The sequence below is a fragment of the Triticum urartu genome, chromosome 1A (assembly GCF_056163025.1).
Source record: "Triticum urartu cultivar PI428250 chromosome 1A, HENAU_Tu73, whole genome shotgun sequence".
NCBI classification, from domain to species: domain Eukaryota; kingdom Viridiplantae; phylum Streptophyta; class Magnoliopsida; order Poales; family Poaceae; genus Triticum; species Triticum urartu.
In genome coordinates, this window is record NC_141873.1 from 107,355,829 (window position 1) to 107,427,917 (window position 72,089).

The window sequence follows — 72,089 nt, forward strand, 5'->3', positions numbered from 1 at the left end:
TCCAGCTCCGGCCACGCCGCGGCCGTGGCCCCCCCGCTGGCCACCGCCCGGGTCCGCCCTGTCTTGCAGCGCCTGACTGGGTGCCCGCAACCGCGCCCTGTGCCCGCTAAGGCCTCCCTAGGGCCTATGACAAACGGGCCCAGCCCAGAATGTTTTTATAAAAAAAGGAAAAGGAAAATAAAATAAAAGTGAATTAATTAAATTAATAATTAATTAATTAATAAATAAGTGAATTAATTAAGTTAATTAATCATGTTTAATTAATCTAATTAATAAGTTAATTTAATTAAATAGTAATTAATTAGCTAAAACCTAATTAAACTAAGCTGTGTATGACACATGGGACCCACCTGTCAGGTTGACCAGGTCAACTACTGATGTCATGCTGATGTCATGCTGACGTCAGCAAACACTATTCTAGATAATGTTGAATTAAAATAATTAAATAAATCCTAAAAATGATTTAATTCTTTTAAAATCAATAAAAAAATAAACCGTAGCTCGGATGAAAAAACTTTGTACATGAAAGTTGCTCAGAACGACGAGACGAATCCGGATACGCAGCCCATTCGTCCGACACACATCCGTAGCATAGTGAACATGCAACTTTCCCTCTCCAGTTCATTTGTCCGAAAACGCGAAACACCAGGAATAGTTTCCCGGATGTTTTCCCCCTTCACCGGTACCACCTCGTACCATGTTAGGGCACACCTAGCATCATGCTTTGTCATGTCATGCATCGTCATGCAATTTTTTTGCATTATATTTATTGTTTCTTCCCCCTCTTCTCTCGCTAGACACCGAGACCGACGCCGCTGCTACCTAGTACGACTACGGTGTTGACGACCCCTCTCTCTTGCCAGAGCAACCAGGCAAGCCCCCCCTTTGATCACCAGATATCGCCTAATCTTCTCTCTACTGCTTGCATTAGAGTAGTGTAGCATGTTACTGCTTTTCGTTAATCCTATTCTGATGCATAGCCTATCATTGTTGCTCCAGCTGTTGATACCTTAACTGCAATCCTAAATGTTTGTATAGGATGCTAGTTTACCATCAGTGGCCCTACATTCTAGTCCGTCTGCCATGCTATACTATTGGGCCATGATCACTCGGGAGGTGGTCACAAGTATATACTTATACATAATATATGATACTTGTGGTGACAAAAGACGAGTCGGATCAAGGAGTACCCGCGGTTGATTCACGAATTGGGGGCTAGAAAGACATACTTTCCCTACAGCCCTCTGTGTGGATCTTTGTGGCGAAGCGACAGGGCAGGTTGAGACCACCTAGGAGAGAGGTGGGCCTGGCCCTGGTCGGCGCTCGCGGTTATTTCAAGAATAACACGTTTAACGATATCTTGGTATTTGATCTGAGTCTGGCCACTGGCCTATACGCACTAACCATCTACGCGGGGACAGTTATGGGCACTCGACGTCGTGGTATCAGCCGAAGCCTTCGTGACGTCAGTGACTGAGCGGCACGCGCCGGATTGGACCATAAGCCTGCTCTTGTATTAAGGGGGCTAGTTCTGCTTCCGGCCGCGTTCGCAACATGCAGGTGTGCAAAGGGCGATGGGCCCAGACCCCTGCGACATAGGATTTAGAACGGCGTGCTGACCTCTCTGTTGTGCCTAGGTAGGGCTGTGACGTGTTGATCTTCCGAGGCCTGGCATGACCCAAAAAAGTGTGTCCGGACAAAGGGGATCGAGCGTGTTGGGAAATGTGGTGCACCCCTGCAGGGAAGTTAATCTATTCGAATAGCCATGATCTTTGGTAACAGGACGACTTGGAGTTGTACCTTGACCTTATGACAACTAGAACCGGATACTTAATAAAACACACCCATCCAAGTGCCAGATACAACTCGGTGATCGCTCTCTAACAGGGCGACGAGGGGAGGATCACCGGGTAGGGTTATGCTATGCGATGATACTTGGTGAACTTACCATCTACTCTCTTCTACATGCTGCAAGATGGAGGTTGCCAGAAGCGTAGTCTTTGATAGGACTAGCTATCCCCCTCTCATTCTGGCATTCTGCAGTTCAGTCCACATATGCTACCCTTTTCCATTTGATACCAATGCATACATATGTAGTGTAGCTCCTTGCTTGCGAGTACTTTGGATGAGTACTCACGGTTGCTTTGCTCCCCCTTTTCCCTCTTTCTATACCCCGATTGCTGCGACCAGACGTTGGAGCCCAGGAGCCAGACGCCACTGTCGATGACGACTACTACTACTCGGGAGGTTCCTACTACTCCGTGCAGCCCGCTGACGGCGACCAGGAGTAGTTTAGGAGGATCCCAGGCAGGAGGCCTGCGCCTCTTTCGATCTGTATCCCAGTTTGTGCTAGCCTTCTTAAGGAAAACTTGTTTAACTTATGTCTGTACTCAGATATTGTTGCTTCCGCTGACTCATCTATGATCGAGCTCTTGTATTCAAGCCCTAGAGGCCCCTGGCTTATAATATGATGCTTGTATGACTTATTTTATTTGTAGAGTTGTGTTGTGATATCTTCCCGTGAGTCCCTGATCTTGATCGTACATGTTTGCGTGTATGATTAGTGTACGATTGAATCGGGGGCGTCACAAGTTGGTATCAGAGCCGACTGCCTGTAGGAATCCCCCTTCCACACTCCTTGGCCGAAGTTGAGTCTAGACATTACAAAACTTTTTACTAACATGGCTGTGTGCCTTACGGGCCCACATCGCCATCTGGGTGGTATTAGGATCTTTTACTCCTCGATCCTTACTCTGGGACTCTGGACTCTCTTCTACTCGGGTTAAACGATTTTACTAACTCTAACATTAGGATCCCGTGACCACGTTCACCCCAAAGTTGGATAAGCCCTAGTTATTCTTTAGAGTAGTATTTGAACATTATACACATTGTCATTTGACTCCTGTGAAAACATCTTTGTTTTCAGATGGAACCCATGAGACAGGTCGTGCACCACACGATGACCATTGGTGCCTCAGGATCACCTGCTGTGTTGGTTGAGATGATGACCTATCTGGGTTATCACTGGCACCCTGAGTACACTGTCTATGAGGAGTACCAGGACTTCAACCAGGAGCAGTACCGTGCCATCGTCCACCTCTACTCTTGGGAGTATGACTCCACTACCGTGCTGCACACTGCTCATGGTGTTGGAGTGACTATCGACATGGCGGTCCATGATGCTGCTTATGATGCTCTGACACGTCTTCATGGAGAGTACCGGGAGTTGGACACCCCCCCTTCGGGCACATTGCTATCGCATCCGATGTTGGTGCGGAGGGATACTACACTACTGCCTACTCCACTGTCACCCAAGAGCCCTTCTACCATCAGAACCTAGTTCTGCATGCTGATGGGATTGGATAGAGCTAACCGAGCTCTTCGCCACGAGTTGTACACCACCCGTCAGCACCTATACCGTGCTCTGACGCTGTTGCACCCCTCTGTCCGATTTGGTGATCTGTCGCGTTCTGCGATCTACCCTGCCAGGACCGTGATGCCCCAGGGTGTCGGCTGGCCAGATTTGGGAGGCTACTCTCCCGCACTTGGTCCTCTCCTGCCACCTATGCATCGGGTTCCGCACCAGAGTATCCGCGGACCCCAGGCTACTCGCGTGGAGGTCTTCCCTTCGCGTCACTACCAGTTGTCAGGCTACACCTACCTCCACAGTTCCTCCTGGGACTGATGTAGGCTTGCTTGTTAGTGTTAGATGCATTCGCCGCGAGCCTGCGTGCCTCATATGATGTTCTTAGTCTGTGTACTGAACTCTGTGTACCGAACTCTATGCATGATCAATTTTGTAAGATATGCCAACTACTATGTAGTATCTATCGTGTTCCTTTCATTATGCATATTTCATCATGAATGATTTTTGCCCTTGCAAATTCTCAATGCTGAACCACCCCTGTTATATATTAGCAGGATGGTTAGACCAGGTGGTCGTGGTGACCCTCCCCCACCCCCGCCTGAGTACATGGCTGGGATGATGCAACAGTTTGAGCTGAATCGCCAGTTCATGGACAATATTATGGATCAGTTTCCTTGCCCCAATATGAACCAGCAACCAACCCAAGTGACTCTGCAGGATTTCATGCGTCTCAACCCAACTGTGTACCAGAGCTCAACTCAGCCTCTGGATGCTGATGACTGGCTCCGTGATATCACCTATGAGATGGAGTCTGCTGATGTAGCCCCTGCCAGCTATGTCACCTTTGCTTCCTTCTTCTTGAAGGGACCCGCTACTCAATGGTGGGACAGCCACAGGCGTACCCTGCCGGTTGGAACAATCATCACCTGGCCAGACTTCCAAGCTGCTTTCCGTGCTCGCTTCATTCCTCAGGGAGTCATGGACCGTAAGAAGCGTGAGTTCTGCAACCTCACCCAGGGCAACAAAACTGTGGAAGCTTATCAGCGGGAGTTTCTTGACTTGTCTCGCTATGCTGAAGAGGACATTGCAACTGATGCGCGCAGACAGGAGAAGTTCCATGATGGCCTTCAAGCTGACATCAAGCTCGCACTTCTAGTGCATGACTTTGCTGATTTCGCCACCCTAGTGAACAAGGCCATCAATGTCGAAACTGGTCTGCAGGAACACCAGAGCTCTCACAGGCGCAACCATGACACGGGCTCATCTTCGGGCCCGTCCTCGCAGAAGCGTAGGATATGGATTCCCAACAGCATGTACCAGCCAACTTCACTTGCTCCAAGGCAATCCTATGCTGCACCACGTCTGCCTCCCCCACCAACTAGGCAGCCAAGGCTTCCAGCTCCACCACCCCAAGCTCTAGTTCCCACTCCCAATAATGGTCTCTGCTACAAGTGTGGTCAGCCAGGTCATCGTGCTAGAGACTGCAATTAGAATCAGAATCAACTGGCCCTTCCCGCAGCTGGCCGTGGAAACAACCAGCCTCGCAACAACAATGCCAAGTCTTATGGTCGTGTTCATGCTAGCCACGTTGATCTCAATGAAGTGCTAGACTAGCCTGCTACCGTGATGGGTACACTCCTCGTAAATTCGGTACCAGCATCTGTTTTATTTGATACAAGAGCATCGCATTCATTCATATCAGCTGAGTTTGCATTCATGCATGGCATTAAATATGAAGAGATGAACACTGCGATCGTGGTGCACACTCCTGCGGGCCAATGTCAAACCTCTATGGTTAGTCACAACATTCCCGTTGAAATTGAAGGACTGGAATTCCTTGCCTCTCCCATCGTACTAAAGTCCTGTAGCATCGACCTCATTCTGGGAATGGATTGGTTGAAAGCGCATACTGCTTCTATAGTTTGCGCTGCTAAGACCGTCCATCTACTACACCCTTCTGATGAAATAATTGCTTACCAGGCTCATCTAGTTCAGAACACCGAGGCACGGCTTTATGCCTTGAATGCATTGAACGCTGCACCACTCGAGGGCATTGAAAATATTCCCGTCGTTCGTGAATTCCAAGACGTCTTTCCGGAAGAACTTAATGGGTTCCCCATGCTAGAGCTATCGAATTCATCATCGACTTGAAACCAGGAACCACTCCTATAGCGAAACGACCCTACAAGATGCCGCCGCATGAACTCATTGAGCTTAAGGAGGAAATCGACAAATCTCTTAGCAAAGGTTTCATTCGCCCTAGCTGCTCTCCTTGGGGATCACCTTCTCTCTTTGTTAAGAAGAAGGATAGGACAAACCGATTGGTCCAAGACTACCGTCCTATAAACCGAGCTACCATTCAGAATAAATATCCTCTTCCTCGGATCAATGATCTTTATGATCAACTGGCTGGCTCATCAATGTTCTCCAAACTCGACTTGAGGTTGGGTTACCACCAGATCCATGTTTGTGAAGAGGATATCCCAAAGACCACCTTCGTGACTCGGTATGGATCATACAAGTACACCGTCATGTCATTCGGCTTAACGAATGCTCCTGCCACCTTCTCTCGCCTGATGAACTACATATTCATGGATTACCTCGACAAGTTCGTCGTGGTTTATTTGGACGATATCCTTGTATTTTCCAAGAACAAAGAAGAACATGCTGAACATCTTCGTCTTGTGCTGGAAAAGCTTCGAGAGCATCAACTGTATGCTAAGTATTCCAAGTGTGAATTCTGGCTCCCCGAAGTAACCTATCTTGGGCATGTCATCTCCAAGGATGGTATTGCTGTCAACCCTGAACGAGTTCAGCCTATTCTCGATTGGACTGCTCTGAAGAATGTCAAGCAAGTCTGAAGTTTTCTCGGTCTCGCCATCTATTGCCGTCGATTCGTCGAGAACTTCTCCAAGATTGCCAGGCCTCTGACTAATCTGTTGCATAAGGGTGTCAAGTTCGAATGGACAGACAAGTGTCGGGAAATTTCCAGGCGCTGAAAGACAAGTTGACTTCTGCCCCAGTGCTTGCTCCACCTGATACTAAGGACTTCATCATTTACTGCGACGCTTCCCATCAAGGATTAGGCTGTGTCCTAATGCAAGAGCGTAGAGTGATTGCTTATGCCTCTCGTCAACTGCGCCCTCATGAAGAAAACTACCCAGTTCACGACCTTGAGCTTGCTGCTGTCATTCATGCACTAAAGCAGTGGCGACATTACCTTCTCGGTAATCGTTGCGAGATCTTCACCGACCACCAAAGTCTGAAGTATCTGTTTACTCAGCCAGATCTGAACCTCCGTCAACAGAGATGGATGGAGACTGTTGCAGACATTGACATGGGTATATCCTATACCCCCGGCAAGGCTAATGTAATGGCTGATGCCTTGAGCCGCAAGTCTTATTGCAACCACCTCTAGGTTCACAAAGTTCAGCCCTCGCTTGTCTAAGAATTTAGAAAGCTTAACCTTCATATTGTTCCTCCTGGAGCACTCGCCCCCCTCACCCAGAGTTTCAGAAGATGAATCTTCATGTTGTTGCTAAGGGTTCTCTAAATACCCTGGCTGTCGTACCATATCTCGTAGATGGTATAAAGACTATTCAAGGTTATGACTCGGAAGTCCATAAGATTAAACGCCATCTAGCAGAAGGAAAGCCCTCATTCTTCACTATCGCCGACGATGGCGCCTTGTACTTTAAAGGCCGCCTAGTGGTACCATGTTCGAGGAAAAACCTGGATCAGACTAAAAAGGTTATGAAAGAAGCTCATGATATGCCTTTGTATATTCAGCCCGGTAGTACAAAGATGTACCAGGACATCCGACAGAGATTCTGGTGGTCTAATATGAAGCATGCCATTGCTCGTTATGTTGCTGAGTGTGACGTTTGTCGTCGTATCAAAGCAGCGCATCAAAGGCCTGCTGGAACTCTGCAACCTGTCTCTATTCCTGAATGGAAATGGGACCATGTTGAAATGGACTTCGTCTGGATTTCGCAAACCGCAGAAAGGTAATAATGCTATTCTTGTCGTCATCGACCGGCTTTCTAAAGTTGCACATTTTCTGGCGGTCAAAGAAACAATCACTGCTAGTCAGCTTGCAACTCTCTACCTGTCCAGAATTGTTTTACTTCACGGTATTCCACTGGTTATCAGTTTAGACCGTGGCAGCTTATTCACTTCAAGATTCTGGGCAAGTTTCCAAGAAGCTATGGGAACTCATCTGTCGTTCAGTATTGCTTTTCATCCTCAGTCGCAAGGGCAGGTTGAACGTGTCAACCAAGTTCTCAAAGACATGCTTCGAGCTTGTGTAGTTTCCTTTGGCAAGAAATGGGAGGAATCTCTTCCATATGCCGAGTTCTCTTATAATAATAGCTATCAAGCTAGTCTGAAGACGTCCCCCTTCGAAGTGTTATATGGACGAAAGTGTCGGACCCCTCTGAACTGGTCAGAAACTGGGGAACGTCCACTCTTCGGTCCGGATATTATCCAACAGGCCGAAGAACACGTTAGCATTATTCGCAAGAATCTCAAGACTGCTCTGTCACGTCAGAAAAGTCAGTATGACCGTCATCACCAAGACATGGTCTATCAACCTGGCGAAAAGGCTTATCTTCGAGTTACACCAATGAAGGGTGCTCACCGCTTCGGGATCAAGGGCAAGCTAGCTCCTCGCTATATAGGTCCCTTCACTATTCTCGAAAGGCGTGGAAAAGTGGCATATCAATTGGAGCTTCCGCCGAACCTTTCTTAGGTTCACGATGTGTTCCACGTGTCACAGCTCCGCCGTTGCTTCAAGGATCCAATCCGAGCAGTGGATCATGAAGTGCTCGAATTGCAATAGGACCTCTCCTATAAAGAGCATCCGGTCCGCATTCTCGACCAAGCTGAACGCCGCACACGTCAGAAAGCGATCAAATTCCTCATGGTCCAGTGGTCGCATCACTCTGAAGAACAAGCCACTTGGCAACGCAAGGACCGCCTGCGGGACGAGATTTCTTGTAGTGGAGGAGTTTTGTAATGCCCGGGTAATCAAGCTACAGTAAATCCACGCTAATGGTGCCACATCACCACGGTTACTGTTGCTAATCTACCGTTAGTTCAAAACCGATTCAAATTCAAATTTAAAATAAAGTTAAATAATAAAAGTTTTCCAAAAATTAAAACAAAAATGTTCGGAGCGTGCCAAAATTGGCACAGATAATTATAGAGCAGCTAACACCTTTTTAGGAATTGCCTAAATACATTAAAATGAAATAAAACAGAAGTGTAAATAAAATAAAGAAAAAAAAGAAAAACAAAAAACCAAAACTTAAAAAAGGAACAACACCCCCACTGGGCTCCGTCCCAGCTGGCCTGCCCAACTGGGCCAAGGCCCACCCCCACTTCCCTTATCCCCCCACCCGGTGAGACACACTCCCCCACCGACACCCCCACTCCCCCGAAATATCTTCCTCCCCACTCTCTCTCGATCGGATCGGGAGGGGAACAAACCTCACTGCCGCGCCGAGCCCCCTCCGCCGATCCCCGCCGCCCGGAGCTGCGTCACCACCCTCCTCCTCGCCGGGCGCCCTCGTCGCCTCATCCCCTGCGTCGCTGTCGTCCCCGACGTCCTCCCCAACACCCACTGCCCCGTGCCCTACATCCCCCCGTGAGCTTCCCCTCCTCTCTCCCTCGCGCTCGCGGGCGCTCACCACCAACCGCTCGCCCGCGTTGCACCTAGCTGCTGCTGATGCACCATCGCGCGCCGTTGGCCGCGGCCATGGCGCCTGAACCGATCTCCTCCTCTCTGCGCTCCGGCCGCACCCGTGCCTGTGTCATGCTCCTCCACGACGCCCACGGCCGCGTCCGCGCGTCGGACCATGCCGACCCCATCCGAGACCGTGTGCCTCGCTCCCCTTTCTCCTGCTCACCGCGCCCCGTGCGCCCGCAATCCCCACCGCGCGCACCCGCTCGCGCTTGGTGCCCTTCCCCTCCTGCTACCTCGCTCCTGCCCGCGCCTGCATCCCGCGCCTGCCCGTCCGCTGCCGCCGCTCTCCCGTTGCCGCTGTTGCCGCTGGCTGCTGCTGCCTTGCTCTGCGCCCTCGCCTCGACCTCGCCACGGCCCCGCGAGGCCCGCGCCCGTATCCGCCGCGCTCACCGCCTCCACCTCCGCGCCCTTGCCCCGCCTCTGCCACTCCCTGCGCACCGCCCAGCGGCCCAGGCCTCGCCCTCCCTCGCTCCAGCGCCGCACGGTGCTCCTCCCGTCCCTCCCGCTCCGGCCACTGGCGGCCGGCCACGCCGCGGCCGCGCCCCCTCGCAGACCACCGCCCGGGTCCGCCCCGTCTTGCAGCGCCCGACTGCGCGCCCGCAACTGCGCCCTGTGCCCGCTAAGGCCTCCCTAGGGCCTATGACAAACGGGGCGCAACCCAGAACGTTTTTATAAAAAGGAAAATAAAATAAAAATGAATTAATTAAATTAATTAGTGAATTAATTAAGTTAATTAATCATGTTTAATTAATCTAAATAATAAGTTAATTTAATTAAATAGTAATTAATTAGCTAAACACTAATTAAACTAAGCTGTGTATGACAGGTGGGACCCACCTGTCAGGTTGACCAGGTCAATTGCTGATGTCATGCTGACGTCAGCAAACACTATTCTGGATAATGTTGAATTAAAATAATTAAATAGATCCTAAAAATGATTTAATTCTTTTAAAATTAATAAAAAATAAACCGTAGCTCGGATGAAAAAACTTTGTACATGAAAGTTGCTCAGAACGATGAGACGAATCCGGATACGCAGCCCGTTCGTCAGCCACGCATCCCTAGCATAGCGAACATGCAACTTTCCCACTCCGGTTCATCTGCCCGAAAATTCAAAACACCGGAAATACTTTCCCGGATGTTTTCCCCCTTCACCGGTACCACCTCGTACCGTGTTAGGGCACACCTAGCATCACGCTTTGTCATGTCATGCATCGTCATGCATTTGTTTGCATTATATTTATTGTTTCTCCCCCCTCTTCTCTCGCTAGACACCGAGACCGACGCCGCTGCTACCCAGTACGACTGCGGTGTTGACGACCCCTCTCTCTTGCCAGAGCAACCAGGCAAGCCCCCCCTTTGATCACCAGATATCGCCTACTCTTCTCTCTACTGCTTGCATTAGAGTAGTGTAGCATGTTACTGCTTTCCGTTAATCCTATTCTGATGCATAGCCTGTCATTGTTGCTCCAGCTGTTGATACCTTACCTGCAATCCTAAATGCTTATTATAGGATGCTAGTTTACCATCAGGGGCCCTACATTCTAGTCCGTCTGCCATGCTATACTATCGGGCTGTGATCACTCGGGAGGTGGTCACAGGTATATACTTATACATAATATATGATACTTGTGGTGACAAAAGACGGGTCGGCTCAAGGAGTACCCGCAGTTGATTCATGAATTGGGGGCTGGAAGGACATACTTTCCTAACAGCCCTCTGTGTGGATCTTTGTGGCGAAGCTACAGGGCAGGTTGAGACCACCTAGGAGAGAGGTGGGCCTGGCCCTAGTCGGCGTTCGCGGTTATTTCAAGAATAACACGTTTAACGAGATCTTGGTATTTGATCTGAGTCTGGCCACTGGCCTATACGCACTAACCATCTACGCGGGGACAGTTATGGGCACTCGACGTCGTGGTATCAGCCGAAGCCTTTGTGACATCAGCGACTGAGCGGCGCGCGCTGGATTGGACCGTAAGCCTGCTCTTGTATTAAGGGGGCTATTTCTGCTTCCGGCCGCGTTCGCAACATGCAGGTGTGCAAAGGGCGATGGGCCCAGACCCCTGCGCCATAGGATTTGGACCAGCGTGCTGACCTCTCTATTGTGCCTCGGTAGGGCTGCGACGTGTTGATCTTCCGAGCCCGGGCATGACCCAGAAAAGTGTGTCCAGACAAAGGGGATCGAGCGTGTTGGGAAATGTGGTGCACCCCTGCAGGGAAGTTAATCTATTCGAATAGCCGTGATCTTCGGTAACAGGACGACTTGGAGTTGTACCTTGACCTTATGACAACTAGAACCGGATACTTAATAAAACACACCCTTCCAAGTGCCAGATACAACTCGGTGATCGCTCTCTAACAGGGCGACAAGGGGAGGATCACCGGGAAGGGTTATGCTATGCGATGATACTTGGTGAACTTACCATCTACTCTCTTCTACATGCTGCAAGATGGAGGTTGACAGAAGCGTAGTCTTCGATAGGACTAGCTATCCCCCTCTTATTCTGGCATTCTGCAGTTCAGTCCACCTATGCTACCCTTTTCCATTTGATACCAATGCATACATATGTAGTGTAGCTCCTTGCTTGCGAGTACTTTGGATGAGTACTCACGGTTGCTTTGCTCCCCCTTTCCCCCTCTCTATACCCGATTGCTGCGACCACGTTGGAGCCTAGGAGCCAGACGCCACTGTCGATGACGACTACTACTACTACTATTCGGGAGGTGCCTACTACTACGTGCAGCCCGCTGACGACGACCAGGAGTAGTTTAGGTGGATCCCAGGCAGGAGGCCTGCGCCTCTTTCGATCTGTATTCCAGTTTGTGCTAGCCTTCTTAAGGAAAACTTGTTTAACTTATGTCTGTACTCAGATATTATTGCTTCCGCTGACTCGTCTATGATCGAGCTCTTGTATTTGAGCCCTCGAGGCCCCTGGCTTGTAATATGATGCTTGTATGACTTATTTTATTTGTAGAGTTGTGTTGTGATATTTTCCCGTGAGTCCCTGATCTTGATCGTACACGTTTGCGTGTACGATTAGTGTACGATTGAATCAGGGGCGTCACACCTCCATCGATCTACTTCTCCACAACACCTTCACTCGCCGGCGGTGGTTTTTGAATGGAAGAGGAGAGGAGAAGCGCTGGTTTTGGATTAGAATGGGAGAGGAGCGACGCTGGTTTTGGATTGGAATGGGAGAGGTGGGGAGGTGGTTTTGAAATTGAAGAGGAGAGGAGCGGCTGGATTTAGATTGGAACAGGAGAGGAGCGGGCTGGTCTTGGAAGTATTTTTGTTTTTTTTGCGTATTTTGGGTCAAAGTTTGACCACGTACTGTATTTGACAAGCAAAATGTGAATGCATGTCACCAAAAATTGTATCGTTTGGTTCGTATCTGAATGTACTTTCAAATTATATTATTTTTGCAACATATACCATATATTTTATTTGTGAAAATCATGGTCAATTATGACCCAGAATAAAAGGGAGACTAGTTAATGTGGGGTCGCTTTCTTAATTGAAGTGTAAATTGATTTAGATTCTGATCCAGTCACAGCACGCCAGCCCTCTCGTCCAATCGTAAATCGCTGCCACACGCTCCTCTCCCTCTTCTCCATTGCAAAACCACCTCCTCTCCTCTCTATCATGTCCATTCCAAAACCACCATCTCGCCTCTCCCTCTTCTCCATTGCAAAACCACCTCCTCTCCTCTCCATCATATCCATTCCAAAACCACCGTCTCGCCTCTCCCTCCTCTCCATTGCAAAACCACCCCTCTCCTCTCCATCATCTCCATTTGAAAACCACCATCTCTCCTCCCATCTTCGAAAGCTAGAACTAGACCACTCAGAAGGACATCTATGGAGAGGATGCAACAGTGAATCAGGCAGATCGCCGGCGGCGAACAGGCAAAGTTAGCCAGGTTGAATGAGATCCTTACTTGGTTTGACAATGAATGGGATATTCCAGGATGGTGAGGGCCATGTGGAAATGTATACGAAAGAGTGAGACAGAGGCGATGAGGGTGGCGATGTACTCCTCGGCGACAGTCACGCCGCAGCCCTTCGAGTTCATCGAGTATCTCCTCTAGGCGATGGAGCAGACAGATTCGCCCGAGGAAAAAGTCAGGCGGAGGTGGTGGGCGTTGAAGGAAATATGCCCTAGAGGCAATAATAAAGTTGTTATTTATATTTCCTTATATCATGATAAATGTTTATTATTCATGCTAGAATTGTATTAACTAGAAACTTAGTACATGTGTGAACACATAGAGAAACATAGTGTCACTAGTTTGCCTCTACTTGACTAGCTCGTTGAATCAATGATGGTTATGTTTCCTAACCATAGACATGAGTTGTCATTTGATTAACAGGATCACATCATTAGAGAATGATGTGATTGACTTGACCCATCCGTTAGCTTAGCACGATGATCATTTAGTTTGTTGCTATTGCTTTCTCCATAACTATAGATGTTCCTATGACTATGAGATTGCTACCTCTTGAGCACTGCGTTGGTTTTCCCCGAAGAGGAAGGGATGATGCAGCAAAGTAGCGTAAGTATTTCCGTCAGTTTTTGAGAACCAAGGTATCAATCCAGTAGGAGGCTACGCGCGAGTCCCTCGTACCTGCACAAAACAAATAAATCCTCGCAACCAACGCGATAAGGGGTTGTCAATCCCTACACGGCCACTTACGAGAGTAAGATCTGATAGATATGATAAGATAATATTTTTGGTATTTTTATGATAAAGATGCAAAGTAAAATAAAAGCAAAGTAGAAAGCAAAGGAAATAACTAAGTAATGTAAGATTAATATGATGAAGATAGGCCCGGGGGCCATAGGTTTCACTAGTGGCTTCTCTCAAGAGCATAGGTATTCTACGGTGGGCGAACAAATTATTGCTGAGCAATTGACAGAATTGAGCATAGTTATGAGAATATCTAGGTATGATCATGTATATAGGCATCACGTCCGAGACAAGTAGACCGACTCCTGCCTGCATCTACTACTATTACTCCACTCATCGACCGCTATCCAGCATGCATCTAGAGTATTAAGTTAATGAAAACAGATTAACGCCTTAAGCAAGATGACATGATGTAGAGGGATAAACTCATGCAATATCATGAAAACCCCATCTTGTTATCCTCGATGGCAACAATACAATACGTGCCTTGCTGCCCCTATTGTCACTGGGAAAGGACACCGCAAGATTGAACCCAAAGCTAAGCACTTATCTCATTGCAAGAAAGATCAATCTAGTAGGCCAAACCAAACTGATAATTCGAAGAGACTTGCAAAGATAACCAATCATACATAAAAGAATTCAGAGAAGATTCAAATATTGTTCATAGATAGACTTGATCATAAACCCACAATTCATCGGTCTCAACAAACACACCGCAAAAAGAAGATTACATCAAATAGATCTCCACAAGAGAGGGGGAGAACATTGTATTGAGATCCGAAAAGAGAGAAGAAGCCATCTAGCTAATAACTATGGACCTGTAGGTCTGAGGTAAACTACTCACACTTCATCAGAGGGGCTATGGTGATGATGTAGAATCCCTCCGTGATCGATGCCCCCTCCGGCGGAGCTCCGAAACAGACCCCAAGATTGGATCTCGTGGATACAGAAAGTTGCGGTGGTGGAATTAGGGTTTTGGCTCCGTATCTAATCATTTGGGGGTACGTAGGTATATATAGGAGGAAGGAGTACGTTGGTGGAGCAACAGGGGGCTCACGAGGGTGGAGGGCACGCCTGGGGAGGGGGGGGGTAGGCGCGCCCCCTACCTCGTGGCCTCCTCTCTTGTTTCTTGACATAGGGTCCAAGTCTCCCGGGTCTTGTTCGTTGAGAAAATCACGTTCCCGAAGGTTTCGTTCCGTTTGGACTCCGTTTGATATTCCTTTTCTTCGAAACCCTAAAATAGGCAAAAAAACAGCAATTCTGGGCTGGGCCTCCGGTTAGTAGGTTAGTCCCAATAATGTCCAAAACAGTAGATAATATAGCATGGAGCAAACAAAAATTATTGATATGTTGGAGACGTATCAAGCATCCCCAAGCTTAATTCCTGCTCGTCCTCGAGTAGGTAAATGATAAAAACAGAATTTTTGATGCGGAGTGCTACTTGGCATAATTTTAATGTAATTCTTCTTAATTGTGGTATGAATATTCAGATCCGAAATATTCAAGACAAAAGTTCATATTGACATAAAAATAATAATACTTCGAGCATACTAACTAAGCAATTATGTCTTCTCAAAATAACATGGCCAAAGAAAGTTCATCCCTACAAAATCATATAGTTTAGTCATGCTTCATTTTCGTCACACAAGAATGCTCTCATCATGCACAACCCCGATGACAAGCCAAGCAATTGTTTCATACCTTAGCAATCTCAAACCTATAAACTTTCACGCAATATATGAGCGCGAGCCATGGACATAGCACTATGGGTGGAATAGAATATGATGATGGGGGTTATGTGGAGAAGACAAAAAGGGAGAAAGTCTCATATCAACAAGGCTAATCAATGGGATATGGAGATGCCCACCGATTGATGTTAATGCAAGGAGTAGGGATTGCCATGCAACGGATGCACTAGAGCTATAAATGTATGAAAGCACAACAAAAGAAACTAAGTGGGTGTGCATCCAACTTACTTGCTCACGAAGACCTAAGGCACTTGAGGAGGACCATTGTTGGAATATACAAGAAAAGTTCTATAATGAAGATTTCCCACTAGTATATGAAAGTGACAAAACAAGAGACTCTCTATCATGAAGATTATGGTGCTACTTTGAACCACAAGTGTGGCAAAGGATAGTAACATTGTCCCTTCTCTCTTTTTCTCTCATTTTTTATTTAGGCCTTTCTCTTTTTTTATATATATGGCCTTTCTCTTTTAGTTATTTATTTCCTCACTTGGGACAATGCTCTAGAAAATGATGATCATCACACTCCTATTTATTTACAACTCAAAGATTACAACTCGATGCTAGAACAAAAGATGACTCTATATGAATGCCGGCGACGGTGTACCGGGATATGCAATGAATCAAGAGTGACATGTATCAAAGAATTTTGAACGGTGGCTTTGCCACAAATAATATGTCAACTACATGATCATGCTAAGCAATATGACAATGATGAATGTGTCATGATAAACGGAATGGTGGAAAGTTGCATGGCAATATATCTCGGAATGGCTATGGAAATGCCATAATAGGTAGGTATGGTGGCTGTTTTGAGGAAGATATAAGGAGGTTTATGTGTGGAAGAGCGTATCATATCACGGGGTTTGGATGCACCGGCGAAATTTGCACCAACTCTTAATGTGAGAAAGGGCAATGCACGGTACCGAAGAGGCTAGCAATGATGGAAGGGTGAGAGTGCGTATAATCCATGGACTCAACATTAGTCATAAAGAACTCACATACTTATTGCTAAACTCTACAAGTCATCAAAAACCTCGGCACTACGCGCATGCTCCTAGGGGGGTAGATTGGTAGGAAAAGACCATCGCTTGTCCCCGACCGTCACTCATAAGGAAGACAATCAAAAAACACCTCATGTTTCAAATTTGTTACATAACGTTTACCATACGTGCATGATACGGGACTTGCAAACTTAAACACAAGCACTTCTCAAATTCACAACTACTCAACTAGCATGACTTTTATATTATTACCTCCATATCTCAAAACAATCATCAAGCATCAAACATCTTTTAGTATTCAAAACACTCCTAGGATTTTTTTTACTAATCTTGGATACCTAGCATATGAGGATTATTTAAGTAAATTACCATGCTATTGAAGACTCTCAAAATAATCTAAGTAAACCATGAGAGATCAATAGTTTCTATAAAACAAATCCAATACCGTGCTTTAAAAGATATAAGTGAAGTACTAGAGCAAAACTATATAACTCAAAAGATATAAGCGAAGCACATAGAGTATTCTAACAAATTCCAAATCATGTATGGCTCTCTCAAAATGTGTGTACAGCAAGGATGATTGTGGTAAACTAACAAATAAATACTCAAATAATACAAGACGCTCCAAGCAAAACACATATCATGTGGTGAATAAAAATATAGCTCCAAGTAAAGTTACCGATAGAAGTAGACGAAAAGAGGGGATGCCTTCCGGGGCATCCCCAAGCTTTGGCTTTTAGGTGTCCTTAGATTATCTTGGGGGTGCCATGGGCATCCCCAAGCTTGGGATCTTGCCACTCCTTGTTCCATAATCCATCAAATCTTTACCCAAAACTTGAAAACTTCACAACACAAAACTTAAAGTAGAAAATCTCGTGAGCTCCATTAGCGAAAGAAAACAAAAGACCACTTCAAGGCACTATAATGAACTCATTCTTTATTTATATTGGTGTTAAACCTACTGTATTCCAAATTCTCTATGGTTTATAAACTATTTTACTAGCCATAGATTCATTAAAATAAGCAAACAACACACGAAAAACAGAATTTGTCAAAAAACAGAACAGTCTGTAGTAATCTGTAGCTAGCGAAAGATCTGGAGCTCCAAAAATTCTAAAATAAATTTCTGGACATGAGGAATTTATCTGTTAATCATCTGCAAAAAGAATTAACTAAATAGCACTTTCCAAATAAAAATGGCAGCAGTTCTCGTGAGCACTAAAGTTTTTGTTTTTTACAGCAAGATTAACAAGATTTTCCCCAAGTCTTCCTAACGGTTCTACTTGGCAAGAACACTAATTAAACACAAAAACAAAACCTAAACAGAGGCTAAACAAATTATTTATTACCAAACAGGAGCAAAAAGCAAGGAAAAAAAATAAAATTGGGTTGCCTCCCAACAAGCGCTATCGTTTAACGCCCCTAGCTAGGCATAACAAGCAAGGATAGATCTAGATATTGCCATCTTTGGTTTTCAACTTTTTAGCGGAATCAAGCTCGAATCCAGGAGGTTCCTTACGTTTCCCTCAATATTCTGAAATTTTTAGATCTAAAGAATCCAACTGCTTATTGCCAAGAGTAATCAACATATTCATACGGTTGATATTTCCGCTAACGTTCTTAAGAGGTTCAAGAGACTTCTGTAAAATCTTAGTAACTTCACAAATTTTTTCAAAAACTTGTGTCTCTTCTTGGGTAGGATGAGGCCCCTTTTGTTGAGGTAGTGTTCCCACTATACCTTCTATAATTTCAAGCGCAATATGGGGATCAATTTCAATAAAATTGCCTTTGGCAATGCAATCCAAGAGTTGTCTATGAGACAAATTTAATCCAACATAGAAATTGCGAAGCAAAATTCTAAGGTTCACTTCAAATGTACAATTATGCTAAGACTCCATTATCCTCGACCAGGCATCTTTTAAGTTTTCTCCTAGTCTTTGCTTAAAATTTAGAATTTCATTCTCAGGAGACAACGGAGAAGATAAGGGACTAGCCATAATGACAAGCAAACGGAAAAGAGGCAAATAGAGAAGGAGAGGGAGGATAGAGAGAGAGGGCAAAAAAACGACAAGGGTGAAGTGGGGGAGAGGAAAACGAGAGGCAAATGGCAAATAATGTAATGCGGGAGATAGGGATTGTGATGGGTACTTGGTATATTGACTTTTGCGTAGACTCCCCAGCAACGGCGCCAGGAATCCTGCTTGCTACCTCTTGAGCACTGCGTTGGTTTTCCCTGAAGAGGAAGGGATGATGCAGCAAAGTAGCGTAAGTATTTCCCTCAGTTTTTGAGAACCAAGGTATCAATCCAGTAGGAGGCTACGCGTGAGTCCCTCATATCTGCACAAAACAAATAAATCCTCACAACCAACGTGATAAGGGGTTGTCAATCCCTACACGGCCACTTACGAGAGTGAGATCTGATAGATATGATAAGATAATATTTTTGGTATTTTTATGATAAAGATGCAAAGTAAAATAAAAGCAAAGGAAATAACTAAGTAATGTAAGATTAATATGATGAAGATAGACCCGGGGGCCATAGGTTTCACTAGTGGCTTCTCTCAAGAGCATAGGTATTCTATGGTGGGTGAACAAATTACTGTTGAGCAATTGACAGAATTGAGCATAGTTATGAGAATATCTAGGTATGATCATGTATATAGGCATCACGTCTGAGACAACTAGACCGACTCTTGCCGGCATCTACTACTATTACTCCACTCATCGACCGCTATCCAGCATGCATCTAGAGTATTAAGTTAATGAAAACAGAGTAACACCTTAAGCAAGATGACATGATGTAGAGGGATAAACTCATGCAATATGATGAAAACCCCATCTTGTTATCCTTGATGGCAACAATACAATACGTGCCTTGCTGCCCCTACGGTCACTAGGAAAGGACACCACAAGATTGAACCCAAAGCTAAGCACTTCTCTCATTGCAAGAAATATCAATCTAGTAGGCCAAACCAAACTGATAATTCGAAGAGACTTGCAAAGATAACTAATCATACATAAAAGAATTCAGAGAAGATTCAAATATTGTTCATAGATAGACTTGATCATAAACCCACAATTCATCGGTCTCAACAAACACACCGCAAAAAGAAGATTACATCGAATAGATCTCCACAAGAGAGGGGGACAACATTGTATTGAGATCCAAAAAGAGAGAAGAAGCCATCTAGCTAATAACTATGGACCTGTAGGTCTGAGGTAAACTACTCACACTTCATCCGAGGGGCTATGGTGATGATGTAGAAGCCCTCCGTGATCGATGTGTTGGAAATATGCCCTAGAGGCAATAATAAAATGGTTACTATTATATTTCTTTGTTCATGATAATTGTCTATTGTTCATGCTATAATTGTGTTATCCGGAAATCGTAATACATGTGTGAATACATAGACCACAACACGTCCCTAGTGAGCCTCTAGTTGACTAGCTCGTTGATCAAAAGATAGTCATGGTTTCCTGACTATGGACATTGGATGTCATTGATAATGGGATCACATCATTAGGAGAATGATGTGATGGACAAGACCCAATCCTAAGCATAGCCCAAAGATCGTGTAGTTCGTTTGCTATAGGTTTTCCGAATGTCAAGTATCATTTCCTTAGACCATGAGATTGTGCAACTCCCGGATACCGTAGGAGTGCTTTGGGTGTGCCAAACGTCACAACGTAACTGGGTGACTATAAAGGTACACTACAGGTATCTCCGAAAGTGTCTGTTGGGTTGGCACGAATCGAGACTGGGATTTGTCACTCCGTATGACGGAGAGGTATCTCTGGGCCCACTCGGTAATGCATCATCATAATGAGCTCAATGTGACCAAGTGGTTGATCACGGGATCATGCATTATGACATGAGTAAAGTGACTTGCCGGTAACGAGATTGAACGAGGTATTGGGATACCGATGATCGAGTCTCAGGCAAGTAACATACCGATTGACAAAGGGAATTGTATACGGATTAATTGAATCCTCGGCATCGTGGTTCATCCGATGAGATCATCGAGGAGCATGTGGGAGCCAACATGGGTATCTAGATCCCGCTGTTGGTTATTGACCGGAGAGTCGTCTCGGTCATGTCTGCGTGTCTCCCGAACCCGTAGGGTCTACACACTTAAGGTTCAGTGACGCTAGGGTTGTTGAGATATTAGTATACGGTAACACGAAAGTTGTTCGGAGTCCCGGATAAGATCCCGAACGTCACGAGGAGTTCCGGAATGGTCCGGAGGTGAAGATTTATATATAGGAAGTCAAGTTTCGGCCATTGGGAAAGTTTCGAGGGTAATCGGTATTGTACCGGGACCACCGGAAGGGTCCCGGGGGTCCACCGGGTGGGGCCACCTATCCCGGAGGGCCCCATGGGCTGAAGTGGGAAGGGAACCATCCCCTAGTGGGCTGGTGCGCCCCCTTGGGCCTCCCCCTGCGCCTAGGGTTGGAAACCCTATTGGTGGGGGGTGCCCCACTTGGCTTGGGGGGCAAGCCACCCCTTGGCCGCCACCCCCCTTGGAGATTGGATCTCCTAGGGCCGCCCGCCCCCTAGGGACCCTATATATAGTGGGGGGGGGAGGGAGGGAAGCCACACCCTAGCACCTGGCCTCTCCCTCTCCCTCCCGTGACACTCCTCCCTCTCCCTGTGCTTAGCGAAGCCCTGCCGAGATCACCGTTGCTTCCACCACCACGCCGTCATGCTGCTGGATCTTCATCAACCTCTCCTTTCCCCTTGCTGGATCAAGTTGGAGGAGACGTCTTCCCAACCGTACGTGTGTTGAACGCGGAGGTGCCGTCCGTTCGGCGCTAGGTCATCGGTGATTTGGATCATGACGAGTACGACTCCATCAACCCCGTTCTCTTGAACGCTTCCGCGCGCGATCTACAAGGGTATGTAGATGCACTCCTCTCTCCCTCGTTGCTAGATGACTCCATAGATTGATCTTGGTGATGCGTAGAAAATTTTAAAATTCTGCTACGTTCCCCAACACGATGCCCCCTCCGGCGGAGCTCCAGGACAGGCCCCAAGATGGCATCTCATGGATACAGTAAGTTGCGGTAGTGGAATTAGGGTTTTGGCTCCGTATCTGATCGTTTGGGGGTACGTAGGTATATATAGGAGGAAGGAGTACGTCGGTGGAGCAACAGGGGGCCCACGAGGGTGGAGGGCGCGCCTCGGGGGGGGGGGTAGGTGCGCCCCCTACCTCGTGGCCTCCTCTCTTGTTTCTTGACGTAGGGTCCAAGTCTCCCGGGTCTTGTTCATTGAGAAAATCACATTCCCGAAGGTTTCATTCCGTTTGGACTTCGTTTGATATTCCTTTTCTTCGAAACCCTAAAATAGGCAAAAAAACAGCAATTCTGGGCTTGGCGTCCGGTTAGTAGGTTAGTCCCAAAAATAATATAGAAGTGGATAATAAAGCCCAATAATGTCCAAGACAGTAGATAATATAGCATGGAGCAATCAAAAGTTATAGATATATTGGAGACGTATCAGAGATCATGCAACTCCCGAATACCGAAGGAACACTTTGTGTGCTACCAAACGTCACAATGTAACTGGGTGATTATAAAGGTGCTCTACAGGTGTCTCCGATGGTGTTTGTTGAGTTGGCATGGATCAAGATTAGGATTTGTCACTCCGATTGTCGGAGAGGTATCTCTGGGCCCTTTCGGTAATATACATCACAATAAGCCTTGCAAGCAATGTAGCTAATGAGTTAGTTACGTGATGTAGCATTACAGAACGAGTAAAGAGACTTGACGGTAATGAGATTGAACTAGGTATTGAGATACCGACGATCGAATCTTGGGCAAGTAACATACCGATGACAAAGGGAACAACGTATACCGTTATGCGGTTTGACCGATAAAGATCTTCGTAGGATATGTAGGAGCCAATATGAGAATCCACGTTCCGCTATTGGTTATTGACCGGAGATATGTCTCGGTCATGCCTACATAGTTCTCGAACCCGTAGGGTCCCACGCTTAACGTCGTGACGATCGGTATTATGAGTTTATATGTTTTGATGTACCGAAGGTAGTTCGGTGTTCCGGATTTGATGAATTGGGAGGGGGCCGCCCCCCTTTCCTTTCTCCTCTCCTCGCCTTCCTTCTCTCCTACTCCTACTACACAGAAGGGGGGAATCCTACTCCCGATGGGAGTAGGACTCCCGTAGGGCGCGCCATAGAGAGGGTCGGCCCCTTCCCTCCTCCACTCCTTTATATACGGGGGAGGGGGGCACCCCATAGACACACAAGTTGATCATTGATCTTTTAGCCATGTGCGGTGCTCCCTCCACCATAATCCACCTCCGTAATATCGTAGCGGTGCTTAGGCGAAGCCCTGTTCCGGTAGCAACATCATCACCGTCATCGCGCCGTCGTGCTGACGAAACTCTCCCTCGAAGCTCTACTGGATCGTGAGTTCGCGGGACGTCACCGAGTTGAACGTGTGCAGATCGCGGAGGTGCCATATCTTCGGTACTAGATCGGTCGATCGTGAAGACGTACAACTACATCAACCGCGTTGTCATAACTCTTCTGCTTACGGTCTATGAGGGTATGTCGACGATACTCTCCCCTCTCGTTGGTATGCATCACCATGATCTTGCGTGTGCATAGGATTTTTTTGAAATTACTACGTTCCCCAACAGTGGCATCTGAGCCAGGTTTATGCGTAGATGTTATATGCACGAGTAGAACACAAATGAGTTGTGGGAGTGGGTATATACATATTTCTTGCCGTCACTCTAGTTGATTCTTGATTCAGCGGCATTGTTGGATGAAGCGGCCCATACCGACATTACGCGTATGCTTACGCGAGACTGATTCTACCAACGTGCTTTGCACAAAGGTGACTAGTGGGTGTCTGTTTCTCTAGCTTTAGTTGAATCGGATTCAATGAACATGGTTCTTTCTAAAGATCAAAAAGCAATCACTATACCGCGTTGTTGTTTTTGATGCGTAGGTAAGAACGGTTCTTGCTCAGCCCATAGCAGCCACATAAAACTTGCAACAATAAAGTAGAGGATGTCTAACTTGTTTTTGCAGGGCATGTTGTGATGTGGTATGGTCAAGACATGATGCTAAATCTTATTGTATGAGCTGATCATGTTTTGTAACACAATTATCGGCAACTGGCAGGAGCCATATGGTTGTCGCTTTATTGTATGAAATGCAATCGCCATGTAATTGCTTTACTTTATCACTAAGCGGTAGCGATAGTCGTAGAAGCAATAGTTGGCAAGACGACAATGATGCTTCGATGGAGATCAAGGTGTCAAGCCGGTGATGATGGTGATCATGACGGTGCTTTGGAGATGGAGATCAAAGGCAGAAGATGATGATGGCCATATCATATCACTTATATTGATTGCATGTGATGTTTATCCTTTATGCATCTTATTTTTCTTAGTTCGGCGGTAGCATTATAAGATGATCTCTCACTAAATTTCAAGGTATAAGTGTTCTCCCTGAGTATGCACCATTGCTACAGTTCGTCGTGCCGAGACACCACATGATGATCGTGTGTGATAAGCTCTACGTTCACATACAACGGGCGCAAGCCAGTTTTGCACACGCGAAATACTCAGGTTAAACTTGACGAGCCTAGCATATGCAGATATGGCCTCGGAATACAGAGACTGAAAGGTCGAGCGTGAGTCATATAGTAGATATGATCAACATAGTGATGTTCACCATTGAAAACTACTCCATCTCACGTGATGATCGGACATGGTTTAGTTGATATGGATCACGTGATCGCTTAGATGATTAGAGAGATGTCTGTCTAAGTGGGAGTTCTTAAGTAATTTGATTAATTGAACTTTAATTTATCATGAACTTAGTACCTGATAGTATTTTGCATGTCTATGTTGTTGTAGATAGATGACCCGTGCTGTTGTTCCATTGAATTTTAATGCGTTCCTAGAGAAAGCTAAGTTGAAAGATGATGGTAGCAACTACACGGATTGGGTCCATAACTTGAGGATTATCCTCATTGTTGCACAGAAGAATTACATCCTGGAAGCACCGCTTGGTGACCAACCCGCTGCAGGAGCAATGCCAGATGTTATGAACACCTGGCAGAAGAAAGCTGATGACTACTCGATAGTTCAGTGTGCCATGCTTTATGGCTTAGAACCGGGACTTCAACGACGTTTTGAATGTCATGGAGCATATGAGATGTTCTAGGAGTTGAAGTTAATATTGTCGGACTACAGGTTCCGGCAGACCCTTGAGGTTCGAACACTGGGGTGCGCGCGGAGATCTCTCCCCTACCGATCTACGTCCAATCTCCTCGTGTGATTTGAGCTGGAAACAATGAACAACACAAGGGACGCAAGGTTTATACTGGTTCGGGCCACCGTTGTGGTGTAATACCCTACTCTAGTGTGTGATGTGGTGGATTGCCACAGGGGCTGATGCGGATCAGTACAAAGGAAGAACAGCCTCGCGAGAGGTGTTCTTGAGCTAGTGCGATGAACTGCTAGGGTGAGTTCAGTCGCCTCTCTCTCTCTCAGCTAGGGTTCTACCAGATTTCCAGCCGCCCCGCTACTCTGTGGTGGCTAACTATATTTATAGAGGCCCTGGGCCTCTCCCCAAATAATGAGCGGGAAGGGCACCAACAATTGGCCATTTTGAAGGGGAACATGTAGTACAAGTTATCCTGACCAAAGGTGGTCTTCGGCTGCCAAAAGTACTGGTGATGATGCCGTCTTGGGCTCCATAGTGACCTCCGTCCTGCCGCTCTGCTGGTCTTGGTCTCATTGCACTGGAATGGCAACCTTTGCCTAATGCCTTGGTCTGTGCTTGTCCCCTTTGCACCAAAGGGGAAGCAAGGACACTGCACAGGCCGGCGCCCGCCTGGTCTCGATCGTCATGGCTTGCATCACGGGTTCCTCGCGAGGTACCCCTGCCTTGATCTCTCTGCCTCCTTGCGAGGCTGCCTGATGAGGCTGCCTCTGAGGAAGCTTCCTGTCGTCCGCCCCGCGAGGCTTGGCCCCTTGCGAGGGTCTTGAGCTTGAGCTGATGAAGATGGGCCGCACTGGGCCCCCACTTGAACCACGCCGCAGGCCGCAGTCAGACAAGTCTGGGGACCCCCGTTCCCAGAACGCCGACAGTAGCCCCCGGGCCCATGGCGCACCCGGGCTTGGCCTGGTAGGAAAGCGAAGGGGCAAGCGCGAAGCGCCGTGGGCCCCAAAAGCCTGCGGCCTTGGGCGCCACGTGGCGATTGATTGGATGTGGGCGACTGCGCTTCCCCACGATGCCTCGACAACTGCCCATGTGACAAAAGAGGTGCCCGGGCCAGACTTACTTACTTTGTTCTCCTTTGCCTCGCTCTAGATCCCCTTTCTCGCTCTCCTCCTTCTTGCTTCCGAAATCCTCCAAATCTATCTCAATCCTTCTCATCCGAGGCCTGGTACTCGCCGGCCCTGGATTCCCCGAACCCGTCGGTGAAGAACCTCACCATTACGCGCCTGATGATAGTGGCGCGGGGAAGCAAGGGGGCGACTGTGCTCAAGGCCGGCTCTGACCAGCCTGAAGCCAAGGGGAGCACCTTCTATCTGCTCTTTGTGAGCGCCATTGTCACCGGTCTAGTGCCTCCTTTCTCTGAGTTCTTCTTTGCCGTTCTCTGCCAGTACAATTTGCAGGCTCTGCACCTCCACCCCAACTCTGTTCTTCTCCTGGCGATCTTTGCCTACTACTATGAGGCTCATGTCGGGGTAAAGCCCTCGGTAGCCTTGCTGCGCCACTACTTCTCCCTCCGGGTTTCTGGTGTCCATGTCTCCGCATGTGCGAGCTTCATCGCGTACTCCAATTCCAATGCCATCTCGAAGCCTGGGAAGAGGATTGAAGGCTTCCGGAGCAAGTGGGTCATGGTGGATGTCAGGCGTCTCCACCCCCCGTCTGGTGCTGCCTACGGGGCAGCCCAAGGCCGTCGACACGTGGTCCTGCGCGGAGCTTGTCGACCCCCGTGCGAGGGCGGTGCTGAAGAGGATGGACGCGGACCTAAGGCCAAGAAACTTGGGGGCGGCGAAGGTGACTGGAGCCACGCTCCTGAGGGAGTTCTTGGAGCACCGGGTGGCTCCACTCCAGGAGCACTCGCTCCCGTTGTGGAGGCTTGGGGAAGCGGACGCCGCCTTGCGCCTGGGCACGGAGGCTCTGACCGACGAGAATCTGGTCACGGCCCTCCATTCCTTGGTTGGACGAGACGTGGCGAAGCCGGTGGGCGCCCCCGTCCCCCTGTTCCTTCGCGACGACTGGGAGCAGGTGGTGAACTCCATGCCCACCTTCAATGGCGAGGAGCTGGTGCCCGCGGTAGCTCCCGAGGATCTTGCGGCGCTGGCGATGGTGGACGTGTCCTACGGCAGCTCCAGCGAGAGTGAAGAGGAAGAAGAGGCGGAGGAGGAAGTGTCCGTCTTCGAGGCGACTGGCGAGCAGTCGTGGGAGTCCTTCCCTCGGCTCAGGTCTCGGGCCCTCCGCTCCATGCCGGACGACGACGAGGCCGGTGCCAGGCAAGGTGGGGAGGACTCTCTCTTGGTCACGAGGAAGAGCAGGTCGGGGCTGGTTCTCCCAGGGTCTGCTCTTGTCCCTGAGCGATTCGAGGCCAGCTCCAGTCCTCCTGATGTGCCTCCTGCCTCCGGGCCTCCCGAGGCTGATCCCAGCTGCAGGCTCTCGGGCTTCAAGTTTGGCCGGAGGTTGCTTGGATCCGCGGGCGACGACCAGTAAGTGCTTGATTCCCGCTTTGCTTGGTTTCTGCCGCCGAGGCTTGATGTCCATGTTCTTTTGTCAGGCCGGCGCCTGCGGTGAAGAGGTTGAGAGGGGCTTCTGCGGCTCCGCTTGGGGCGAGTCCATCTGCCGGGGCGGTGCTTTTGTCCGCTGGGGAGGAAGATGGCGCGGCTCACGCCTCCCTGGTCCGATCGTCCTCGCGAGGCCGACTAGGACGCCTTGGCGAGGAGTCAGCCCCCGTGGCCCTGCTGACCCTGGAGTCGACTGCGCTTGATGCTGTAGCCGGGGCGACCAAGGCCCAGGGGGATCCTTCCTGCCAAGCCATGATCACGCCGCCGTCTACTTCGCCTGCTTCGCTGGTTCCCGCTTCTTCTGCCGCCGTCTTGGACCAGGTCGCCAGCGAACTGAGCCGGTTGCGGGAGAATCTTCTGAGCGCGGACCCTCGCCTAGCGGCCGGGCGCCTGGAGTTAGCTTCCGGTTGGGCCCGTTCCGCTACCTCCGTCCGAGCAGCGCTGAGCCAGGCCGTGGCGGCCTCCGAGGAGGAGAAGCAGGCCGCCAACCGAGCCAAGGCCGCTCGCGACGCTGCCCTGGGCGACGCTGAGGCTGCCAAGGCTCACCGCGAAGCGCTGGAGACCGAGCTGCAAGGCCCGCGCGACGAGCTTGCCAAGGAGGTCCACGGCCGCCAGGAGAAAGAGAAGGAGATGAAGGCTCGGGAGGCTGCCATAAAGGATAGGGACGCCAAGCTCGATGACCGCCACAGCGAACTGGAGACGCTGGAGCGGTCGCTGTAGGCGGAGAGGGCCGAGCTGGACGCCAGGACGAAGGGCCTGGCAGAGGATCGGGTGGCCTTCGCGAAGATGGAGAAGAGGGCTTGTGCCGCGCTGAAGACACTTTACGAGAGCGGCTTGGAGGAGCCGCTGGCCGGCGCGGAGGACAGCCCCGCCAAGCTGCTTCCCTTCCTGGTCCGCGCGCTTGAAGATGTCGTAGAAGGCCTTGTCCCCACGGCCGAGGCCGAGGCGCGCGCCCTGTCTTCGGCAGCGCTGACGCGTGTCCTCAGCCACGTCTACTTGCACGACCCCAACATCGACCTCGACAGCCTGCTGGAGCCCGTGAGCGGCGACCTTGCCGCTGCTGCCGCTGAGGCCGTGGAAGGCCGAGCCGAAGCTTTGCTGGGAAGGTTCCGCGCCTTCAGCATCTTGCCCGGGCGTGGTGCCGCCAGCTCCGCGGCCCCAGGAGGAGCGCCACTGGAGAGTGATCCCTTTGCAGCTTCTGTCCTGTTTTTATTCCTACAACATGCACCATGCCTCGCGGAGGCATTTAAACTTGTGTTTGACGTCGTAAAACAATCTATAGCTTGTAATATTTGCATTGAATTTCCGAGAATTTGCATTTTTCTCCCCTACTTGCTCGCGCTCTACGTCGGCAGGGCCAGGCCCCGCTCATACCTCACCCAGCATTAGCCCCGACCGGAAACCAGGACGGGACTAAGGAGTGAGGGGCTACGTGGCAAGTTAGGCTCCTGAGTCGCGATGCTCAGGAGTCCCCCTTGACGCACAAGCAACAAGTAGGAAAGGGGGGAACGAGGAGTGGATTGATCGTTCTGCATCGGCAGGGCCTGGCCCCGCGCGTACCTCACCCATCGTTAGCCCCGACTGGAAACTAGGGCGGGACTAAGGAGTGAGGGACTACGAGGCAAGTTAGGCTCCTGAGTCGTGATGCTCAGGAGTCCCCCTTGACGTTCAAACGAGTTTCCATACCTTGGCTCCGCTCGGGGAGGGGCGCGTGACGACCAGGTCTGGGGGACCTAGCTGGGTGGCGTGCGCTCGGGCGAGGCCCGGGCGTAGCCCTCGTGTCCAGCCCCCTCGCGCGACGCTCCCGAGGGGAGGCGTTGCGATGGTGCCGGACACTGAGCTCTGGGCTCCCTGAGGTTGGTACGGCCGTGGGCTGCCCTCAGTTGTTTATCACCAGCACGGAGCATAGCGCTTCTGTATGTGTACGGGCATAGCCGCTCCTCGGCAGTGTCGTCAACCAGCGCGGAGCATGGTGCTTCCACTGGGACGTGGGAGGGGGCTCCCCTCCGGGAGGAGCCCTCGGGGCGTGTACAACCCCGCCCTGACACGTGGCCGACACGGTAGGGCTAGGAGAGGTGTATCTGGGCACTCGTGAGCCAGTGCGGGACTCACGAGGCCCTACCTTGAGGCGGGTTGCACCTGGCTCTGGGCCTTTATCAATGGTGTTGTCTGGTTTCGGGTTCCGGCAGACCCTTGAGGTTCGAACACTGGGGTGCGCGCGGAGATCTCTCCCCTACCGATCTACGTCCAATCCTCTCGTGCGAACTAAGATGAAAATGATGAACAACACAAGAGACACGAGGTTTATACTGGTTCAGGCCACCGTTGTGGTGTAATACCCTACTCCACTGTGTGGTGTGGTTGATTGCCTCTGGGGCTGATGATGGACAGTACAAGGGAAGAACAGCCTCGCGAGAGGTGTTCTTGAGCTGGTGCGATGAACTGCTAGGGTGAGTTCATCGCCTCTCTCTCTCTCTCTCTCTCTCTCTCTCTCTTCTAGGGTTCTACCAGATCTCTCAATGTTCTTGGGGTGTCTGGATCTCTCTACTCTGTGGTGGCTAGCTCTATTTATAGAGGCCCTGGGCCTCTCCCCAAATAATGAGCGGGAAGGGCGCCGACAATTGGCCATTTCGAAGGGGAACATCTAGTACAACTTATCCTGACGAAAGGTGGTCTTCGGCTTCCAAAAGCGCTGGCGATGACGCTGTCTTGGGCTCCACGGTGACCTCTGTCCTGCCGTCTTGCTGGTCATGGTCTTGTTGCACCGGAATGGTAACCTTTGCATGATGCGTTGGCCTGTGCTTTCCCCCTTTGCACCAAAGGGGAAACTAGCACATTGCACAGGCCGAAGCCCGCCTGACGCCCGCCTGGTCTCGATCGTCATGGCTTGCATCATGGGTTCCTCGCGAGGTACCCCTGCCTTGATCTCTCCGCCTCCTCGCGAGCCTACCTGATGAGGCTGCCTCTGAGGAAGCTTCCTGTCGTCTTCCCCGCGAGGCTTGGCCCCTTGCGAGGGTCTTTGAGCTTGAGCTGATGAAGATGGGCCGCGCTAGGCCCCCGCTTGAGCCACACCGCAGGCCACAAGCAGGCAGGTCTGGGGACCCCCGTTCCCAGAACGCCGACAGTAGCCCCCGGGCCCAAGGCGCGTGCGGGCTTGGCTTCGCAGAGAAGGGGCAAGCACGAAGCGCCGCGGGCCCTAACAACCTGCAGCCTTGGGCGCTGCATGGCGGTTGATTGGGCGTGGGAGTGGTTGTCTGCACTTCCCACGACGCCTCGGCAACTGCATGACTTGATAAGTCCCTGCATGCAAAGATATGGGTCATGATTACCTGAGGTCATGGTGCTCGGCGGTTGGCCTTCCCCGGCTATAAGTACGGGGCCGCATGAGCTTCGCCGGTTCACCCCTTTCTGTCACTCCTCCTCTTCTTCTTCCTCATCCTTGCTTCCTCTTGTGCCAATGGCACCGATCCACTGGTTTTCAGCTGAGGAGAAGGGAAAGGCCCCTAGAGAGGGTCTTGACCCCCTCCCGCCGAAGAAGCGGCCAATCCTTTGTCAGCGGGACGAAGGCGCCTGGCAGGTGGTGTCGAGGCCGTGGTACGAGTGGCTGCCGCCTGGGTTTCCGCTGCCCTTGCATGCCCGTGTTGTAGGCCCCAGGGGGAGGGAGCCGAGCAACACCGACAATGTCGCTGCCGATGCCGGCGAGTCACAGTGGTGCGCGTCGTCCCCCTGGAGTCCACGCGGAGCGCTCCTCTCGCGAGCTTGTGCTTCACGCCGCCATGCCTCCAACTTCGTGGATCCGCCTTCCTCCCTCCTTCGCCTTCAAGATGCCGCCGAGCGGGGCCCTGGAGCTCTGACTGCAGCACGACGACTGTGGCACCCTTGCAACCGGAGCGGAGGTCGCGGTCGTCGCTCCGGGCAAGGTCTTCATGACCTGGGGCTGGGGTGAGATTGCCCGGGTCTGTCATGTGGACGGCGCCTTGGTGATCCATCTTGAATACGACGGCGCCTCCTTGATGTTCTTCAAGGTCCTTGATGCAGAAGGACGCCGGCTGGAATGCTGCCCTAAGGGAAGCGGTAGTGGTGACGAACCGGCGAGGACCAGCCCCGCTCGTTGGTCCTCCTGCAGCTCCTCAGGCAGCAGCGGAGGGACTGCGGGCTTCAGCGGCTCCCCCGAACTCCTCGCGACCCCGGAGACGAGCGACGACAGCTACGAGCCTCCGAGCTCGCGCCGCGCTCAGAGTGAGGCAGCTGCATCGGGCCGCCGACGCCACTGATCTGGATGGGATTGGCGCCGGCACTGGGCAGCCAACTGTTGATGATGGCGTCGCCTGGGGAGGTGCTAGCAAGTAGCGTTCCTTAGGGTTAGCACCTTTTGTTCCCTGCAAGGAATTAAAGCAACACCCCGCAGGGCTATGTAAGGCGTCTGCCGTGCTTTTGTAATTACTATATCCTTAATATGAATTGGCGTGAGGTGTCCGTTCTATCCCGGCTAAGCTCCCCCTTTCTATCCTCACGAGGACTTGGCGCTCTACGCTGACAGGTCCCAGTCCCCAGGCAAGCTTCAGCCGTCGCGATGCCGTGGTCAAGGCCAGGAGGTGAGCGCCCCGAGATCCGGTAAGAGCCCCTGAGTCGCGATGCTCGGGAGGTCCCCTTTAGCGCTCAAGCAATCCTTGCTGGGCGAGAAAGGAAGGTAGCGTCGCCGTGACAGGGTTGCACTGGGCGGGGATTTAGCGCTGCGTTGGTCTAGCTTTTGCGACGGTGCGACTTATCTTGTGTGTCTGACGTAGTTCCTCGAAGAGGCGCCTGGCCCGAGAGGCGGTGGTCGAGGCACTGCTGGGTTAGGCCCTCGCGAGCTTCCTCCCACTCCCTCGCACTTTCCTTAACGCTCTACGTCCTCAGGTCCTGGCCCTCGAGCGAGCTCAGCCGCCGCTGGTATGACAGGTCGCGATGCCATGGGTCAAGGCCAGGGGGTGAGGGCTGGAGAGCCAGTAGGAGCCCATGAGTCGCGATGCTCAGGTACCCCCCTTTTAACGTGCAAGTGGTCCATGCCGAAGAGAGGGAGAGAGAGCTCACGATGCCCCCAACATTGCTCCTGGAGTAGGTCCTGCACACCAATCATGAGGAGAAACAAGGCCTGTCGTTATGGTCGCCGGCCAACCTATGGTCACTCCGAGGGAGCGGTCAGGGCACTGAGGGCCTGGTGAGGTGGCGCCGTGCGGGGCTACTGCGGCCAGAGCTCGACCACTCAGGTTTATCAACGCTGCAGGGACGGACCCGTGAGCACGCGCCGTGCCAGAGCGAGCGGCTCTTCAAATAGGCGTCGATCGAGCAGGTGCTTAGGTCAAGTATGTTAAGCACATAGGAGGAAATCCAATTTCAAGCAAGCGTAGGTAAAAGCAACCGCCGCTGGGTCGGGCCCGAGCGGCGTGGGGATGATGCAGCCCGAGGGGCGCCCCCAACAGGCTAAGTAAAGAGCATAAGCAAAATGGATACATGCCGCAGGGACGGACCCACACAACCTAGGAATGGTGCAGCCCTGTGGGCGCTCCCAGCTGAAAGTAAAACTCTGAAAGATGTCACCTGGTGCTGTTGAAGATGAAGTGATGCTGAGGAAGTGAGCGATGCGCGGTGCAGATGTCGGCCCTCATGAGCCCCCAGGTCCAGGGGCCTCAGGAGGCTCTGGTGGTACGTGCAGGTCTTCGGGGACCGTCGCCACCTCCGCCAGGACCACGCGATGCCTGACCTCCTGAGCCTCCAGAATGCTCCTTAACAGGCGCTGATGTGCGGCGACCGCGCTCGGCAGGCCGAAGGGCATGCGAACATAGCTGTGGGGTGGTCCCACGCAGCGCCCTACGACCGAAGCCATAGATGCTCCTAGGACGCAGCTCGGTTGAGCCCTGGTACGTCGACGCAGACGCGCAGTCCTCCATCCTCGCCTGGATGTGGGGCTACGACAGGTAAGCAGCGGCTGCCGCGCATGACTCTGGACTCTTGTAGCTCTTGGGTGTTCCTTGCGATGAACTCCTGAGGGTTTGGTCTCCTTTGACTTGTACCTTTCTGAGGGAAGCATGCTTGAAAGCACCCCTCCAAGTGGTGCCCGAGCGCCTCCCCCGCGACCTTGGCAAGGTCGCTGGCTCTCCAAGAGAGAGCCCCCGAGCCCTGCCTGAGGAGGGCGCCGGGAGCGCCTTCCTATGCGCGAGAGGGCGGCGCTCCCTGATCGGGCGCAAATCCTGACGCAATACCTCCGGAGGTGCCTGCTTTCTTGTGGCTCTAGCCAGGTGAGGTCTTCTTCTTCTTGAGGGTCGCCTCGGGAGGCCTCCCACTCCTGCGATCTGGGTCTTCAATTGCTGCGGCTTGGAACGCACGCTCGAGCGAGCACACTGCGTCCCTTTCTTCACAGGGTACGGTGATGACTCCACCGCTTCCTGGCATCTTGAGGACGTTGTAACCATGGTGATTCACTGCCATAAACTTGGCTAGGGCTGGGTACCCGAGGATGGCGTTGTACGGCAGGCGGATGTGAGCGATGTCGGAGTCGATGAGCTCGGTGTGGTAGTTGTTGCGTTGCCCGAAGGTGACCAGAAGGCGAACCTGCCCAATTGGAATAGTGGAACCATCGGTGACTGAGTAAGGCTTGGTCGGCTGAAGCTGGTCGTATGGCACTTGGAGATTGTCGAACATCTCTATGGACAGGACGTTGAGTCCTGCCCCGCCATCGATGAGGGTCCTAGTGACCTGCACGTTGCTGATGACTGGGGAGCAAAGCATCGGGAGGACTCCGGCCGTTGCCGCACACTTGAGCTGGTCTACGGAACTGAATGTGATCGCGCACGAAGACCACCTGAGAGGGCGCGTGGCCTCAAGCTTGGGAAGGACTGCATTCACCTCATGAGCAAACTGCTTGAAGATGCACTGTGAGGCTGGGGCCTGGGCGCCGCCCAGGATGCAAGAAATTGTACGCGGCTGTTGGAAGCCCCCAGCCCCATCGTCTTGGTGTTGGTGTTCGTTCCTTCTTGGTGGAGGCGGTAGAGGAGGGAGGCCTACGTTGCCGTGGGGACGGTCCTCACGAGGCTGGTCCCTCCAGCCTCCCTCGCGAGGCTGGTCCTGCCAGTGGTCCTAGCGAGGGCGGTCACGCCATCCCTGGCGAAGGCCACGGTCTTCCCATCGTCCATTGCCTCTTCCTCCTCCTTGGCCATAGCCCCTGTCGTTGCGCTCTGGGCGTCGACCGATTCGCCCATCTCGCATAGCTCTGAGCTCTTGACATTCATTGGTGTTGTGGGTGTGGAGGTCGTTGTACATGCAGTACCGTCCGCCCTTAGATGACTCAGGCTGATCCCTGCCTCGCTTGGTGTCTGGTTCCGCTGCTAGCACGGCAGCCCACTTGCGCTTCACGTCCTTGGCCTTGAGCTTCTTTTCTTCCGGGTCGGCTGCCGGGAGCTCGAGAAGGGAGAGACGCCCTTCCTCAGCCCTGGCGCACTTGGTCGCCAAGTTGAACAGCTCCAGGGATGTGCACAGGTGTTCATGGATTGCTAGCTCTTCCTTCATCTTGACGTCGCACACGCCGTCGGAGAAGGCTGAGATGATGGCTTCTTCAGTCACCTTAGGGATCTTGAGGCGAGCGTATGTACTTCTGCAGGGTTTCTCCTGGCTGTTGCTTGATGCAGCGCAGGTCGCTCACGGCCGGGGGCCGGTCACGAGTGCCCTGGAAGTTGGCGATGAACCGGGTGCGCATCTCGCTCCAGGAGGAGATCGTGCCGGGCGCCAGGTTCAGGAGCCAGGTGCGGGTGCCGTCCTCGAGCGCCATGGGGAACCAATTCGCCATGACCTTCTCGTCTCCGTTAGCGACTACGATGCCCAGCTCATAGAGCTGCAGGAACTCCGCGGGGTCCGCTGTGCCATCGTAGCAGGGAGGGAGGTCAGGCTTGAACTTGCCTGGCCATGTGACGCTGCGCAACTCGGTGGTGAAGGCGAGGAAGCCCGCCGTGGCCACCGGTGCCCTTTGCTGCTGCTGGACTCGTTCTTGCGGGTCACCACGCGCCACGACTGGGAGCAGCGCGGCGTTTTGTCATGGAAGCACTGGGGCGCGATCTTGGCGGGCCGGCGCTGGGAGCGCGCGAGCACCTTCCCGGGGACGTGCGATCTCTTGGCAGCTCCCTTCTTGCTGCGCAGGCGCCGGACGTGGAGGGTCTCGCCCTGGGGCTGCGCGCCTTGGAGCCAAGGCACCTTCTTGGGGAGGAGGCGGCGGAGGTGCCTCCTGATCCTCGCCCCCCTGCACAGGACGGAGGGCGAGGCAGCGAGAGGGACCGCAAGGGGGAGCCCCCTGCGGCACTGACGAGCTCGGTGATGCGGGCGAGCCAGTTCTCGTAGAGGTCGTCGACGGGGCGATAGTGCAGGAGCTCCCGCGCCAAGAGCAGTGAGGCGTGCGCATCCATGGGTGCGCGACGGGCGTGGGACGATGAGCCAGCTGGAGTCAGCGACGTGGTGGCGGTTTGGCCGTCCCGCTGCACCGAGGGGTGCTGGGACGAGGCCTGCTGCTCGTTCCCCACCGGGCCAGTGGCAGTGGGTGAGGGAGTCCTGGATTAGGGGGTGTTCGGATAGCCGGACTATACCTTCAGCCGGACTCCTGGACTATGAAGATACAAGATTGAAGACTTCGTCCCATGTCCGGATGGGACTTTCCTTGGCCTGGAAGGCAAGCTTGGCGATGCGGATATTCAATATCTCCTACCATTGTAACCGACTTTGTGTAAACCTAACCCTATCCGGTGTCTATATAAACCAGAGGGTTGTAGTCCGTAGGCAATCAACTCCATACACAACAATCATACCATAGGCTAGCTTCTAGGGTTTAGCCTCCTTGATCTCGTGGTAGATCTACTCTTGTACTACCCATATCATCAATATTAATCAAGCAGGAGTAGGGTATTACCTCCATTGAGAGGGCCCGAACCTGGGTAAAACAAAGTGTTCCCTGCCTCCTGTTACCATCCGGCCTAGACGCATAGTTCGGGACCCCCTACCCGAGATCCGCCGGTTTTGACACCGACATTGGTGCTTTCATTGAGAGTTCCTCTGTGTCGTCGCCCTTAGGCCCCATGGCTCCTTTGATCATCAACAACGATACGATCCAGGGTGAGACTTTTCTCCCCGGACAGATCTTCGGCTTTGGCGGCTTCGCTCTACGGGCCAATTCGCTCGGCCACCTAGAGCAGATCGAAAGCTACGCCCCTGTCCATCAGGTCAGGTTTGGAAATTTAAACTACACGGCCGACATCCGCGGAGACTTGATCTTCGACGGGTTCGAGACACGGCCAAGCGCGCCGCACTGTCTCAATAGGCATGATATAGCTCTGCCGCTGAACAGTGCCTTGGAGGCCGCATACGCATCGGTTCTGACCCCTAACTCGGAGCCTATTGCGCCAATCGAGGATGAACGGTTGGACGTCACCTCAGGGGCTGCGATCCCAAAAGCTATCGAGCTGAACGCTAGCCCCGCACTCTGCACTACCCGTTACTCCGAGGATCCGGACTCCACCCCGGACTCTGAAACCCCCGCGCCCCTGCCAATCGAATCCGATTGGGCGCCGATAATGGAGTTCACTGCCGCAGACATCTTTTAGCATTCGCCTTTTGGCGACACCCTGAATTCTCTTAAGTCTCTCTCTTTATTAGGAGAGCCCTGGCCGGACTACGGTGTAACACCCTCGATGCGACTATAGCTCCCACGTGTCGAGGCACGACCTAGAGACATAATCGCATTGAAGGCATATGTCGCAAGTTAGGCAATCTTCACAACATCCCATGTAATATAAATAATAAAGGGGAGATAGCAATAGTTGGCTTACACTCGCCACGTCAATCAAGTACATAAATAACATTACATCATCCAAACACTCATGGCCCGACTACGGCGCCAAAATAAAAGAGAACCCAACATGCGACAACGGTCCCGTTCACCCCCAAGTGGGCACCACTACTGATCATCAGGAAAGGAAACATAGTAACGTTGAGAGTCTTCATCAAACTCCCACTTGAGCTCAAGCGCGTCACCTGGAGCGGAATCATCAGGCCCTGCATCTTGTGTAATAGTAATCTGTGAGCCACAGGGACTCAGCAATCTCGCACCCTCACGATCAAGACTATTTAAGCTTGTAGGTAAGGCAAGGTAAATATGTGGAGCTGCAGCAAGCGACTAGCAAGTATGGTGGCTAACTTATACGCAAAAGAGAGCGGGAAGAGGAGGCAAAGCGCGAGCGAGAAACTAGAGAGCAACCTGCGCAAACATTATTCCAACACCGTGTCCACTTCCCGGACTCCGCCGAGAAGAGGCCATCACGGTAACACACTCGGTTGATTCATTTTAATTAAGTTAAGGTTCAAGTTATCTACAACCGGACATTAACAAATTCCCATCTTCCCATAACCGCGGGCACGGCTTTCGAAAGTTCAAATCCCTGCAGGGGAGTCCCAACTTAGCCCATGACAAGCTCTCACGGTCAACGAAGGAATAGACCTCCTCCCAAGACGTTCCGATCAGCCTCGGTATCTCGGTAATTCAAGACACTTCGACAGGTTAAAACAAGACCAGCAACACCGCCCGAATGTGCCGACAAATCCCGATAGGAGCTGCACATATCTCGTTCTCAGGGCACACTCAGATGAGCCAGACGTCGGGTAGGCCAGCCCAGAGTTGCCCCTGGTAGCCCCGGACATCGCTCGGTTGGACCAACACTCAAAGGAGCACTGGCCCGGGGGGGGTTAAAATAAGATGACCCTTGAGTCTGCAGAACCCAAGGGAAAGAAAAGGCTAGGTGGCGAATGGTAAGACCAATGTTGGGCATTGCTGGAAAAGCTTTAATCAAGGCGAACTATCAAGGGGTTCCCATTATAACCCAACCGCGTAAGGAACGCAAAATCCGGGAACATAACACCGATATGACGGAAACTAGGGCAGCAAGAGTGGAACAAAACACTAGGCGAGAGGCCGAGCCTTCCACCCTTTACCAAGTATATAGATGCATTAAGATAACATAGCAATATAATGATATCCCAACAAGTAAATAAATGTTCCAACAAGGAACGGCCTTCAATCTTCACCTGCAACTAGCAACGCTATAAGAGGGGCTGAGCAAAGCGGTAACATAGCCAATCAACGGTTTGCTAGGACAATGGTGGGTTAGAGTTTTGACATGGCAATTTGGGAGGCTTGAAAGCAAGTGGTAGGCATCGTAGCAATGGCATAGCAAAAGAGCGAGCAAACTAGCATAGCAAAGATAGTAGTGATTTCGAGGGTATGATCATCTTACCTGCACAGTTGTCAGAGTTGACTGGATCCTCGAAAGCAAACTCAACGGGCTCCTCGTTAGCGAACTCGTCTCCCGGCTCTACCCAAACAAGACAAACAAGCAACAAGGATACAATCAACCACGTGCAAACTCAAACAACACGATGCAAAGATGATATGCTATGCGGGATGCGATGCGGGATGCAAAATGCAAGATATGATAGGAAATGCATGAACCTGGCCTCAACTTGGAATCCCAAGTGTGCCACTGGAAAGATGAGATGAAATCGCTTGAAAACGATATAAAGAACGCCGGAATCGGAGTTACGGTTTGGAAATGGCAAGTGATTTAAAAATGACACCAGTCTGCGATTTACAGCAAGTAGCCATCTAAATGCAATGAGATGAACATGCTACAGCACCCAAACATGACAACAAAATACATGCCAGGGATGCATTCAAGATGCTTAACAAAATTCTAGCACTGAGCTACGGCCAATTCATCCATTAACAGGTTCAAACAAGCATGGCAAAACTGCATATGGCAAACAGATCTAAGACTTAGTGAAATCAACACTTGTCTGGAATTTCAGATCAGGTAGCCCTCTTCGGAGCAACAAAACTACATGCTACAGGACCTGAACATGGAAAAGTAAAGCATGGCATGGAGCTACTCAAAGAGCTTAACAAAAGTCCCTTAGTGACCTTGAGCCAAAAGGGATCAGAAAAATACAATTGCAAGCATGTGAACATGGCAAAAACATAATCAGATCACAGACTTAGTGAAAACTGACACATGCTGAAATATAACTCAAGTAGGCATGTTCACGAGCTCGATGCACTCACTACGGTGCAAGTCATGACAAGACAAGCATACACCTATCATGAACACACAAAATGCAAGCTAGACATGGCAAGAACAATAGCATAGCATGCATGGATCAACTACAACATCATCGGCAAAATTGCAAACAAGTTGACAATCTGCCTAGATTCACAAAGTAGCAAAAGTAGAGCTCGATTGACTCAAGCTAGGTTTCTCCATAATTGCAAACAAAGACATGGATGGATAGAGCACTACAAGATTAACAAAACATCCTTACTGATCATCCTCAAAATAGGCACGGATCACTAGGAAACAACATGAACATATGGCATCATGAGATAAACAGGTCTAGGACTTAGTGAAATTACTAAGTCCCTGAAAACAGAATTAGCAAGTGCACCACTTTGCAAGCTTGCACTAGTCACCACACACATCACAAAAATACATGGGTTGTACCTCTGGAAAGATGACAAAACCCTTAACAAAACATATGTAGAGCATCAAGGCATATCATGCACACATTAATCATGGAAAAAATGACAAAAATCTAAACGGAGTAGCAGATCTGACAATTATCTCAAGTAGCCCTCTTCTAACGGCATTTCGGGCATCAAGATGAACTCAAATGAAAATGATGCAATGGAATGAAATGATGTACTCTCTGAGATGAACATTTTGAAATGCTATATGCATGAATCGGAGCTACGGATGCAAAGTTACGAGGCTATGAACATGGCAACTTGGATCTGGAATTTTTGGGACTTACGAAAAAAAAACACTCGCGGATCTAGGGTTTACTATTCACCCGATCCGGATTTGGCACAAAACAAGGTCGGCCGGCCGGAGTTTCGCCGGAGGAGGGCGCGGGGCTCGCCGGAGGACTGGTCGGCGATGAGGGAGAGGAGGCCGGCCGGAGAGGAGGCGGCGGCGGCGAGCACGGAGGCCGGGGCGGCCGTGGGCGGCGCGGGCGGCGACTGGCCGGTGAGCTCGGGCGGCGGCGGTCGGACCGCGGGAAGAAGGCGGCGGGGTTGGCGAGAGGAGGCGCGGCGCCGGGTGGCGATGGCGTGCGGCGGCGCCGGCCGCCGGAGTCGAGGCGCCGCCGCCAGCCACTCCTCTCCTGACACGTGGCGCGCCGCCACCCGCTCCCGCGCCGGCCCGCTCGGCCCGTGGAGATCCCCCGCGGCCCAGCCGCCCGCGCCGCCTCCTTGCGTCCGGCGCCGCCGCCTCCCTCGACTCCGGCGGCCGGCGCCGCGGCACGCCATCGCTGCCCGGCGCCGCGCCTCCTCTCGCCAACCCCGCCGCCTTCTTCCCGCGGTCCGGCCACCGCCGCCACCGCAAGCCGCCGCCCGAGCTCGCCGGCCGGTCGCCGCCCGCGCCGCCCGCGGCCGCCCCGGCCTCCGTGCTCGCCGCCGCCGCCTACTCTCCGGCCGGCCTCCTCTCCCTCGTCGCCGACCAGTCCTCTGGCGAGCCCCGCGCCCTCCTCCGGCGAAACTCCGGCCGGCCGACCTCGTTTTGCGCCAGATCCGGATCGGGTGAATAGTAAACCCTAGATCCGCGGGTGTTTTTTTCCTAAGTCCCAAAAATTCTAGATCCAAGTTGCCATGTTCATAGCCTCGTAACTTTGCATCCGTAGCTCCGATTCATTCATATAGCATTTCAAAATGTTCATCTCAGAGAGTACATCATTTCATTCCATTGCATCATTTTCATTTGAGTTCATCTTGATGCCCGAAATGCCGTTAGAAGAGGGCTACTTGAGATAATTGTCAGATCTGCTACTCCATTTAGAGTTTTGTCATTTTTGCCATGATTAATGTGTGCATGATATGCCTTGATGCTCTACATATGTTTTGTTAAGGGTTTTGTCATCTTTCCAGAGGTGCAACCCATGTATTTTTGTGATGTGTGTGGTGACTAGTGCAAGCTTGCAAAGTGGTGCACTTGCTAATTCTGTTTTGAGGGACTTAGTAATTTCACTAAGTCCTGGACCTGTTTATCTCATGATGCCATATGTTCATGTTGTTTCCTAGTGATCCGTGCCTCTTTTGAGGATGATCAGTAAGGATGTTTTGTTAATCTTGTAGTGCTCTATCCATCCATGTCTTTGTTTGCAATTATGGAGAAACCTAGCTTGAGTCAATCGAGCTCTACTTTTGCTACTTTGTGAATCTGGGCAGATTGTCAACTTGTTTGCAATTTTGCCGATGATGTTGTAGTTGATCCATGCATGCTATGCTATTGATCTTGCCATGTCTAGCTTGCATTTTGTGTGTTCGTGATAGGTGTATGCTTGTCTTGTCATGACTTGCACCGTAGTGAGTGCATCGAGCTCGTGAACATGCCTACTTGAGTTATATTTTAGCATGTGCCAGTTTTCACTAAGTCTGTGATCTGATTATGTTTTTGCCATGTTCACATGCTTGCAATTGTATTTTTCTGATCCCTTTTGGCTCAAGGTCACTAAGGGACTTTAATTAAGATCTTTGAGTAGCTCCATGCCATGCTTTACTTTGCCATGTTCAGGTCCTGTAGCATGTAGTTTTGTTGCTCTGAAGAGGGCTACCTGATCTAAAATTCCAGACAAGTGTTGATTTCACCAAGTCTGAGATCTGTTTGCCATATGCAGTTTTGCCATGCTTGTTTGAACCTGTTAATGGATGAATTGGCCATAGCTCATTGCTAGACTTTTGTTAAGCATCTTGAATGCATACCTGCCATGTATTTTGTTGTCATGTTTTGGTGCTGTAGCATGTTCATCTCATTGCATTTAGATGGCTACTTGTTGTAAATCGCAGACTGGTGTCATTTTTAAATCGCTTGCCATTTCCAAACCGTAACTCCGATTCCGGTGTTCTTTATATAGTTTTCAAGCGATTTCATCTCATCTTTCCAGTGGCACACTTGGGATTCTAAGTTGAGGCCAGGTTCATGCATTTCCTGTCATATCTTGCATTTTGCATCCCGCATCGCATCCCGCATAGCATATCATCTTTGCATCGTGTTGTTTGAGTTTGCACGTGGTTGATTGTATCCTTGTTGCTTGTTTGTCTTGTTTGGGTAGAGCCGGGAGACGAGTTCGCTAATGAGGAGCCCGTTGAGTTTGCTTTCGAGGATCCAGTCAACTCTGACAACTGTGCAGGCAAGATGATCATACCCTCGAAATCACTACTATCTTTGCTATGCTAGTTTGCTCGCTCTTTTGCTATGCCATTGCTACGATGCCTACCACTTGCTTTCAAGCCTTCCAAATTGCCATGTCAAACCTCTAACCCACCATTGTCCTAGCAAACCATTGATTGGCTATGTTACCGCTTTGCTCAGCCCCTCTTATAGCGTTGCTAGTTGCAGGTGAAGATTGAAGGCCGTTCCTTGTTGGAACATTTATTTACTTGTTGGGATATCATTATATTGCTATGTTATCTTAATGCATCTATATACTTGGTAAAGGTTGGAAGGCTCGGCCTCTCGCCTAGTGTTTTATTCCACTCTTGCCGCCCTAGTTTCCGTCATATCGGTGTTATGTTCCCGGATTTTGCGTTCCTTACGCGGTTGGGTTATAATGGGAACCCCTTGATAGTTCACCTTGATTAAAGCTTTTCCAGCAATGCCCAACATTGGTCTTACCATTCGCCACCTAGCCTTTTCTTTCCCTTGGGTTCTGCAGACTCAAGGGTCATCTTATTTTAACCCCCCCGGGCCAGTGCTCCTCTGAGTGTTGGTCCAACCGAGCGATGTTCGGGGCTACCAGGGGCAACTCTGGGCTGGCCTACCCGACGTCTGGCTCATCTAAGTGTGCCCTGAGAACGAGATATGTGCAGCTCCTATCGGGATTTGTCGGCACATTCGGGCGGTGTTGCTGGTCTTGTTTTAACCTGTCGAAGTGTCTTGAATTACCGAGATACCGAGGCTGATCGGAACTTCTTGGGAGGAGGTCTATTCCTTCATTGACCGTGAGAGCTTGTCATGGGCTAAGTTGGGACTCCCCTGCAGGGATTTGAACTTTCGAAAGCCGTGCCCGCGGTTATGGGCAGATGGGAATTTGTTAATGTATGGTTGTAGATAACTTGAACCTTAACTTAATTAAAATGAATCAACCGAGTGTGTTACCGTGATGGCCTCTTCTCGGCGGAGTCCGGGAAGTGGACACGGTGTTGGAGTAATGTTTGCGCAGGTTGCTCTCTAGTTTCTCGCTCGCGCTTTGCCTCCTCTTCCCGCTCTCTTTTGCGTATAAGTTAGCCACCATACTTGCTAGTCGCTTGCTGCAGCTCCACATATTTACCTTGCCTTACCTACAAGCTTAAATAGTCTTGATCGCGAGGGTGCGAGATTGCTGAGTCCCTGTGGCTCACAGATTACTATTACACCAGATGCAGGGCCTGATGATTCCGCTCCACGTGACACGCTTGAGCTCAAGTGGGAGTTCGACGAAGACTCTCAACGTTACTATGTTTCCTTTCCTGATGATCAGTAGTGGTGCCCAGTTGGGGGTGAACGGGACCGTTGTCGCATGTTGGGTTCTCTTTTATTTTGGCGCCGTAGTCGGGCCATGAGTGTTTGGATGATGTAATGTTATTTATGTACTTGATTGACGTGGCGAGTGCAAGCTAACTATTGCTATCTCCCCTCTATTATTTATATTACATGGGATGTTGTGAAGATTGCCTAACTTGCGACATATGCCTTCAATGCGATTATGTCTCTAAGTCGTGCCTCGACACGTGGGAGCTATAGTCGCATCGAGGGTGTTACATACGGTCAGCGAGGGTGGAATATGAATGATGAGGAAATTCAAAGCCCACCCACCACCCACTTTGTAGCCACTATCGATGATCTAACCGACATGCTGGACTTCAGCTCCGAAGACATCGACGGCATGGACGACGATGTAGGAGACGAACAGGAACCAGCACCTGTAGGGCGCTGGAAGGCCACCTCGTCATATGACATATATATGGTGGATACTCCAAAAGATGGAGATGGTGATGGAACAGTGGGGGATAATGCCCCTAAGAAACAGCCAATGCGCCGGCGTCAGCGGCGCCGCTCTAAATCCCGCCAAAGTAAAAACGGTGATTCCGGCACGGGAGACATTACTACCCCGGATAGCACCGAAGAACACCCACCTCAGCAAGATTCGGCGCAGGAAGATGGAGAAGCCAGCCCTCATAAGAGAGCGGCAAACCGAGAGGTCGAGGATGATAACTATACGCCTCCCTCCGAAGATGAGGCAAGCCTCGATGACGACGAATTCGTCATACCATCAAACCCCGCCGAACAAGAGCGTTTTAAACGCAGGCTTTTAGCCATGGCAAGCAGCCTCAAGAAAAAGCAGCAACAGCTTAAAGCTGCCCAAGATTTGCTAGCTAACAGATGGAGTGAAGTCCTTACAGCCGAAGAGTATGAACTCGAACGCCCCTCCAAGAGTTACCCGAAGCACAGGCCGCTACCCCGATCAGAGGAGGAAGCACCTACATCACCAGCGCATGACATGGCAGACCGGCCACCTCGCGGCCGCGACAGAGAGGCCTCTCGGCCCTCCACCCAAGCCATGCCCCGACGCCGCTCAACTAAGGCACGGGAAAATGTGCCCGACCTGCGAGACATACTGGAGGATAAAGCAAGACAAACAAGATCGATCTACAGATCGCGCAGGCGCCCTACAACATGTGATAATGATCTTCGCGCCGGATACAACAAATCCGGCCGGGCCGAAGACAACAGACATAGCTCTTCCGAGCTGCGTCGTGATATAGCCCAGTACAGAGGCGCCGCACACCCGCTATGCTTCACGAATGAAGTAATGGATCATAAAATCCCAGAGGGTTTCAAACCCGTAAACATCGAATCACACGATGGCACAACAGACCCGGCGGTATGGATCGAGGATTATCTCCTTCACATCCACATGGCACGCGGCGATGATCTACACGCCATCAAATACCTCCCGCTCAAACTTAAAGGACCGGCCCGGCATTGGCTTAACAGCTTGCCAGCAGACTCAATCGGTTCTTGGGAGGACCTGGAAGCCACATTCCTCGACAACTTCTAGGGCACTTACGTGCGACCGCCGGATGCCGACGACTTAAGCCACATAATTCAGCAGCTAGAAGAATCGGCCAGACAATTCTGGACACGGTTCCTAACAAAGAAAAACCAGATAGTCGACTGTCCGGACGCAGAGGCCCTAGCAGCCTTCAAGCATAACATCCGCGACGAGTGGCTTGCCCGGCACCTGGGACAGGAAAAGCCGAAATCCATGGCAGCCCTCACGACACTCATGACCCGCTTTTGCGCGGGAGAAGACAGCTGGCTAGTTCGCAGTAACAACTTATCAAAGAACCCTGGTAATTCGGATACCTAGGACAAAAGTGGCAGGACACGTCGGAATAAGAAAAAATGCCGCGTTAACAGCGACAGCAATGAAGACACGGCAGTCAATGCCGGATTCAAAGGCTATAAATCCGGTCAGCGGAAAAAGCCATTCAAAAAGAATACTCAGGGTCCGTCTAGTTTGGATCGAATACTCGATCACTTGTGCCAGATACATGGCACCCCCGAAAGGCCAGCCAATCACACTAACAGGGATTGTTGGGTGTTCAAGCAGGCAGGCAAGTTAAGGGCCGAAAACGGAGACAAGGCGCTGCACAGCGACGACGAGGAGCCCAAGCCGCCGAACAACAATGGACAGAAGGGCTTTCCCCCACAAGTGCGGACGGTGAACATGATATACGCAACCCACATTCCCAAGCGGGAGTGGAAGCGTGTGCTACGGGACGTATACGCGATAGAGCCAGTCGCCCCAAAGTTCAACGCATGGTCCTCCTGCCCGATCACTTTTGATCGAAGGGACCATCCCACTAGCATCCGTCATGGCGGCTTCGCCGCATTTGTTCTCGACCCAATCATCGACGGATTTCATCTCACAAGAGTCCTCATGGACGGCGGCAGTAGCCTGAACCTGCTCTATCAGGATACAGTGCGGAAAATGGGCACAGATCCCTCAAGGATTAAGCCCACAAGAACGACCTTTAAAGGCGTTATACCAGGTGTAGAAGCCAACTGTACAGGCTCAGTAACACTTGACGTGGTCTTCGGATCCCCGGACAATTTCCGAAGCGAAGAGTTAATCTTCGATATAGTCCCGTTTCGCAGTGGCTATCACGCCCTGCTCGGACGAACCGCATTCGCAAAGTTTAATGCGGTGCCGCACTACGCATATCTCAAGCTCAAGATGCCAGGCCCTCGAGGAGTAATTACGGTCAACGGAAATACCGAACGCTCCCTCCGTACGGAGGAGCATACGGCGGCTCTCGCAGCGGAGGTACATAGTAGCTTTCTCAGGCAATTCTCCAGTCCGGCCATTAAAAAGTCAGACACTGCCAAGCGCGCCTGGAGTAACCCACAGCAGAACAGCCTGGCACACCCAGAGCAAGCGTAGAAATGCGGCCCCAACCCCAGCTTTCGCGACATAGCGAAACCAGTACCTCGTGTACATAACGACGCCCTTGAAATACCATGGGCACAGGGGAAGGGGCACAATAACGGCACGCCCAAAATACGGCTTAAAACGTACTAGGGGCTGTCAGATTCTTTTTTTCATTTTTTCTTACTTTCAGGACTCCATACTTCGGACGACCTGTTCGGCAACTCGACTACCGCACAAACGATGCAAGATCCAGGGAGGCAGACAAGCCATGCCGCATTATGGAACTACCAGGTGGTCTCTGTTACGAGCGGTATACCTGTTTTAAATACAATTCCGCGGCCTCCCCCTGGTCAAGACATACTGAATAGTCCAACATCTTTTTGCTTATCGCACTACTTGTATCGTTCGGCTTCGATAAATAGCCTTTATATAAACAATGCATAACTTTTGTCTATTTTCTGCATTACTCTCTTTTATATATGTTCATCAATGACATGTTGCACCCGTACACTATGGTACGGCAAGTACGCCAGGGGCTTCAGCACCCTTTAATATGGTGTGAGAAGTCCGTACACTTTCACAAGTGCGGCACCCCGAACTTATAGCACTATATGCATCGGCTCCCAATCATGATTTGGGTCAATAGTTGGGTTTGCCCGGCTCCTATGTTTTGGTGCCTTACGTTCCGCTCTATCGGCTAAGGTAGCACTAGGAGAACCACTGCGATTGTGCCCCAGTTGAGCTGTGTTAAGCACCTCAGTGGAGAATGCTAAAACTGACTGTCATGATGAGGCGAGAGACCGGTCGCTGTTCGAGAGGTTTTTTGAGTCCCTAAAGACTTATGCCGCTTCGAGCGAGGAGCCGGATTTGTCCAGCCAAGGCGTGGATAGCGCCCCGAACTCGGTCTTCCGAACTAGGGGCTTCGCCGAAATTTAAAATTATAAAGTTCTATGGCTAAGTGAGAGTGTTCAAGCATTATAGTCCGATTGCCTGGTTCATCGTGTTGAGCGCCTCCCTTGAAGGACCCAAACATGGGAAAAAGAGCGCTCGGGTTTATCACCGAACACCCCTGCACTAGTGGCATGGGGGCAGAAGCCGACGACTGGCCATCTCTCAATTTTTGATAAATGGCCACACAGAAAATAATATTTTAAATTCAATAAGCATTGCTTAGCGCATATGAACAAGTTTTTAGCGCACAGGATAAAAACGAGCGAGTTTATTCAAAAATTACATCCTTGGTACATTCATCTGCCACAAGGCGGGCACCTGCAAGAACATCCTTGTAATAGTTCTCGGGCTTGCGATGCTCCTTCCCCGGCGGTGGCCCGTCCCTCACAAGCTTTTCACTATCTAGCTTACCCCAGTGCACCTTTGCATGGGCAAGGGCCCTACGGGCACCTTCGATGCAGACGGAGCACTTGATGACCTCGAGCCTTGGACATGCCTCCACTAGCCGCCGCACCAGCCCGAAGTAGCTCCCAGGCAGGGCCTCTCCGGGCCACAGCCGAACTATGAAGCCTTTCATGGCCTGTTCGGCCGCCTTGTGGAGCTCGACCAGCTATTTCAGCTGGTCGCTCAAAGGCACAGGGTGTCCGGCCTCAGCATACTGAGACCAGAACACCTTCTCGGTCGAGCTTCCCTCTTCAGCTTGGTAGAATGCAGCGGCGGCGGATACGCTGCGAGGAAGATCTGCGAATGCCCCTGGAGAACTCCGGATTCGGGTAAGTAATAAGTAGTTTACTTTTATATTTCTGCTTTGCATAAAGAATGCCTTACCCGCTGTATCTTCTTCATCTCCTCCAACTCTTGGAGGGCCTTTTGGGCTTCGGCCTTGGTAGACTTGGCAGTCTCAAGGGCCGCCGCGAGCTCGGACGCTTGGGTCTTTGACTCAAGCTCCAAACTCTCATGTTTTTCATGAGAGCCTGAAGCTCTTGCTGCACCTCGCCGACCTGAGCCCCAAGTTTCTCTCGCTCGGTGCGCTCTGCGGCCGTTTTCTTTTCGGCCTCGGACAGCGCCTGCTTGAGGGTCGCCACCTCAGTCGTGGCCCCTATAATAAGCAGTGCAATCCTGTTATTTTTTGCAATCACGCCTCTCTATAGGCACTTTTTCTGTAAGGTATTTCCTACCTTCTTTTTCCTCGAGCTTCCGCTTGGCAAGGCCGAACTCTTGCTCAGTCCGCTCGAGTCCCTGTTTCAGAGCACCCACCTCCGTAGTCAGTGCGGTGGTGGCTAGCAGTGAAGCCTTCATACGCATATTGACTCTTTTTGTTAGAATCCTGCGAAATTTACTAGATCCTCTATTCGGCTTTTCTTTCTGAACGCCAAACAGAGCATCAGGGGCTACTGTCTATGCGGTAATATTTTTACATATCTTTTACTTACCTCGAAGCCTGTTAGGAGGCTAGCGCAAGCTTCACTCAGCCCGCTCTTGGCGGACTGAACCTTCTGGATCACCGTTCTCATAATAGTATGGTGCTCCTCGTCGATGGAGGTGCCGTCAAGCACCTCGAGCAGATTGTTCGGCACCTCCGGTTGGCCGGAGGCCGCTGGCTCAGAAGGCTTGCTCCTCTTGGAAGGAGTTCTCCTACCACGGTCCGGAACTATTGAAGATTCCGGCGCGGTGTCCGGCACAAAGCCGGACTTGGAGCCCTGGGGGTCTTGTCCCCTTTACTCCTGGAGTCCGGGAGGTCGCCTTGCGGCTCCTCCAGGACCACCTCCTCCTACCCCGGAGCTCGTTGCGATGCCACCTCGGCGTCATCCGCAGTGCGGGGGGAGACAGCGAGCGGAACTGAGTTCACGTCCGATGAATCCAGAGAGCCGCTCGACGACTCGTTGAGTTCGGCCCGGGGCGGGCTGCATGATTATATTCGACATTAGGGAAAGTTGTGCAACAAAAGGAATATCATGAGTTACTCTGGTATCCGAACACTTACGATTTCGCCGGACGCCTGGTCCTATCCGGCCACTCCTCTTCGTCCTCGTTGGCGTCGGGGGCGTAGTCCGGCGGAGGGGTTTTCCTCTTCTTGGACCCTTCGGCCCCCCCTGCTGGGGTGGCCTTCCTTTTCTTTCCTCCCCCCGCTGGAGGGGGAGAGGTTTCTTATTCCTCCTCCTCGTCTCCACGGGAGGAGTGCGTCTCGGACTCGTCGGACGACGAGTCCGTCACCACCATATGCCGGGAACTCTTTCGAGTCCCCGTGGCCTTCTTCTTCTTGGCCTTCTTCTCCGGCACCACATAAGGTGCCGGAACCAGCAGCTTCGCTAGTAGAGCGGGGGCTGGGTCTTCGGGCATGGGAGCCGGACAGTTAATCGATCCGGACTTCGCCCGCCAAGCCTGTCAAAGGTGAGGGAGTTTAGATCCCGCATAGAGTCAAACTATGAAAAAACTTAACATCCTGTAAAAGGTGAAAATGGCTTACCTCGCTAGCATGACGCTGCGAGCTATATCCGCGGTCCTCGGAAGCGGATGTGGGAGCCTTGGCACCTTTGGTTAGCACCTTCCGGACGTCTTCATACGTCGTGTCGAAGAGCCTGTTAAGGGTTTGGTGCTGCGCCGGGTGGAACTCCCACAGATTAAAGTCCCGTTGTTGACACGGGAGGATCCGGCAGACGAGCATAACCTGGACTACATTGACGAGCCTGATCGGCTTGCTCACCAGGGACTGGATGCATGTCTGCAGTCTGGTCAGCTCTTTTTCATCGCCCCACGACAGGCCCGTCTCTTTCCAGGACATAAGCCGCGTGGGGGGTCCGGATCGGAACTCGGGGGCTGCGATCCATTTCGGATCGCACCGCTCGGTGATGTAAAACCACCACGATTGCCACCCCTTCAGGGTCTCCACGAAGGAGCCCTCGAGCCATAGGACGTTGGCCATTTTTCCCGCCATGGCGCCTCCACACTCCGCCTGGCTGCCGCGCACCACCTTGGGCTTGACGTTGAAGGTCTTGATCCAGAGGCCGAAATGGGGGAGGATGCGGAGGAAAGCCTCGCACACGACGATAAACGCCGAGATGTTGAGGACGAAGTTCGGGGCCAGATCGTGGAAATCCAGGCCATAGTAAAACATGAGCCCCCAGACAAATGGGTGGAGTGGAAAACCCAGTCCACGGAGAAAGTGGGGGAGGAATACTACCCTCTCATGGGGCCTTGGGGTGGGGAGAAGTGCCCCTCCTCGGGAAGCCGGTGCGCGATGTCTTTGGACAAGTATTCAGCCTTCCTTAGCCTTTTGACATGGCCCTCCATGACGGAGGAGACCATCCACTTGCCTCCCGCTCCGGACATTGCTGGAGAAGGTTGAGGTGGGAAGTGCGGGCTTGGGCGCTGGAGCTCGAGTGCGCAGGAGATGGATAGGCAAAGGAGGAAGAAGGCGTAGGTAAAAAGGTGGATCCTTATCCCCTTATATGGGCGGATGCGGTTGTACGTCCCCACCTGCCTAGTAAAACTTGCTTGCCTCCCAAGCGCCGTGATAAATGGCGCAGTTGGGTTATCCACGTCCGTATTGATGAGAATCCCGTAAAGGGGGTACACGATGTCTGCTTTGACAAGACGTGCCAAGGAAACCGCCTCGCAAAACATGCTGAGGTGGAAAAGTAAAAACGATTCAAGTAAAGGACTTGGCCATAGTGTGATGACGCACTGCGGAATACGTCGGCAGATTTGATTTGTGTCAATATTATTCTCTCTATGGCAATATGTGGAAACTTATTTTGCAGAGCCGGACACTACTGTCGGTGTTTACAATCTTCTACGAAGGACTTGGAGGAGGAACCCGCCTTGCAATGCCGAAGACAATTTGCGCGCCGGACTCGTCGTCATTGAAGCCTGGTTCAGGGGCTACTGAGGGAGTCCTGGATTAGGGGGTGTTCGGATAGCCGGACTATACCTTCAGCCGGACTCCTGGACTATGAAGATACAAGATTCAAGACTTCGTCCCGTGTCCGGATGGGACTTTCCTTGGCGTGGAAGGCAAGCTTGGCGATGCGGATATTCAAGATCCCTACCATTGTAACCGACTTTATGTAACCCTAACCCTATCCGGTGTCTATATAAACCGGAGGGTTGTAGTCCGTAGGCAATCAACTCCATACACAACAATCATACCATAGGCTAGCTTCTAGGGTTTAGCCTCCTTGATCTCGTGTAGATCTACTCTTGTACTACCCATATCATCAATATTAATCAAGCAGGAGTAGGGTATTACCTCCATCGAGAGGGCCCGAACCTGGGTAAAACAAAGTGTTCCCTGCCTCCTGTTACCATCCGGCCTAGACGCACAGTTCGGGACCCCCTACCCGAGATCCGCCGGTTTTGACACCGACAGCGGGCGACGGGGAATGACGAGGGGGGCCGCCGACGGGCGCCGTCTGGGCGACGCGAGCGGCGTGAGCATCCCGGCGCTCGGTGCGAGCCCGACGAGCGTCAGCCATGGACACGACGGAAGATCACACATGAACAGCGGAAGGAAGATTCCAACGCACCCCTACCTGGCGCGCCAAATGTCGGCTTTCGGGTTCCCGCAGACCCTTGAGGTTCGAACACTGGGGTGCGCGCGGAGATCTCTCCCCTACCGATCTACGTCCGATCCTCTCGTGCGAACTAAGATGAAAATGATGAACAACACAAGAGACACGAGGTTTATACTGGTCCGGGCCATTGTTGTGGTGTAATACCCTACTCCAGTGTGTGGTGTGGTGGATTGCCTCTGGGGCTGATGATGGACTATACAAGGGAAGAACAGCCTCGCGAGAGGTGTTCTTGAGCTGGTGCGATGAACTGCTAGGGTGAGTTCATCGCCTCTCTCTCTATGCTAGGGTTCTACCAGATCTCTCGATGTTCTTGTGGTGTCTGGATCTCTCTACTCTATGGTGGCTAGCTCTATTTATAGAGGCCCTGGGCCTCTCCCCAAATAATGAGCGGGAAGGGCGCCAAAAATTGGCCATTTCGAAGGGGAACATCTAGTACAAGTTATCCTGACCAAAGGTGGTCTTCGGCTGCCAAAAGCACTGGCGATGACGCCGTCTTGGGCTCCATGGTGACCTCCGTCCTGCCGTCTGGCTGTTCTTGGTCTCGTTGCACCGGAATGGTAACCTTTGCCTAATGCCTTGGCCTGTGCTTGCCCCCTTTGCACCAAAGAGGAAACAAGGACACTACGCAGGCCGGCGCCCGCGTGGCGCCCGCCTGGTCTCGATCGTCATGGCTTGCATCACGGGTTCCTTGCAAGGTACCCCTGCCTTGATCTCTCTACCTCCTCGCGAGCTTGCCTGATGAGGCTGCCTCTGAGGAAGCTTCCTGTCGTCCGCCCCGCGAGGCTTGGCCCCTCGCGAGGGTCTTTGAGCTTGAGCTGATGAAGATGGGCCGCGCTGGGCCCCCGCTTGAGCCACGCCGCAGGCCGCAGGCAGGCAAGTCTGGGGACCCCCATTCCCAGAATGCCGACAGGTGTGTTCCTGCAGGTTGGTTAGAATGCAAATGCTCTACGTCCTCAGGTCCCGGCTCTCGAGCTATCTCAACCGCCGCTGGCATGACAGGTCGCGATGCCGTGGGTCAAGGCCAGGGGGTGAGGGCTAGAGAGCCAGTAGGAGCCCATGAGTCGCTATGCTCAGGTACCCCCTTTTAACGTGCAAGCTCTTTGCATGAAAGCGGAGAAGTCCGCGATAAGCAGCAGGCAATAATTGAGCGCGAAAGAGCAAATTCATTTTAAGTAGACGCAGGAAAAGCAAACGCTCCTCGGACAGGCCCGAGCAGCTCGGGGATGATGCAGCCCGAGGGGCGCCCCCGACAAGGTAAGTAAAGAGCATAAGCAAAATGGATACATGCCGCAGGGACGGACCCACGCGACTTGGGAATGATGCGGCCCTTTGGGCGCTCCCAGCTAAAAGCGGAACTTAGAAAGATGTCACCTGGTGCTGTTGAAGATGAAGTGGTGTTGAAGAAGCGAGCGATACGCGATGAAGGCGTCAACCCTCACGATGTCACCCCTTAGAAAGATGTCACCGGGAGGCTCCGGGGGCACAGGTGGGTCTCCGAGAGCCATCTCCATCTCCGCCAGGACCGCACAATGCCTAACCTCCTGAGCCTCCTGAATGCTCCTCAGCAAGCGCCGATGAGTGGCGGCCGCGTTCGGCAGGCCGAAAGGCATGCGAACGTAGCTGTGAGGTGGACCCTCGCAGCGCCCCACGTGCGAAGGTCAGAGGCGCTCCTGAGACACGGCTTGGTTGAGCTCTGGCAGGTCGACGCAGACGCGCAGCCCACCATCCTCACATGGATGTGGGGCCATGGCAGGCGAGCGGCGGCTGCCGCGCATGACTCTCGACTCCTATAGCTCCTGAGTGTTGCTTGCGATGAACTCCTAAGGGCTTTGTCTTCCTTGCCTTGTACCTTCCTGAGGGAAACGTGCCTGGAAGCACCCCTCCAAGTGGTGCCCGAGCGCCTCCCTCACGACCTTGGCAAAGTCGGTGGCTCTCCAAGAAAGAGCCCCCGAGCCCTGCCTGAGGAGGGCACCGGGCGCGCTTTCCTATGCGAGAGAGGCTGGCGCTCCCTGATTGGGCGCAGATCCTGACCCAACACCTCCGGAGGCGCCTGCCTCTTGATGGCTTGGGCGAGGAGAAGCCTTCTTCGTCTTGGGGGTCACCTCGGGAAGTCTTCCGTTTCCGCGGCCCGGGTCTTCGATTGCTGCGGCTTGGAACGCGCGCTCAAGCGAACACACTGCGTCCCTTTCTTCACAGGGTACGGTGATGACTCCACTGCTTCCTCGCATCTTGAGGACATTGTATCCATGGTGAGTCACTGCCATAAACTTGGCCAGGGCTGGGTACCCGAGGATGGCGTTGTATGGCAGACGGATGTGGGCAACGTCGAAGTCGATGAGCTCGGTGCGGTAGTTGTTGCGCTGCCCGAAGGTGACTGGAAGGCGAACCAGCCCTATCGGAACAGTGGAACCATCAGTGACTCCTGAGAAGGGCTTGGTTGGCAGAAGCTGATCGTATGACACTTGGAGATTGTCGAACGTCTCGACGGATAGGACGTTGAGTCCTACTCTGCTGTCAATGAGGGTCCTGGTGACCTACACGTGGCTGATGACTGGGGAGCAAAGCATCGGGAGGACTCCGGCCATTGCCGCGCACTTGAGCTGATTCGCTGAGCTGAACGTGATAGCGCACGCGGACCACCTGAGAGGGCGCGAGGCCTCAAGCTTGGGGAGGACTGCATTCACCTCGCGAGCAAACTGCTTGAAGATGCGTTGTGAGGCTGGGGCCTGCGCGCCACCCAAGATGCAAGCGATCGCGCGCGGCTCCTGGAAGCCCCCAGCCCCCTCGTCCTGATGTTTGTCTTTGTTCCTCCTTGGCGGTGGCGACAGAGGAGGAAGGCCTACGTTGCCGCGCGGGCGATCCTCACGAGGCTGATCTCTCCAGCCTCCCTTGCGAGGCTGGTCCTGCCAGTGAACCTCGCAAGGTCGGTCTCGCCACCCTTGGCGAGGGCCACAGTCTTCCCATCGTCCGCCATCTCTTCCTCCTCCTCGGACATAGCCCCAGTCGTTGCGCTCGGGGCGTCGGCCGACATTTCCATCTCTCACGGCCCTGAGCTCTTGACATTCGTTGGTGTTGTGGGTGTGGAGGTCGTGGTACACGCAGTACCGGCTGCCCTTGGATGACTCGGGCTGATCCGTGCCTCGCTTGGTGTCTGGCTCCGCTGCAAGCATGGCAGCCCCCTTGCGCTTCACGTCCTTGGCCTTGGGCTTCTTCTCTTCTGGGTCGGCAACTGGGAGTTCGAGGAGGGAAAGGCGCCCTTCCTCAGCCCTGGCACACTTGGTCGCCAAGTTGAACAGCTCCAGGGATGTGCACAGGTCTTCATGGATTGCTAGCTCCTCTTTCATCTTGACGTCGCGTACGCCATCGGAGAAGGGAGAGATGATGGCTTCTTCAGTCACCTTGGGGATCTTGAGGCGAGCGTTGTTGAAGCGCTGGATGTATTTCTGCAGGGTTTCCCCTTGCTGCTGCTTGAAGTTGGCGATGAAGCGAGTGCGCATCTCGTCCTAGGAGGAGATTGTGCCAAGAGCCAGGTGCGGTCCCCGTCCTTGAGCGCCATGGGAAACCAGTTCGCCATGACCCTTTCGTCTCCGTTGGCGGCTTCGATGCATAGCTCGTAGAGTTGCAGGAACTCCGCAGGGTCCGCCGTGCCATCGTAACGAGGGGGCAGGTCAGGCTTGAACTTGCCTGGCCATGCGACGCCGCGTAGCTCGAGGGTGAGAGCACGGCAGCCTGCTGTGGCCACCGGTGCCTTTTGCTGGTACTGGGCTTGCTCATGGGGATTACCGCGCGCCGCCGCTCGGAGCAGCGCGGGGTCTTGGCGTGGAGGTGCATGGATGCGATCTTGGCGCGCCGGCGCTGGGAGCGCGCAAGCACCTTCTTGGGGACGAGGAATCTCTTGGCAGCTCCTTTCTTGCTGCGCAGGCGCCGGACGCAGAGGGTCTCGCCCCGGGGCTGTGCACCTTAGAGCCAGGGCGCCTCCTTGGGGAGGAGGTGGTGGAGGCACCTCCTGATCCTCACCTCCTGCGCGGAATGGAGGGCGAGGTAGCGAGAGGGACGGCAAGGGGGAGCCCCCTGCGGCGCTGACGAGCTCGGTGATGCGGGCGAGCCAGTCTATGTAGAGGTCGTCGACGGGGCGGTAGTGCAAGAGTTCTCTTGCCAGGAGCAGCGCGGCGTGCGCGTCCGTGGGGGCGCGATGGGCGTGGGACGACGAAGCGGCTGGAGTCAGCGACGGTGTGGCGGTGCAGCCTTCCCGCCGCACCAAAGGATGCTGGTTGGAGGCTTGCTGCTCGTTCCCCGCCGGGCCGGTGGCGGCGTTGGCGGCAGGCGACGGGGAACGACGAGGACGTCCGCCGACGGGCGCCGTCTGGGCAACGCGGGTGGCGAGAGACAGCCCGGCGCTCGGCGCGAGCCCGACGAGAGTCAGCCATGGACACGATGGAAGGTCACATGCGAACGGCGGAAGAAAGATTCCGGCGCACCCCTACCCGGCGCGCCAAATGTCGGATTTTGGGTTCCGGCAGACCCTTGAGGTTCGAGCACTGGGGTGCACGCGGAGATCTCTCCCCTACCAATCTACGTCCAATCTCCTCGCGTGATTTGAGCTGGAAACAACGAACAACACAAGGGACGCAAGGTTTATATTGGTTCGGGCCACCGTTGTGGTGTAATACCCTACTCCAGTGTGTGGTGTGGTGGATTGCCTCAGGGGCTGATGCGGATCAGTACAAAGGAAGAACAGCCTCGAGAGAGGTGTTCTTGAGCTGGTGCGATGAACTGCTAGGGTGAGTTCAGTCGCCTCTCTCTCTCAGCTAGGGTTCTACCAGATTTCCAGCCGCCCCTCTACTCTGTGGTGGCTAGCTATATTTATAGAGGCCCTGGGCCTCTCCCCAAATAATGAGCGGGAAGGGCGCCAATAATTGGCCATTTTGAAGGGGAATGTGTAGTACAAGTTATCCTGACCAAAGGTGGTCTTCGGCTGCCAAAAATACTGGTGATGACGCCGTCTTGGGCTCCACGGTGACCTCCGTCCTGCCGCTCTGCTGGTCTTGGTGTCGTTGCACCGGAATGGCAACCTTTGCTTGATGCCTTGGCCTGTGCTTGCCCCCTTTGCACCAAAGGGGAAACAAGGACACTGCGCAGGCCGGCGCCCGCCTGGTCTCGATCGTCATGGCTTGCGTCACGGGTTCCTCACGAGGTACCCCTGCCTTGATCTCTCCACCTCCTCGCAAGCCTGCCTGATGAGGCTTCCTCTGAGGAAGCTTCCTGTCGTCCGCCCCGTGAGGCTTGGCCCCTTGCGAGGGTCTTGAGCTTGAGCTGATGAAGATGGGCCGCACTGGGCCCCCACTTGAACCACGCCGCAGGCCGCAGGCAGGCAATTGTGGGGACCCCCGTTCCTAGAACACGACAAATATTTCAAGCAAATGCCTGGATTGAGAGATATGAAGTCTCCAATAAGTTCTACAACTGCAAGATGGAGGAGAATAGTTATGTGAGTGAACATATACTTAGAATGTCTGGGTACCACAACCACTTGACTCAACTGGGAGTTAATCTTCCTGATGATAGTGTCATTGACAGAGTTCTTCAATCACTGCCACCAAGCTACAAGAGCTTCATGATGAACTATAATATGCAAGGGATGGATAAGACGATTCCTGAGCTCTTCGCAATGCTAAAAGCTACGAAGGTAGAAATCAAGAAGGAGCATCAAGTGTTGATCATCAACAAGACCAGCAGTTTCAAGAAAAAGGGTAAAGGGAAGAAGGGGAACTTCAAGAAGAACAACAAGCCAGTTGCTCCTCAAGTGAAGAAACTCTGGACCTAAGCCCGAGACTGAGTGCTTCTACTGCAAAGGAACTGGTCACTGGAAGCGGAACTGCCCCAATTATTTGGCGGAGAAGAAGGATGGCAAAGTGAAAGGTATATTTGATATACATGTTATTGATGTGTACCTTACTAATGCTCGTAGTAGTGCCTGGTTATTTGATACTGGTTCATTTGCTAACATTTGCAACTCGAAACAGGGGCTACGAATTAAGCGAAGATTGGCTAAGGACGAGGTGACGATGCGCGTGGGAAATGGTTCCAAAGTCGATGTGATTGCGGTCGGCACGCTACCTCTACATCTACCTTTGGGATTAGTATTAGACCTAAATAATTGTTATTTGGTGCCAGTGTTGAGCATGAACATTATATCTGGATCTTGTTTGATGGGATACGGTTATCCATTTAAATCAGAGAATAATGGTTGTTCTATTTATATGAGTAATATCTTTTATGGTCATTCACCCCTAATGAGTGGTCTATTTTTACTAAATCTTGATAGTAGTGATACACATGTTCGTAGTATTGAAGCCAAAAGATGCATAGTTGATAATGATAATGCAACTTATTTGTGGCATTGTCGTTTAGGTCATATTGGTGTAAAGCGCATGAAGAAACTCCATTTTGATGGACTTCTGGAATTACTTGATTATGAATCACTTGGTACTTGCGAACCATCCCTCATGGGCAAGATGACTAAAACTCCGTTCTCCGGAACAATGGATAGAGCAACAGAGTTATTGGAAATCATACATACTGATGTATGTGGTCCAATGAACATTGAAACTCACCGCGGATATCGTTATTTTCTCACCTTCACAGATGATTTGAGCAGATATGGGCATAACTACTTGATGAAACATAAGTCCGAAACATTTGAAAAGTTCAAAGAATTTTAGAGTGAAGTGGAAAATCATCGTAACAAGGAAATCAAGTTTCTACGTTCTGATCGTGGAGGCAAATATTTGAGTTATGAGTTTGGACTTCATTTGAAACAATGCGGAATAGTTTCGCAGCTCACGCCACCTGGAACACCATAGCGTAATGGTGTGTCCGAATGTCGTAATCGTACTTTACTAGATATGGTGCGATCTATGATGTCTCTCACTGATTTACCGCCATCATTTTGGGGTTACGCTTTAGAGACAGCTGCATTTACGTTAAATAGGGCACCATCTAAATCCATCGAGACGACACCTTGTGAATTGTGGTTTGGCAAGAAACCCAAGTTGTCATTTCTTAAAATTTGGGGTTGCGATGCTTATGTGAAAAAGCTTCAACATGATAAGCTCGAACCCAAGCCGAAGAAATGTGTCTTCATAGGATACCCGAAGGAAACTGTTGGTTACACCTTCTATCACAGATCTGAAGGCAAGATATTTGTTGCTAAGAATGGATCCTTTCTAGAGAAGGAGTTTCTCTCTCGAAAGAAGTGAGTGGGAGTAAAGTAGAACTGGACGAGGTAATTGTACCTTCTCCCTTATTGGAAACTAGTTCATCACTGAAATTAGTTCTAGTGATTCCTACACCAGTAAGTGAGGAAGCTAATGATGATTATCATCAAGTTATTACCAAACCTCGTAGGTCAATCAGAGTAAGATCCGCTCCAGAGTGGTACGGTAATCCTGTTCTGGAAGTCATGTTACTTGACCATGACGAACCTATGAACTATGAGGAAGCGATGATGAGCCCAGATTCCGCAAAATGGCTTGAAGCCATGAAATCTGAGATGGGATCCATGTATGAGAACAAAGTGTGGACTTTGGTTGAGTTACCCGATGATCGGCAGGCCATAGAGAATAAATGGTTCTTCAAGAAGAAGACTGACGCTGACGGTAATGTTACTGTCTACAAAGCTCGACTTGTTGCGAAAGGTTTTCGACAAGTTCAAGGAGTTGACTACGATGAGACCTTCTCACCCGTAGCTATGCTTAAGTCTGTTCGAATCATGTTAGCAATTGCCGAATTTTATGATTATAAAATTTGGCAAATGGATGTCAAAACTGCATTCCCTAATGGATACCTTAAAGAAGAGTTGTACATGATGGAACCAGAAGGATTTGTCGATCCAAAAGGTGCTAACAAAGTGTGCAAGCTCCAGCGATCCATTTATGGACTGGTGCAAGCCTCTCGGAGTTGGAATATATGCTTTGATAGTGTGATCAAAGCATATGGTTTTATACAGACTTTTGGAGAAGCCTGTATTTACAGGAAAGTGAGTTGGAGCTCAGTAGCATTTCTGATATTATATGTAGATGACATATTGTTGATCGGAAATGATACTGAATTTCTGAATAGCATAAAAGGATACTTGAATAAGATTTTTTCAATGAAAAACCTCGGTGAAGCTGCTTATATATTGGGCATCAAGATCTATAGAGATAGATCAAGACGCTTGGTTGGACTTTCACAAAACACATACCTTGATAAAGTTTTGAAGAAGTTCAAAATGGATCAGGCAAAGAAAGGGTTCTTGCCTGTATTACAAGGTGTGAAGTTGAGTCAGACCAATGCCCGACCACTGCAGAAGATAGAGAGAAAATGAAAGGTGTTCCCTATGCTTCAGCCATAGGCTCTATCATGTATGTAATGCTGTGTACCAGACCTGATGTGTGCCTTGCTATAAGTTTAGCAGGGAGGTACCAAAGTAATCCATGAGTGGATCACTGGACAGCGGTCAAGAACATCCTGAAATACCTGAAAAGGACTAAGGATATGTTTCTCGTATATGGAGGTGACAAAGAGCTCGTCGTAAACGGTTACGTCGATGCAAGCTGTGACACTGATCTAGATGACTCTAAGTCACAAACCGGATACGTGTTTTTATTATATGGTGGAGCTGTCAGTTGGTGCAGTTCCAAGCAGAGCATCGTGGCGGGATCTACATGTGAAGCGGAATACATAGCTACTTCGGAAGCAGCAAATGAAGGAGTCTAGACAAAGGTGTTCATATCTGATCTAGGTGTCATACCTAGTGCATCGGGTCCAATGAAAATCTTTTGTGACAATACTGGTGCAATTGCCATGGCAAAGGAATCCAGATTTCACAAGAGAACCAAGCACATCAAGAGATGCTTCAATTCCATCCGCGATCAAGTCAATGAGGGAGACATAGAGATTTGCAAGATACATACGGATCTGAATGTTGCAGACCCGTTGACTAAGCCTCTCTCACGAGCAAAACATGATCAACACCAAGACTCCATGGGTGTTAGAATCATTACAATGTAATCTAGATTGTTGACTCTAGTGCAAGTGGGAGACTGAAGGAAATATGCCCTAGAGGCAGTAATAAAGTTGTTATTTATATTTCCTTATATCATGATAAATGTTTATTATTCATGATAGAATTCTATTAACCGGAAACATAGTACAAGTGTGAATACATAGACAAACAGAGTGTCACTAGTTTGCCTCTACTTTACTAGCTTGTTGAATCATTGATGGTTATGTTTCCTAACCATAGACATGAGTTGTCATTTGATTAAAGGGATCACATCATTAGAGAATGATGTGATTGACTTGACCCATCCGTTAGCTTAGCACGATGATCATTTAGTTTGTTGTTATTGCTTTCTCCATAACTATACATGTTCCTATGACTATGAGATCATGCAACTCCCGAATACCGGAGCAACACTTTGTGTGCTACCAAACATCACAACATAAATGGGTGATTATAAAGGTTCTCTATAGGTGTCTCTGATGGTGTTTGTTGAGTTGGCATGGATCAATATTAGGATTTGTCACTCCGATTGCCGGAGAGGTATCTCTGGGCCCTCTCGGTAATATACATCACAATAAGCCTTCCAAGAAATGTAGCTAATGAGTTAGTTACGGGATGTAGCATTATGGAACGAGTAAAGAGACTTGCCGGTAACGAGATTGAACTAGGTATTGAGATACCGACGATCGAATCTCGGGCAAGTAACATACCGATGACAAAGGGAACAATGTATACTATTATGCAGTTTGACCGATAAAGATCTTCGTAGAATATGTAGGTTCCGCTATTGGTTATTGACCCGAGATATGTTCGGTCATGTGTACATAGTTCTCGAACCCGTAGGGTCCGCACACTTAACGTTCAGTGACAATTGGTATAACGAGTTTATATGTTTTGATGTACCGAAGGTAGTTTGGAGTCCCGGATTTGATCACGGACATGACGAGGAGTCTCGAAATGGTCGAGACATAAAGATCGATATATTGGAAGCCTATGTTTGTGATACGTCCATTTTGCATCATGCTTTTTTATCGATATTTATTGCATTATGGGCTGTTATTACACATTATGTCACAATACGTATGCCTATTCTCTCTTATTTTACAAGGTTTACATGAAGAGGGAGAATGCCGGCAGCTGAAATTCTGGGCTGGAAAAGCAGCAAATATTATAGACCTATTCTGCACAACTCCAAAAGTGCTGAAACTTCACGGGAGCAAGTTTCAGAATATATAAAAAATATTGGGCGAAAGAAGTACCAGAGGGGGCCACCCACCATCCACGAGCAGCCCTCTGATGCCCATCTTTGGCTATATGGAGTCCTTCGTCAAGAAAAAATCATAAGCTAGCTCACAGGACAAAACTCCACCGCCATGAGGCGGAACCTTGGCGGAACCAATCTAGGGCTCCGGCGGAGCTGTTCTGCCGAGGAAACTTCCCTTCGGGAGGGGGAAATCATCACCATCGTCATCACCAACGATCCTCTCATCAGGAGGGGGTGAATCTCCATCAACATCTTCACCAGGACCATCTCATGTCAAACCCTAAAACCTCAGATTGGTACCTGTGGGTTGCTAGTACTGTTGATTACTCCTTGTAGTTGATGCTAGTTGGTTTACTTGGTGGAAGATCATATGTTCAGATCCATTATGCATATTAATACCCCTCTGATTATGAACACGAATATGATTTGTGAGTAGTTACGTTTGTTCCTGAGGACATGGGAGAAGTCTTGCTATAAGTAGTCATGTGAATTTGGTATTTGTTCGATATTTTGATGAGATGTATGTTGTCTTTCCTCTAGTGGTTTCATGTGAACGTCAACTACATGACACTTCACCATTGTTTGGGCCTAGAGGAAGGCATTGGGAAGTAATAAGTAGATGATGGGTTGCTAGAGTGACAGAAGCTTAAACCCTAGTTTATGCGCTGCTTCGTAAGGGCTGATTTGGATCCATATGTTTCATGCTATGGTTAGGTTTACCTTAATACTTCTGTTGTAGTTGCAGATGCTTGCAAGGGGGTTAATCATAAGTGGGATGCTTGTCCAAGTAAGGACAGTACCCAAGCACCGGTCCACCCACATACCAAATTATCAAAGTACCGAACGCGAATCATATGAATGTGATGAAAACTAGCTTGACGATAATTCACATGTGTCCTCGGGAGCGCTTTCCTTTATATATGAGTTTATCCAGGCTTGTCCTTTGCTACAAAATGGATTGGGCCATCTTGCTGCACCTTATTTACTTTTGTTACTTGTTACTCGTTACAAATTACCTTATCACAAAACTATCTGTTACCGATAATTTCAGTGCTTGCAGAGAATACCTTGCTGAAAACCGCTTATCATTTCCTTCTGCTCCTCGTTGGGTTCGACACTCTTACTTATCGAAAAGGCTACGATCGATCCCCTACACTTGTGGGTCATCAAGACTCTTTTCTGGTGCTGTTACCGAGGAGTGAAGCGCCTTTGGTAGGTGGAATTTGGTAAGGGAAAATTTATATAGTGTGCTGAAATTTACTGTCACTTGTTACTATGGAACATAATCCTTTGAGGGGCTTGTTCGGGGTATCTTCACCCCGACTAGTAGAGCAAAGAGTTGCTCCTCAACTTACTGAACCTATTGAAAATGTTTACTTTGAAATTCCTTCGGGGTATGATAGAGAAACTGCTAGCTAATCCTTTTACAGGAGATGGAACATTGCATCCCGATTTGCACCTAATCTATGTGGATGAAGTTTGTGGATTATTTAAGCTTGCAGGTATGCCCGAGGATGTTATCAAGAAGGTCTTAACTTTATCTTTGAAGGGAAAGGCATTGACATGGTTTAGGCTATGTGATGATATGGGATCATGGAACTACAACCGATTGAAATTGGAATTTCATCAGAAGTTTTATCCTGTGCATCTTGTTCATCGTGATCGTAATTATATATATAATTTTTGGCCTCGCGAAGGAGAAAGCATCGCTCAAGCTTGGGGGAGGCTTAAGTCAATGTTATATTCATGCCCCAATCATGATCTCTCAAGAGAAATTATTATTCAAAATTTTTATGCTCGGCTTTCTCTCGATAATCGCTCCATGCTCGATACTTCTTGTACTGGTTCTTTTATGATGAAGACTATTGAATTCAAATGGGATTTATTGGAAAGAATTAAATGCAACTCTGAAGATTGGGATCTCGACGAAGGTAAGGAGTCAGGTATAACACCTAAGTTTGATTGTGTTAAATCTTTTATGGATACCGATGCTTTCCATGAATTTAGCACTAAATATGGACTTGACTCTGAGATAGTAGCTTCTTTCTATGAATCCTTTGCTACTCATGTTGATCTCCCTAAGGAGAAGTGGTTTAAATATAATCCTCCCATTGAAGTAAAAGTAGTTGCACCTATTAAAGTTGAAGAAAAGACTATCACTTATAATGATCCTGTTGTTCCTACTACTTATATTGAGAAACCACCTTTCCCTGTTAGAATAAAGGATCACGCTAAAGCTTCAACTGTAGTTCGTAAGAGTAATACTAGAACACCTACTCCGTCCGAGCAAATTAAAGTTGAACCTAGTATTGCTATGGTTAAAGATCTCTTGGCTGAGAATATTGATGGACATGTTATTTACTTCTGTGATGAAGCTTCTAGAATCGCTAGACCTGATACTAAAAATAAACATAGACCTGTTGTTGGAATGCTTGTTATTTCTGTTAAAATAGGAGATCATTGCTATCATGGCTTATGTGATATGGGTGCTAGTGCAAGTGCAATACCTCATTCCTTATGCAAAAAATTATGCATGATATTGCACCTGCTGAGATAGAAGAAATTGATGTTACAATTAAGATTGCCAATAGAGACACTATTTCCCCAGTTGGGATTGTTAGAGATGTTGAAGTCTTGTGTGGGAAAGTTAAATATCCTGCTGATTTTCTTGTTCTTGGTTCCCCACAAGATAAGTTTTGTCCCATTATATTTGGTAGACCCTTCTTGAATACCGTTAATGCTAAGATAGACTGCAATAAGGATATTGTATGTGTTGGTCTAGGGGATATGTCTCATGAATTTAATTTTGCTAAATTTTGTAGACAACCCCATGATAAAGAATTTCCTAGTAAAGATTAAATTATTGGCCTCGCTTCTATTGCCGTGCCTCCTAATGATCCTTTAGAGCAATATTTGCTAGACCATGAAAATGATATGTTTATGAATGAAATAAGGGAAATAGATGAAGTATTCTTTAATCAGGGACCTATTTTGAAACACAACTTGCCTGTTGAAATCCTCGGGGATCCTCCTCCACCCAAGGGTGATCCCGTCTTTGAGCGTAAACCTTTACCTGATACTCTTAAATATGGTTATCTTGATGAGAAAGAGATATATCCTGTTATTATTAGCGCAAATCTTTCAGAGCATGAAGAAAAGAAATTATTGAAAACTCTAAAGAAGCATCGTGCTGCTATTGGATATACTCTTGATGATCTTGTGGGCATTAGTCCCACTCTATGCCAGCACACAATAAAATTGGATAAAGACGCGAAACCGGTTGTTGATCACCAACAACGGTTAAATCCTAAGATGAAAGAAGTGGTAGGAAAAGAAATACTAAAGCTTCTGGAGGCAGGTATAATTTATCCCGTTGCTGATAGTCAATGGGTAAGTCCTATCCATTGTGTCCCTAAGAAGGGAGGTATTACTGTTGTTCCTAATGATAAAGATGAATTGATCCCACAAAGAATTGTTACAAGTTATAGAATGGTAATTGATTTCCGCAAATTAAATAAAGCTACTAAAAAGGATCATTACCCTCTACCTTTTATTGATCAAATTCTAGAAAGATTATCCAAACATACACATTTTTGCTTTCTAGATGGTTATTCTGGTTTCTCTCAAATACCTGTGTCAAAAGAGGATCAAGAAAAGACAAGTTTTACTTGCCCTTTTGGTACCTTTGCTTATAGACATATGCCTTTTGGTTTATGCAATGCACCTGCTACCTTTCAAAGATGTATGACTGCTATATTCTCTGACTTTTGTGAAAAGATTGTTGAGGTTTTCATGGATGATTTCTCCGTATATGGAACTTCTTTTGATGATTGCTTAAGCAACCTTGATTGAGTTTTGCAGAGATGTGAAGAAACTAATCTTGTCTTGAATTGGGAGAAGTGCCACTTTATGGTTAATGAAGGTATTGTCTTTGGGCATAAAATTTCTGAAAGAGGTATCGAAGTTGATAAAGCTAAAGTTGATGCTATTGAAAAGATGCCGTGTCCTAAGGACATTAAAGGTATACGAAGCTTCCTTGGTCATGTCGGTTTTTATAGGAGGTTCATTAAGGACTTCTCTAAAATTTCTCGGCCTCTGACTAATCTCTTACAAAAAGATGTTCCTTTTGTTTTTGATGATGATTGTGTAGAAGCATTTGAAATACTTAAGAAAGCTTTGATTTCTGCACCTATTGTTTAGCCCCCTGATTGGAATTTACCATTTAAAATTATGTGTGAAGCTAGTGATTATGCTGCAGGGGCTGTTCTAGGACAAAGAGTTGATAAGAAATTAAATGTTATTCAATATGCTAGTAAAACTCTAGATAGTGCTCAAAGAAATTATGATACTACTGAAAAGGAGTTTTTAGCGGTTGTATTTGCTTGTGATTAGTTTAGACCTTATATTGTTGATTCTAAGGTAACTGTTCACACTGATCATGCTGCTATTAAATATCTTATGGAAAAGAAAGATGCTAAACCTAGACTTATTAGATGGGTTCTCTTGCTTCAAGAATTTGATTTGCATATTATTGATAGAAAGGGAGCTGAGAACCCCATTGCAGACAACTTGTCTAGGTTAGAGAATGTTCTTGATGACCCACTACCTATTGATCATAGCTTTCCTGATGAACAATTAGCTATCATAAACGCTTCTCGTACTGCTCCATGGTATGCTGATTATGCTAATTATATTGTTGCTAAATTTATACCACCTAGTTTCACATACCAGCAAAAGAAAAGGTTCTTCCATGATTTAAGACATTACTTTTGGGATGACCCACACCTTTATAAAGAAGGAGTAGATGGTGTCATTAGACGTTGTGTACCTGAGCATGAACAGGAACAGATCCTACACAAGTGTCACTTTGAGGCTTATGGAGGACACCATGCTGGAGATAGAACTGCACATAAGGTATTGCAATCCGGTTTTTATTGGCCCACTCTCTTCAAGGATGCCCGTAAGTTTGTCTTGTCTTGTGATGATTGTCAAAGAATTGGTAATATTAGTAGACGTCAAGAAATGCCTATGAATTATTCACTTGTTATTGAACCATTTGATGTCAGGGGCTTTGATTATATGGGACCATTTCCTTCCTCTAATGGGTATACACATATTTTAGTTGCTGTTGATTACGTTACTAAGTGGGTAGAAGCTATTCCAACTAGTAGTGCTGATCATAACTCCTCTATTAAGACGCTTAAAGAAGTTATTTTTCCGAGGTTTGGAGTCCCTAGATATTTAATGACTAATGGTGGTTCACACTTTATTCATGGCGCTTTCCATAAAATGCTTGCTAAGTATGATGTTAATCATAGAATTGCATCTCCATATCATCCACAGTCTAGTGGTCAAGTAGAATTAAGTAATGGAGAGCTTAAATTAATTTTGCAAAAGACTGTTAATAGATCTAGAAAGAATTGGTCCAAGAAACTTGATGATGCATTATGGGCTTATAGAACTGCATACAAAAATCCTATGGGTATGTCTCCATATAAGATGGTTTATGGAAAAGCATGTCATTTACCTCTCGAACTAGGACATAAGGCATATTGGGCCATTAAAGAGCTCGATTATGATTTCAAACTTGCCAGTGAGAACAGGCTTTTTGACATTAGCTCACTTGATGAATGGAGGACCCATGCTTACGAGAATGCCAAACTGTTTAAAGAAAAAGTTAAAAGATGGCACGATAAAAGGATACAAAAGCGTGAGTTTAATATAGGTGATTATGTATTATTATACAACTCCCGTTTATGATTTTTTGCAGGAAAACTCCTCTCCAAATGGGAAGGTCCTTACGTCATCGAGGAGGTCTATCGTTCCGGTGCCATAAAAATCAACAACTTCGAAGGCACAAATCCGAGGGTGGTGAACGGTCAAAGAATCAAACATTATATCTCAGGTAATCCTATAAATGTTGAAACTGTAACCCTGGAGGAATACATAAGGGACACTTACCAGAACGTTTCAGACTCCGAAAAGGAAGAGGTATGAGGTACTGTAAGTAAACCGACTCCAAAACAGTTCTAATAGAAATTTTACTCCGTTTTGGAATATTTAATAAAATAGGAAAATAAGAAGAAGTCCGGGAAGGACATGAGGCGTCCACGAGGGTGGAGGGCGCGCCCTACCCCCTGGGTGCGCCCCTGCCTCGTGGGCACCTCGTGTGCTCTTCGTACTCTGTTTTTTTGCATGATACTTCTTTTGGTCGGTAAAAATTCATTATATAATCTCCCGAAGGTTTTGACCACTGTATATCATGCAAATATCTTTTGTCTTTGTTTTGAGCTGTTTTTCTGACAGATCTAGATCGCCATGGGGTCTTCAAGTGCCCCCAAGGACAAGTTCTTCGAGAAGATCATCAACCCCTACCTCATGGAGGTGCTGCAACACCCTCAAACCATTGAGATGCGTGAGGGGTTGCTACACATCCGCGATGTTGAGGGACCTAGGAGGACCGGAAGCATGGAGACAAGGCTCGAGGCAATGGAGCAACAAGTTTTCAAGTGCCAGGAGATGGTGGAACATGGACTCGAATCCAATCATATAATGATCACGGAGTTCACCAACAACCACAAACTGGATGACAAGAACATTGGGGAGGCCATCTTCAACCTTCACGAGAAAATTGAGCGCCTCAAAGCCTAGATATATGACCTGCAGAACCAAAACTGTGAGTATGAATATAGATTCAAGAGGATGAGTTTGGCTGCAGATTTGAGGATCCCGGAGACTCGATCATCCTTCTATGATGGTGAGCCTATGCCTTGGAAGATGGACGACAAGCCCACATCATTAACAACTCCATCATCACCACCTCCGAGGAAGGAGACATAAACACATGGGTATGGGCACTCCCCTTGGCAACTGCCAAGCTTGGGGGAGTGCCCCGGTATCGTATCACCATCACACTTTTATCTTTACCGTTTTCTTAGTTCGATCCTTTTGGTAATATCATGATCTAGTAGAATAAAGTTTTAGTATGATCTAGTTTTGATTTTTGCTTTGTGATCATTCTATGTAATCGAGTCCATGAGCTATATATAATAAAGATTAGTGTTGAGTCAAGGGCTTGATTATTTTGCTATGATCTTGAGGGAATAAAATAAAGAGAAAGAATAAAAAGAAATAAAGAGATCATATGGATCTTATGGAGAGTAATGACTTCACATATAGAGAGTATGATGAATAAAAGTTGTTGAGAGTTGACAAACATAGTTTTGGTCATCTTTGCAATTAATAGGAAGTAATAGAGAAAGAGAGGTTTTCACATATAAATACACTATCTTGGACATCTTTTATGATTGTGAGCACTCATTAAAATATGACATGCTAAAGAGTTGATGTTGGACAAGGAAGACAACGTAATGGGTTATGTTTTCTTACATCTGAGATAAATTATATTGTCATGGATCATCCAACATGTTGAGCTTGCCTTTCCCTCTCATGCTAGCCAAATTCTTTGCACCAAGTAGAGATACTACTTGAGCTTCCAAATATCCTTAAACCCATTTTTTTCATGAGAGTCCACCATATCTACCTATGGATTGAGTAAGATCCTTCAAGTAAGTTGTCATCATTGCAAGCAATAAAAATTTCTCTATAAATATGATGATTTATTAGTGCGGAGAAAATAAGCTTTATACGATCTTGTGATGTGGAAGAAATAAAAGCAACGGACTGCATAATAAAGCTCCATATCACAAGTGGAAATATAAAGTGACGTTCTTTTGCATTAAGATTTTGTGCATCCACCCGTAAAAGCACATGAAAACCTCTGCTTCCCTCTGCAAAGGGCCTTTCTTTTATTCTTGTCTTATACTTCATGCAAGAGTCATGGTGATATTCACCTTTCCTTTTTACATTTTATCATTTGGCAAGCACAATGTGTTGGAAAGATCTTGATATACATAGCTAATTGGATGTGAGTTTTCATGAACTATTATTGTTGACATTACCCTTGAGGTAAAAGGTTGGGAGGCAAAACTATAAGCCCTATCTTTCTCTATGTCCGATTAAAACTTCATAACCATAAATATTGCGTGAGTGTTAGCAATTGTGATAGACTAAATGATAGTTGAGTATGTGGACTTGCTGAAAAGCTCTTATATTGACTCTTTCTGATGTTATGATAAATTGCAATTGCTTCAATGACTGAGATTATAGTTTGTTGGTTCTCAATGAAGTTTATGATTCATACTTGAAATCATGAATGAATTGTTACTTTAGCATAATAAATCATATGACAATATTTATATATGTTGTTGTTATAAGAATGATCATGATGCCTTCATGTACGTATTTTATTTTTATCAACACCTCTATCTCTAAACATGTGGACATATTTATCGATATCGGCTTTCGCTTGAGGACAAGCGAGGCCTAAGCTTGGGGGAGTTGATACGTCCATTTTGTATCATGCTTTTATATCGATGTTTATTGCATTATGGGCTGTTATTACACATTATGTCACAATACTTATGCCTATTCTCTCTTATTTTACAAGGTTTACATGAAGAGGGAGAATGCCGGTAGCTGGAATTCTGGGCTGGAAAAGGAGCAAATATTAGAGACCTATTCTGCACAGCTCCAAAAGTGCTGAAACTTCACGGGAGAAAGTTTCAGAATATATAAAAAATATTGGGCGAAAGAAGTACCAAAGGGGGGCCACCCACCATCCACGAGGGTGGGCGGCGCGCCCTAACCCCCTGGGCACGCCCCCTTGCCTCGTGGGCCCCTGGCAGCCCTCTTATGCCCATCTTTGGCTATATGGAGTCTTTCGTCGAGAAAAAAATCATAAGCTAGCTCACGGGACGAAACTCCGCCGCCACGAGGCGGAACCTTGGCGGAACCAATCTAGGGCTCCGGCGAAGCTGTTCTGCCAGGGAAACTTCCCTCCGGGAGGGGGAAACCGTCACCATCGTCATCACCAACGATCCTCTCATAGGGAGGGGGTCAATCTCCATCAAAATCTTCACCAACACCATCTCATCTCAAACCCTAGTTCATCTCTCGTATCCAATCTTTGTCCCAAAACCTCAGATTGGTACCTGTGGGTTGCTAGTAGTGTTGATTACTCCTTGTAGTTGATGCTAGTTAGTTTACTTGGTGGAAGATCATATGCTCAGCAATATGCATATTAATACCCCTATAATTATGAACATGAATATGATTCGTGAGTAGTTACGTTTGTTCCTGAGGACATGGGAGAAGTGTTGCTATATGTAGTCATGTGAATTTGGTATTCGTTCCATATTTTGATGAGATGTATGCTGTCTTTCCTCTAGTGGTGTCATGTGAACGTGTAGGAAATATGCCCTAGAGGCAATAATAAAGTTATTATTTATTT